The following is a 72,089-nucleotide window of genomic DNA, read 5'->3' as shown; positions in this document are numbered from 1 at the left end:
AGTTATCCAAGGAGCAGGTAATTTGCCAGATGTATCCCAAAACATGAAAAACTTCTGCTTTCATCTAAGAAGTAGATAAAAGAGATCGACCACGTGGGTAAGAGTAACAAGATAGCAGAAAATTAAGTTTTCCAAATATGTATTGGAATTTCATTTAGTGATGAGATGTTGAAATACCTGAGTAACTTAAATGAGAACAAAAAAACATATGTATAGAGATCTTAATAATAATTGTCCTTCAAAACAGCTAGAAATTCTCAGCTGAGAGAAGTGGGAGACAGTTTACTGCAAATAGCACTAATTGTCCCTTGTATTTATATAAAAGTCATAAATCTAGAATGCAGAGGGAGAAAACCCAAGCAAATAAAAGAAATTCAACTTAGTAAACACTACATGCTTTCCTTTTCTCTTTTTTCCCCCCAGGTTAATATTTTGCTGACATAAAGCATTCATTGCTCCAGAACCACACTGTAAAATCCTCAGTAACACTGTATAGAGCAGCTGGATTGTTGTTTATCAGGAACTAAATGAATACATTTCTTTGTCACTAAGGTGTTGTCTTTGATAGAAATTTAATTAAACTTTTGGCATACCTGAAATGGATAAGTGCACTATTGCTATACTACAGGTAAGTTGATAGTAAAAAAAAAAAAAAAAGGAAAGATTGTGTCATTTTCTATATATTTCAGTCATCATTCATTTTATTCACTGAATTGATTAATTGATTTTCAAGTTTCATATCTCTTTTGTATTTTCAACACCATTTGCGTATATAATCAGATTTTGTGGGCTGTAAGCAGTAAACAGCTGTAAATTTTCTTCATCTTTAAAAATAGCTAATTGGATCACAAATTATTTTGCCTATTTTCCCACCAGCTCCTTGGTTCATTCTTAAATCATTATTTATATTCAAGCATTTATTTACTTTGCAAAACAAGAGCTTTCAATGGCATGTGTATACAAATGAGATGTAAAAACTGAAAATTCAAAAAAAAAAATTCAAAGACCCTCCTTCCTCCTTTCTGATCCCCCCCATGTTTTTATTTCTTCCCACTCAGTTAACTCACTTTTGTCAAATGATCATTTCAGTTTTGTTTCACAGTCTTCGGCACCATAGGACCATTTAATGCCCTCTGTTACCCCTGGGTCCTAAGTTTCTTTTTTGCTGTCTGCTTTTCCTGTCTGCTGGAGGAGAAAACATCATTTCAACACATTTAGTTTTGCAGAAGATAGGAGACTTTGGGCTCTCTGAGTGACTGAGTCAAGAGCAGAAACGATGGAAAAACGTAAAAGGGCTCTCATCAGAGAAAACTGATACAGAAAGAAATGTTCTCTCTCTAATACAACTAAAGCCACAATAGCTCTGTTCATTTCAAAAGGACAACTAAAGCACCACGGCAGTGTCTATTGATGCCTTTCTAGAATGGGAAAGCAACCTTGATAGCAATGAAACTTTAGTTTTTTTCCTTTGTTTTCCCCCCTCTGTTCATCTGGCAGCAAGTGGGAAGTCAGAATCTGATCTAGCCAACTACACGGCCATTTTTGTCCCTTAGTCACACAGCTCCAGTTAGCATGGAGGAAGCTGGCTGGAGCTAACTCAGGAGCACTGGGTATAACTAAGAGGGGGATTTGGACCACACCATTGACATGAATTTTGGACCATGGCAGAGAAAGGAACAAGGTAGAGTAATGTATGGGAAATGCAGCCGAGACTGAAAACATCTCATCTGTCATTCTCCCTACTATGTCCTGCTTCTCAAGTGTTGCTCATTCCATGGTGCTCCCTGATTTTCTCACAAGACTAGTGGTAGTGCTATTGGAGCTGCTCAGAAAATATTGCAGATAATCTATTCTGTTAAGTGACTTTGGTCACATTTGCTTACTTCAAGGGTTATCAGTAAATTGCTCACATCCTGTGGCATCTCACATCCTCTAGCTGCTGTTGGTGTGAGCTCCAAGAAAATTCAGTGCTAATGCCGAAGGTACTGACTGAGCAAACTTCAATTCTGAAAGTCAAGGGGTCAAAGCCAAAACAATGGACCAGCTGTTCCTACTGGGACAACAGAAAGAAAATATGAATAACAATTACTTGAAATGTCTTTCTTCATTAAAATCGTGTCTCTGTGGTGTTTTCCTTCTTGAAGACTCTGCATCATTTAAAGATACATTTATTTATGAGGTACAATCTTTGGAGCATTTCAGAGCTTCTTTAAAATCCCATCCATTTTTTCACCCTGTTTAGAATGATGAACCTAACAAAAAAAAAAAAAATGCAGCTTTCTATCCAGATAAATGATGGACAAACTCTTACTGGGGATATCAGTCTCCTTCCAGATATAGCTAAAAGAGAAATTCCTTTAGCTGAGAGGTCAAGCTTACTTCTCGTACATAAATATGATACCAGGCTACATACAATATCATTGTAAATATGTACCACCAGGTCAGTTATCAAGTGAAACAAACTTTCCTCAAGAAAACTGTCCTTACAGTTCATGGACACATGAATAGCCAGGGGTCTGCCTAGCTTTTCTTGAACAAAATGCTGATTTAGAATTTAAATTGCTCTGAACAATATTTGAAAATAATTCTGTGAATTTTTCAGAAAACTAAGAAAAGCCTATACCAAGCTATGACTCTTTTTGCCTTCATATTTCACTGTGCTTTCTATAGGAAGTATAACGAAGTGTTATATTATCCTATAGCTCCTGAAACTACTAACAAATATTAAGGACTGAAGGAAGGGAAGAAAGAAAAGATGAAGAAGGAATGAAAAGCCTTATCTACGCCTAATTTTGTGAGGCTTATTTCATTCCAATGGAGTTTGTGAAAAAAAAAATCTTTCCTACATCCACACATTATCAGGTTATTTTCATATTTTTAATCTACAGGTGTTAATATGTAGAGCTGGATTCCAGCTTTAAATTGTAACTTAATGATTTTGTATTTTGCTTTCTCATCTCACTTATCAGTTTAGAGTTCAAGTTACACATGGCTGCATAGCACTTCTCTGAAGGGACCTTAATATTTTAATAACAGAAGTGGCTGCAATATAGCATGCCTAGATAAATCTCTGTTACCCTTAGCTGCAAAACTAGATGATTTTGTAAGAGATTAGGTTCTTTCTCTGGTAAGAGGTTAGTGCCTGATAGGTTTTTCTGTGGTATACTTGAAAATGCTCAGGAAGCCACTACTCCAGTACATTTGGTTCTTCTCCAGAGCTGCTCCACCATGGCTACTTTCCACGCTTGTCCAGGAGTGCAGCATTGACAGTGTGAGCACAACCAGTCTGTTTCAGCATCACATAGGTCAGTTCAGATCTCACTGGGGAGAGTAGTGACTTCCAGCAGAGGAGAGGGAAGCAGCAGAGGAGCCAGTCAATCACAAGCATTTGTCTGACTACAACCAGCTCACTGTTGATTGCAGCACCTCTGTTGAGAGGGCAGCAACCCATGGCTTGATGGCAGTAATTCCCTAAAACTTAAAAATTTCTTAAAAATTCTTAAAAAAAGAATATGAGTTCTCTGTGTCATCTCTTAAAAGGCTGCAAATGACATTAGGCAGATCTGCAGGGAAAAGAAATAGTTATGTTCCAGTCATGACTCAAGAGTGCAATTACATAGAGCAGTACATGAATTACTTCAGTCTCACTGGGACCTCAGCTGATGAATTTTGGCATATTCACTCGCTAGTACTGTGCTAGCTAGCAATATACTGTATTCTTCTCCTGAGGATTTTATTGCTTATTTACTAACAAATAAATAAATAAATAAATAAATAAAATTGCCTACTTTCTGGTCAGCTTTACATCTCACACTCTCATGTAAGTTTCTTCAGTAGCTACTCCATTGAGGCTGTTCATCTGAGTATGATCTGAGGTATTAACTGGTTCAGGCATAGACATTCAGCAGAGAGGGGAGACAATCTGGGAATTTGTTCCAGATGGTTTCATGAAAAGTGTCATGAAAGCTCAAAGGCATCATTCTTTTTAAATCAATACTAGAATTTTACCAGGATTATGACTAACTTCAAAGCCCAATAATTACTTCCTGTTTCATCACCTTCTTGCTGCAGTCACTCACTGTTTCTCAGCCATTTCCTCAACTTTGATCCAGCCATCTTTGAGTAAATTCTGTTCTGTCTTCATAGACCAAATTTGAAAAAAAATACAGTCCTTAAAATCTGAGGCAGCCCCACTCTGAGTCCAGATCTCAAGGAAATTTAAATAATGATCTTACTCATTAAAGACTTCTCAACTTTGCTGGCCTCAAATGCTTAAATTCTCACAGGATATAATACAGTATTCTAGCAGTACATTTTTTCCCCCATAATTTAGATTTTAAGACAATTATGATAACTTTGGGTTTAATACTAATTACTAACACACAAGTGATTTTAAATATACAAGTTGCACTGTGGTTTTGCCTCAAAAACAATGGAAATTAGATGTTGATATGTATTTTTAAAATCTCTCTTAAGGAGAATTTTTCCAATGCTTGCTTCAATTTCAATATGATTTTGTTATATAATCAGTGATATTAGAAGAACAGATACTGGCCATATGTTAAGCTATGCACAAGAAATGTGGTTAAAGGTAGAGCCTGACTCTGATTTATCTTCTTGAACAGTTGCTTGAATTTAGTAAAGCAAATTCAGGCCACTAATTTCATTTGGAATTAAATCTAAATATCCTACCACTTGGACAAAGACTGTTGTTAACTTTTCAGCAAAATAGGTTCCCAATGTCAATGTTTTTCTCTCTTACTGAATATCATGTCCAGAAACTAAACCTGGCATTAATTCATATGGTAATGAAATAATTTTAAAGTCAAACATATGGTCCATTTGCTCTATGTGGGTGAAATAACCCATCACATGATTAGACATGGAGATTACATTTCTGGTTATTGGACACATAAGAGTGAATCAATAAATCCTGAATAATGTCAATATTGCTCAATGTTAAAAAAAAAATTAAAAATTTCATAGTTCAATCGGTCCTTGTCCTTCTTGTGTCCTGTTTTCCGGAGTGAGCTATTTCAACATGTTTGAAATGTAAAATCAAACTCTGTCTGTTTATTAAATATATGCTTTATATAAATTCAGCATTACTGAGCAGAGATTTTTTTGAGTCATTTAAAAATAATTCATTAAATAAATAGCATTCAGGTCTTTGCATTTTTAGACCTCAAAATTTCTTTTATTTACTTTACTACCGTAAGACATCAATTAGAAATCATATAAAATCCACTAAAAATTGCTGATACTTCAGATCATCCACTTCCTACTTATTTCTTATATATTTCTCTGTAAGGTGAGCTATCCCTATGCAGGACAGAAAGCCACTGGCACAGAATATGGATGATTGAAGAGTGTACTTGAAAAACAGCCTGTAAAAGAGAAAGTGCTGGATACACAGCAACTTCAGAGGCACCTGCTTCAAACTTCTTATTCTTCAGGTGTAAAATTTACCCTTCTGACGTATACATCTCTTGCAATTTCTGCTAAATGTATAATCCACATTGAAACTGTAGTGGCATTTTTTTCAAGGACTAAAATGGGGGGCATTAATATCTTCTTAAATTTACTTGTATTCCAGACTAGCAATGCAGCAACAAGCCTTAGTAGTCTAAGAGGTGTAGGAAAAGAACCTCACAGTCTTTTTCACCCCAGAAAACACTGGAATTTATACTTTAAATATCATTCTTCTAAAACAAATTCATCTTATTAAAGAAACCAACTCAACAGGAAAAAAATGGATCTTTCTCTTGATAGGACTGTCAGAGACAAACTCTTACAAATGGATTTGTCTATTACTATTATCTTTTCTTCCTACATAACTGCAGAATAAGCAGTCAAAACAGAGAAAAAAGGCAGGCTATTCTTTTTAATTTTTATAACACCAGACTCAGGCTGAGGATATTTAATCACTAGGTGTTCCAGTGGCCACCTTTGCAGATAGGAATGCAAAGTCCTGCACTGCCAGGCTGTCGATGGAGCAGATAATCAGGCATTAGTCTTCTCTGCCCAGTCTGCAACTGAGTCCTTTGGGTAACAAAAATAAATCCAGTCTCATATTTTTCATTATTTCTCATATTCATTATTTTTGTCTTAATTTCGCTATGACATATTTCTCTGTTCCTTAGTCTTATGATACCCATTATTCTAATGTACGTATTGCAAAAAAATAAGTCAATAATGATTTTTATTTTATTTTATTTTATTTTATTTTATTTTATTTTATTTCAACAGTTTTCATCACAGAGAGAGATTAGAGCTGATAAACTATTTTCTATCTTAAGGTCATAATTTTTTCTGAAATACAGTAAGCTATTGTTTCTGTATATCTTTTGTAACTAAGCTAACATATTGATAATTAAGGGGTTTTTTTATCTGAGAGCTTTAGAGGTACACCAGCCTGTAATGGTAATTGAGAAAACATTATGTAAGCAAAGTAACTGGCATGATTTATTGCTATGCCAAATAATAAACATAGCCTTCTAAGACTTTTTTCATGAGACTGATCAGGATCTTTGCCTGACCTTGTACCAAACTTGACTCACATTTTATTTTTTAGCAATTTTTCTTTTAATCTTTGGCCTCCATTTCAAAGATTCAGCTTTATTTGATGGTCTCCACTGCTGCCATTGACTTGGACATTTTACAGGCCAGTGCCCGTCATTCTGAGGAATACAGATCTCTTGATCTTGAGGCATAACGAAGCTCAACCTACCTCGTGGGAGTTTGGGTGGAAGCTGCCTGAAGGCTGCAGCTATCGAGGTCTTTTGCTAACAGCTAATGTGAGACATTAAGAGAGATAAGCTGAATCACCCCTGTCGGGAGCTGAAACTGATAGTAAGACAAGACTGTGTTTACCTTATGCATAAGTGATTAGCAGGAGAGATTGGGCAGGATGACAGCGATCAGTGACCCGTTAGGAAAGTAAAACATGTAACCCTGGAAACCAAAGTTCTTGTAATGGCTAAGTTAAGTTTGTGACAGTATAAAACATGATGTACTCTGTACAATAAATGGGACTTTGCATGAACCAGGCTGAGGACCCCAAAGTCAGTCGCTGGCAGTAGCAGTTAGATCTGATAAAGGCAATCCAAGGCTCTAGTCACAGCATGACTGTGCATATATGCATTACTGTAAGTGTGATTTATGATCTATATTGGGATAATAACAATTTTTTGTTTTCTCCAACCAGAGGTGGAGAAGATTTTCCAGTGTGGGATATCATCATGTTCCTCCTCCCTATTGAGAAAGTTGAGATTGCTGAAAAGCTTTGTTAACCATTTGAACACATATTTCTCTAGTAGGAATGCATTCCGCTGGCTGGTGGGGTAGGTTTGCTCTTGCTAAATCACTGTGATATTCACAGGGGTTTGGGAGTTCCAGGGGTACTCCTTGGAAGTCTTTGTTTCCATGTGTCACTCAGTTTCTTTTTGTGTCTTTGTAAACTCTGCCAGGTACATCTCTTTTGTTCTAAGTCTGGTTTGTTTGGAAGATTTCACTTTAAGTTTATATAAAATAGAAAACTTATTTCACTTGGTGAGTAACAAAGACTTAGTGTAATATATCTTCACTGGTCTTTCTTACAGCAGCATTGACAGAAAGTGCTCACACATGCAGCTATCTATTTTGATGAGTTGTATGCTTTTAAGGCTATGCATTTCATGAAGAAGGTGAATAGCAGTTTGGTGTGTAAGTGTAGATATTAAATATCTGAAGTGAATAGGTAAATTTTACATGTCTAAAGACTCCTGAATCATAGCTCATATTATCTAAAGAGTAAAATAATATGGTTGTTCTTATTGCTTCAGCATCATCAGTGTGCCTCTCATTGTTCTTCGGAATAAAATAATTGAAGCAATTTTTCCTCAAGACATGTACTATATAACTTTATGCATTATTGTTGTAGTGAAGTATAGTAAATAAGGCTTCACTTTAGTTTTAGCAGCACAGCCTAGTACATAGGGGAATGACAAAAATTATAATGTTTCTTCTTCTGAGACTAAGGATCCTCTTTTGCCCAGAAAAATTTTTGACTTCTCTCTTTACCCTGTAAACCAAAATGTTCTATTCAGATAAGCTGGCTAGACCACATGATGTAAAGCAAATGACTTATGCAAACTAGCTTTTCTCTTAATGTATGATTTTATCTTAGTAGATGGGATTGAATTAACATTTCAGCTATATAGGGATATTTGTGTACTTCATCCACAATGTGACTGTATTAACAGGGGAGATACTTCACTAATATACTGCTTTTAAATCACAGCTGGAAGTTGAAGCTGTATATTATCTTTTTTTTCTAAAAAAGATCCTAAAACGATGGAAAACCAATTTTGTTATTACTATTATTATGGTTCTATCTGGTCCTTTTTCAGTGCTTCCAGACCTGAATCAATTTGACCAATACAGTTGTGGATGAAAATAAAAAAAACTTTTTTGACAAAGGGGAAAGAGATGAATGGATCAAGAGGTGAGATAGGGTGATAGAGCAGCTACATGAGAAAATGGGAAAAATCACTAGGATGCAGAAACTGTATGTGCACTCAGGAATACAAGAAGGATCGATTAGGTGAGGAGCAGAAGGTAGGACAGAAGAGGAAGCCGAGGGTAATAGAGGGCAACAAATTGTTTCTGTTTTAATGTGTGTGAGGAGAATGGAATGAAATAGGAACCTGAAGAATCGTGTGCAGCTGTCAATATGAAGAGCTTTGTGAATACAAAATACATTTCTTGTTGTCCCAGGCATTGTTTGTGCACTTTGCACAGATTAGTTGTTCATATGAAAATCACTGGCATACATAAGAATCTGTGAACTGTAAATGTGTGCATGTCATGCAGAAAAAGAATGTATTGGAATTCACACAGTCTCATGGAGGTATTGATGAAAACACATTCTACAATAACATCCCAAACTGGTGGCAAAACTGAGTTTTGGCCATCATACAGTCTTGACTATTTGCTGTTTTCTCCACTACTGGTTGTTATTCCTCTTAATCTCTGATATGAGTAGTTCAAAGAGTCTATCTATATATTATTGATCACCTTATCCATAGAGGCAGAATCCTAGACAAGAATTTCTCTGCAGAAAGAAACAAAACAAAAGTGTTAGATCTGAAAGTTATTGAAATTGTCCGACAAATCAAGAAGCAGTGAAAGGGAAATACTCAGTAGTGTCAAACTTCAGTGAAGGAGGTAAAGTGAGAACACACCAACACCTTTTGCTTGCAGAAAAATGTGATGAGAAGAAGTTTTCAGAGAAACAAAGGACTGAAATATAGTAATTATTCTCTTTTGTTGCTATTTTATTGTCAAGTAAATGGAAACAATAGAGGCAGAATATAATGTATTGTTAGATCTGAAACACAGTATGAGAAAGAAGACAATGAATAGAAAAATATTTCCATTTACAGGTGATATGAAAGAGGAGCACGGATATCATTACAAACCCATTTCTTCAGTATTTTTGTGGATTTATTTTACTATTGAATCTCCTTATGGGTTGTGGTCTTTTGCAAGCTGTTATTTCACAAACCAGCATCTTTTCCGTGAAGTCATGTTTCTGTATGTTTGAATTTGCAAAGTATACGCTAGGTTAAAGAAAGTCAATACTATGATGCAATTTACTTTTTTTTCCCGCAAGAAAAATTGGCTATAGAAAGCCAACTTCTCTACTTGCAAAAGTAGTATTGGTAGCTAGCAACCCTTGGTTTTGGAAGCCCAAACAAACTTCTCAATTTGAATATTTCGATTGCAACTAAAATCTATTTTATCCATAGGTAAACAATTTAACTAGTACGTCAGAAGATTATATTTTTGTTTGTCTGAACTGGAGATTTTCATGCTGTAACAATGACCTTAAAATTACAAGACCTTTATCTCATTTTCTCCTTCTTTCTCTCCTTCAGCTTCTTTTTTTATCTCTCTTTCCCTTCCTTCCTTCCTTCCGTCCTTCCTTCCTTCCTCCCTTCCTTCCTCCCTCCCTCCCTCCCTCCCTCCCTCCCTCCCTTCCTCCCTCCCTCCCTCCCTTCCTCCCTTCCTTCCTTTCTTCCTCCCTCCCTCCCTCCCTCCCTCCCTCCCTCCCTCCCTCCCTCCCTCCCTTCCTTCCTTCCTTCCGTCCTTCCGTCCTTCCTTCCTTCCTTCCTTCCTTCCTTCCTTCCTTCCGTCCTTCCGTCCTTCCTTCCTTCCTTCCTTCCTTCCTTCCTTCCTTCCTTCCTCTTCTCCTACCCCTTCCCTTTCATCTTTTCTTATTGCTATTGCTTAGCTAGGTGGCTTAGGATGCTTCCACTGAAAATTGCAAATTGAGCTGAAAGTGATGAGGGTGAATGTAGCACAAAGAGGAAGAGAAACTGCAGTAAGAATGTTTGCATTCCTGCTATTGAAAAAACATGGGGATAGAAGATGGAAGAATGAAACGAGCTTGAAAAACTGTAGCTTTAGAGGTAAAGAAGGGATGAGAAGACTGTAGAAGCTTACTTGGCAAGAAAGCAATGATTCTTGTCTATTCAAACTCTATGTGCTGTTGCTCCTCCAGTCTCTATGGTAACAATAATGTAGGCAGAAGAGGAACACTGAAGAAAGGCTGATGGAAACAAAGCATGCTTACATTTTCTAAAATGCCTGGGGAATCTGAGTTTTGGATGACTTGACTAAAATAAACGTTTCATTTTCTAACTGCTTAGCATTCAGCTTCATTAAATGAAGCCTTTCTGAGGTGTCTAAAGTTAATGTAATGTAGTGTGGATCCCACAAAGCCATTTAAAGGGAAAAAACTATCATGATGACTGTTACTTATGTCAACATTCCTCAGCCTTCTGTGGTATTCCTGGAGTGAAAAGCCCCACACTTTACACAACACTTCCCATACATGAACAAAATCCTTTGAATAAATCAAGAAACAGGTGATTTGCTTAATATTGTAAGAACAAAAGTAAGAATTTTATCTTTTTTTCCTGGTGGGTGTAGTTGAAGTCTAACCTGAACTCCTATGTAGATACAAGTGATTATCTATTCTTAGCTCATCAGATTGAAACTTGACATCTAGAGTCCCTTTTTATATACACACGAGGAATTTGATTTTTAGTGTTGCTAAGTAAATCACACGCTGCATCTTCTGCTCACAGCATCAAGTCATTGACATATTTATAAATGTTGTATTTATAAAAAATTAAGAGTGAAATTAAAAAAATTCTTGCAAAGCATTTTCGCATATATAGTTTTTAAATATTCTGCAAACATTTTTGCATGCTTGAGAGTCCTCACATGACACACTTCTGGCATACAAGAAATGATGTAGCAATTGCTGCTCAAATTGAACCTAGTAGAGAGGTGAAAAGGGCAGCAGCTGAACAAGGACAGTAAGCAAAGAAGCACAGGAGTAATCACAACTGTGAAGGACAGAATTATTCATAGAAAATGCCAACTGTTTTCTTTCTCATTGACATATCTTAAACTCCTATTATACCACTTATAAGATGGACAAGGACATCTCTGGGTAATTTTCAGCAATTTGTGTAAAGTTCAGCTAGAAGATAGGTGAAATGAAAACCTTTTTTCTGAAAGATCGTAATGGGGGTGACTAATGAAGCACTTCTTCACCAATATATGGTAGCCTGATTAAAAAAAAAAAAGTTATTTAAGAATAGTATGTGTTTTTGATAGCAGATTCAAACGTCTTTTAAAAAGTAACACAAATGTTATTTAATCCTTCAACTTTACACTTCTGTATATCTGTTTTGAATGGTTCTTGTTTTGATTTGTAATTTATATGGAAGCCTAGCAATCCTGGAAGTGCATAAACAACATTTTCATCTGCTATGATATCTCTTCAAGACCTGTATATTTCTGATATTAAAGAATAAATCAATCCCTTTTCTTTACAGCCAGATGCTCAGTGGTTGAACCCTCTTAGCTGTGGTTTGGGGTGTCTGTGAAAGTTCTAAGAATTCATCATCACTGGGGCTTTGATCTTTGCAACTCCACTGTATAAAGCAGCCATGTATAACTGGAAAACCAAACTTCACACAGTAGATGTGGATTTCATTTTGTCAGCAAAACAGTAAGAACAGTAAAATAATCTGTGTATTTATTGCTGGCATGATGCTTTACTTGAAACACTTACCACCACCACATTTTAAAGGAAAATAGATCATTCTGTTACCGTACAAATGGACAAAATTAGGGGACAGTGCTCCAATTATCCTGACAGGTCTTGCTATTACACAATTCTTCAATTCTTGAAGAAAAAAAAAGAAATATAAAAAGTATTTAAAAGTACATAAGCATATAAAAAGTATCAGCAAAGTAAGTAATAGAAAACACTGAATTTCAATATGGCTCTCTGAGTGGAAATAGTTAATTAGCAACAGATCAATCAGCTGGAAATTTGTGTTTTGAAAGCTGCCAATACTTTGTCCAACAGACTTTAGTTGACTACTATAAAATGAAACCCATTGTGTTAACAATGTAATTATAAAAGGACAACATAAGCATGCTTATTTTTTTTCCTAACATTTCCACTTATTATTATGTCAGTATCAGCCAATCAGCTTTTGCCTCCAAAACATGATTTATATTATGTGTTTATCGAAATTTCCATTATATTCCAAACTTGTGTGCATTAAGCACTGCTTAGCTAGTTTTTGGTAATAAATCATGACTGAGCTTCATATACTTTTGGACTGAAATAACGTATGTGCAACACCTACATGGAACACAGACACACTCAGTAATGGAATAGAGAGAAGGTGCTGTGTTGTCAACTTAACGGAGGTATCAGAAAACATTATTATTTTCTTCTTTTGGTCATATGTACAGATATGCCATTGTCCCAAACAGCAAAAAGAAAAAAAAAATACTGGCTTTAACTGCTTCTTACGAATTTGGAGAAAAGTATGACTTGAATTCCGATTTTGTATCTAGGTGGAATCTCTCATGTCTATTCACTTCTTTCACCTTCTCTTAGAATTTTTCTGTGTGTTAAATATCTTATGTATTGAGAAAATTCAGTAGAGAATTCAAATGTCTGTATATTAAACAAATTTCATCTTTTTTCCCAAGAATTTAGATATGTTCTTAATTAGAGTTTCTCCAGCTGTGAGGTACATAAACAGGAAAAGCTCTAAAACAGAGTAATACTATTAAGTGTTGCAATGATACAGATAAGCAAATATATATTACTTACAAAATAAGGGTATCTATGAGTAAAGATAAATGTCATGCTAGGACTTCCTCATCTAGGACAATTTCTTATATCATAGAAACACATCTGGTGTAAGTATTGGGATTATCTCATTAACAGGGATTTATCCATAAATGACTCACAGGTCACAAAGAGACACACGGACCTAAGGTGCTGAACTTGGTCTGTGTGCCTAGATCTACATTTCCATTCATGTCTAGATCTGCCGCTCTCCTGGCTGAAGTAAAGATCAGTCCTTCACTGCTACATAAAGCAAACCACAATCTAGAAATGAGAGTATCAGAATTACCTGAGTAGCTTTCATGCAGGTTCACCACAGCGGTTTTATTCACCATGGCATATTTTAAGATAAACTGCCATTGAGTAAAGAACAGGCGATGTCTGAAAGTACAGAGAAGAGGCAATGCTCTTTTTTTTGTGTTTTATTACTAGGCTAGAGGGAGACATTCTCTTGTCCTGGTCAATTTTAATTTTCTTCTTGGACACACGCACATAACAGAAAGGCCTAGCGTATGGACCCTATTTATGTCCTAGTGTAGTGAGAGAGTGTTATCTTAAAGGGGACTTTTAACTCCCTTAAATAATGGAGAAAATTGCTCAAATTATTTTGGATTACATGGGGTTCTCAGGTAATTACACATAAAAAGAAGGAAGAAGTGTGTCAGGAAACAGCTTCTAATTTAGTAATAATAACGATTGAAATGATTGGAAACTTAATTTCATGGAGAGAAATAATTTATATTGCTGTCATCATAAGTGCTAAGAGTATTTTTTATTATGAACTACTGCCTGAATCAGAGTTAGATTTCAATTTTGGCCTATCATTTCCTAATGGTTCTAGAGATGTGTATGCCAAGTATATACCTTTAACAAATCTTTGGTGCTACAGTCCCTAAAAAAAGCTATGAAACACATGCATGTAGTTACCTGTAAATGATTTAGCTGAACTTTCCTGACTATCTCTTGGAGTCTTTTTCCCCCTCTTATGCGTAAGCTTCTTGGAAAATCTTCCACCTTCACCTGTTGTATGCATCATTCTGGCTCAGTGACCTGTACTGTCTCAGAGGAGAAAAAAGAAAAAATGCACCTGTTGATATTGTTTAGACGTCAGAGGTTCATCCTAAAATAGCTAGAATCATAGATTAATTCGTTTCAAAATTAGGCCTTGCATTGGTGAAGAAAGCTGATCTTAATTGAAGGGGATAGTGCCTGATGCATTTGTGATTGCTGGAAGATGGAGAAGGTGATTGATAGATACCATCTGTACCAGCTGGAATACGTACATAACCTTGGCACAGAGACTCAGAGGCACTGACCTGGCCATGGCAGGAGTCTCTGCACAGGAGTAAGGTTAAAGTTTCCCAGCAAACTGAAAGCTGAGAAGTACACTGGAAATTAAAAGAAAAGGAGTCTCTTCATTTAACTGTGCTTAGAGAGGACTCAAATAAGAATCCAATGCCAATGCTTTGGGCCACTTGGATCTTGTTAGGACTATTTACTTACTCTAAAAAGTGAAGGAAATGTCACGGTTAGTTTTTCAAAGCAATTTCTTTTTCAATTAAAATTATTTCATTCTTCAAACAAATTTTCTTTATTCAAAACTACATTCTATTAAAGGTCTTGACACTTTGTCAGCAGCAGCAGATGGAAATTAGGCTTGTCTTAGCATCAGACCAATTTGCATTGCAGAAGATCTTAAAAGATCTTTTTTTGTTAGTGTCTAGCTGAGGAAATCTGAAGTTATTTAGATGAAAGTTGATCTTCACTACAACCTTGAAGATCAATTTTTTTTTACCTTATATGGTTTTTTGTGGGTTGTCTTCACTAGCATGTCTTTTTTAAAGGGCAGAGCCTTTTAAGAAAGATATTTTTCTTTAATTAGACTATGCTATTCATGCTGCAGCTGTGTTTTCCCTTAGTACACACAAACTATTATGGCTGGATATGTTTGAGGTTTGTTTTTTCCCTTTCCCCTGTAGCATGGTCTACATTGTTGATTTACTCTTTTATATTTTCCATATAGCTTTTTGCAAATCTGTAACAGTCTTTTTCCCCCAACCCTTCCTGAAACTCCTTGATATGAATTTATCATTACAAAAAAGCACCTATCTTCATCCAATTTATTTTCTTAGACAATTTCTCCTATTTCCAAAAACATTTCTTAATTTTAAGCCACTTTACCAACCTAGTTTCTTATAAGTAGATGTAATAATCATTTGTCAAAGTATGTAGGTATTTGATTCTTGTGTCTATCTTAGGGCAAGTTCATCTAGATGGTTCTTCACAAAAAAAACATGTAGAAAAAAGGTGTGAAACTTATCCTAAATTTTCTCCATTTTATAACCTTTTATTTACTGGAATACGACATAAAACAACTATTCAAGTACTTTTTCCATGAACATTTCAAATTCTTAATAAACACATTCCTATATTTGGATTCTTACTTATTTCCTGTACTGTTTGCCTACATGGTTTTGGTATCAGGGAGTCAACACGGAGGGACTTCTGGTAGAAGATGTCAATAGCTGCCTTGAATTTAGATGAAATCAGTTCCAGCCAACTTCAGATAGACCCACTGCTGGCCAAATCTGAGCCGGTGATGGCAATGCCTCTGTGATAACATAGTTAAGAAGTAAAAACTGCTGCAAAAAACCAGCCAGGAGATGAATGAGACTATGAGAAAGAAACTGTCTTGTAGACATCAAGGTCAGTGAAGAAGCAGGGGTGCCAGAGCTGAGATTCCCCTGCAAACACTGGTGAAGGCCATGGTAAGGCAGCAGTGACCCTGAAGCTCATGAAGCTCCACAGGAGAGCAGAGATCCCTGCAGCCTCTGGAGGACCCCACACATGACCAGGTGGATGTGCTCAGGAGAAGTCTGTCACCCATGGTGCCCTAACCCACTGTACTGCTCAGTAATTGGTGAGTGATCTCTCCCTGTCCTTGTTCTGACCCATGAGAATTTTGCTGTATTTTCTCTCCCCCGCACAATTGAGGAGGGGCAGTGATAGAGGGCTTCGTGGGCACCAGGAAAAGTCTACCCATTTCTCTGCCTTAGCAGCTTTTTCCTGTGCACAAACCTCTGCTGATATACAGCTTACTGAAGTCCCTTCATTACAGGCAGGGTTATACAATGCTCCCTCTAGCTGGTAACTCATCTTGTTACAAGACCTTAGTGACAACCGGTAAGATTAAGAGTGTCTCAGTAAACTATTATAAGTAGTATAGAATAAAATTAATCTCAGAAAGTCTAAAAATGCCTAATTGTCCTAAAATATCATTAGCTTCTTATTTTCCAGGCCAAAATTTTATTTACTTGCCACCATTTTAAATTGTTATAGCATCTGATTACTTAGTGATTCCTTATTGGGAGCCACTGATAACTGGTGCACAGCTGGGCACTATCATCACCATAAATATGTAGGTTGAAGTAACGTCTCCCTCATATATTCTCCTTTTCTCTTGTAGCTAAAGGGTGTGCGGTGTGTCATGCGCTGCATGCATGGTGTGGTTTTTAAATACCGTGGAAGAATTTTAGGGGTAAGGTATCCTTTCTAGTTTTTACATCTTTAATTGTGCTGAGAGTTTGTGGTACTGGATTATCTATTGTCTGTTCCTGGTAGATAGGACATGTGGGAGTGATAGTCCTGCTCTGTGCTCTACTGTGTCAAAGACAGCAGATGGGTTTGGCAATTTTATCTCAATTTTTGCCCATGACCAGTTTCAGTATTTGTACATTCATCTCTAAGCTGTTCCCTTGTGTGGCACTGACAATACAAGATCCAGTTGCCAGCTGACATAATAGTTTCCTGATATAATACTTGTTTAGGACTTCCTTAGAGCCTTCACCTATGAAGCATACTTGGAGCCATGTTCAAAGCTCACAGGAGAATAGGATGTGGATGACCTGCTATATTTTTTGATTTTAGGTCTTCAAGGTCAGTACTTAGAAAGCTACTTGTACAAAGCTAGTTGCTTGTAAGCAGCCAAAGATGTAAGGACGCTAGAAATAAAAATGAACCTGCATTATTTATTTATTTATTTATTTATTTAGTAAACTCTGGTTTTAGATTTGGATTAGGTTGTCTTCATATGTAGGTTACCAGATATATAGTGTTTCAAATTTAATTTCACTCCCTTTGAAACCTCTTGGATAGCATGTTTCCAGCCTAATATATTTAAAATAAACATAGAGAAATTCTTTTTCATAGTTTGGCAATAGGCAACAGCATCCAGGCAACTGTATGTTTTGGCATTTTGTTTCCCTTCCAAAAGAAAACTTTAGTGTCATTTCAAAAAAGAATTGAAAAGGTCTCCTTTCTCTATCTTTTTTTTTTTTACTTGCTTTATTTATTTACTTATTTCGGGTCCTTCTCCTTCTCCTTCTTCTTCTTCTTCTTCTCCTCTTTCTCCCTCCTTCCTCCTCTTCCTCCCTCCTCCTCCTCCTCCCCCCCCACCCTACTCCCTCTCCTCCTCGTCCTCCTTGTCCTCCTCCTTCTACTCCTCTTTCTCCTTCCTCTTTCCACCTCTTCCCTTCCTTGTCCTCCTTGTCCCCTCGTCCCCCCTTCTTCTCGTTTTTTTACAGAAGACGTTTAACAATATTAATCACTTAGTCATATAGTTCCTTAAGCAACTCTTTGACAACAGTAATTTTATGTAGTTTACAACATAACAGTTGCTCCCTGAGGGACAAACTGAAACTCTACCAAGAAGATAAAGTGGTAGACTCTTATCTTGAATAAAAAATTAATATTTTTGTCACCCGACAGTGTCTCAGCTGAAAAATAGTACCAAAACAGATAATGTCATTCTTTTTAAATACACTGGATACAAGCTGTACCTGAGCTGGCCCAAGAACTGATGCTTTTCAGTATTGTAGGAGCTATTTACTGTGACATTTGAAATAAAAATTTAGTTGTAATACTGCTACTAAGTCAACAGTAGAAAAAATAATTCTTGAATCACCCTCATGTAACCTGTTCAGGAAAAGGTATGAAGAGAGGTGAAATACAGCACATGGTATTTGAGATGTACCAATACCTCAAAATGTGTTACTAGAAATTCACCTAAAAACCCAAAAAGGTGATTTATGGCTTCTAAATGTTATCTTTATGTATATTCTGATTTGTTATTTTCCTTTGGAGCCAAACACTTTAAAGGTAATGAAGATAATGGATGGTTTTAGCTTACACAGCGGCAGTTGCAGTATGATGTCTTACAAAAGGAAGCCTCATTAAAACTGTCAAAGAGGAAAAAGGGTTCTAAAAAGAGTTAAGTGAGTGAGTAGAGGTAATTTTACTGGTTTACTTTTTTTTTTCTCTTTTTCACATAAAATACTATGTGGCAGAGTGCTCTGCAGAAAAGACAGCAGATAATGAAATACTGGAAAAAGCTAGATTCAAAATTCATGTGGGAACTGACAGCTAGCTTGCCTCAGCTCACAGAAATAGAACAGATACAATCCACTCATACCTGTGAGAATCTTAGTGTCAACACAAGCAAGAAACAAAAACAACTCAGAGAGAAATCTGAGCCTGTTTGAAGGAGGCTGCTGTGGCAAAGACAGTGCGCTAACTATAGGTAGCCAATGAGTTTGAAATGTAGTAAGTTAGGAGCCAAAGGACACGTGGCATGCATGCTATGAAATAGTATAAAAGAAGCTCTGTAGTAATAAAGAAGCTTTTTCCATCCTTGACTGAGTTGCTGTGGTCTATACGTAAGTGTTGAGTCTGCCTCAACAATGACAAATTAGTGCTGGAGGAATGCTCATACAGGCACTGCTGACTCTGGTGTTTGGATGTACTGCCAAGCAAACATGGTCAAAAGAGTAGACATCTTGGTCATTATCATAAGAATAATCTAAATAAGAATGCAAATAACAATGCTAGGCCTTATTTCTGAATTGCCTTATTTTTGGGTCTGCCCCATTCAGCTCTTAACTTTGCAGTGAGGTAAATTCATTACAGGAGAGGAGAAGGAAACAGGTTGTCGAGGCTGCTAAATGATCTGAAGTGTTTAGAGTGTGTTTTTATTGCACAGCTCCAGAGGGTGAAGAAAAAATGGCTTTATTTTAAAACAGTTTAGAAACCCTTTGTCCGCCAACAAATTTGCACAGTCAATTCTATTCTTACAGAGACGTTATTAGTGACACTAATTCTTTAAATGCATTCTATCAATTAGTGCTGCCATTGCACATCCTTTGAGATTACAATCACATGCTTCTTTACCATGAAAATATTTATATTTGTAGATCTCTTTATTTGTTGCACTTTGCAGGGTAGCACTTCAGGCCTCTTGAGATGCCGCAGAACACAAGATGCAAAAAGGAATTTAAAATACAGAACACATTTTTTAGACAATTAAGATGCAATACAAGGGTTGCAATACTATGTAGCCATGACTTGGGAGAGGAAAAATATATTGTCTTCTCTACATGGCTCTCTAAGGCATGTAAAAACTTATTCAATAGAGAACTCAGAGACTCTTGGCATTAATGGACAAAGACATTCCATGGTGAATATAATCAGCTGCTTTATGAATATTGAAAATATTTTGAGTATGATAGAGCTATTTCAAGAAGGGTTGAAGAGACCTTCAGTAAGAAAACCTGAAATGCAAATCTCCATGTTTCCAATAAGGTAAGAAGGATTTACCTCCTCAGATTGCCACTATAGGGGAGTAGTAGCACACACTCCCTCTCTAATGGCTACATAAAAAAAAAATGCAAAGATGGATCAAAAATTTTTTGTGAGGCAAAAAAAGATGGTGCAGAGCCCAAGGGTCTGGAGAAGGCTACCTTCTCCCTTTCCCACTCCCAACCCAGAGAGTCGAAATTCAGATACCCTGTCTGCAGTGTTTCCTCTTCTCTCTGCTGTTTAACACAATATTTGCTCAGCATCCTGCCAGCTTCACCTGCCATCTTGAGGAAGGTAAGTTTCATCATTGTAGAATTAGGAAGCTCAAGACTTAATAAAGTTGCTCAGCTTTCTAAAGCTATCCATGAGTGTGTCTGCCTTATATACAACAGGAAATATCTGTAACTAAATTTACTAATGACTTGCTTCCCTTTGACACGTCGAACTACCAATGACTAAGTCCTATACACAGAAGAAAAACACGTGAAAAGTATCCAAGGGTAGTTCCATTTGTATTGATGAACAGTATCAAATCAGTTACGATGATAAATAAACGTTGTTTTCAGCAGCATTTAGTGTTATGTCTAATGTGCTGCACCACTCCACAGAGGAAAATATATATTTTGCAGAGTTTCCTCCTAGAAGTCAGGATTGTGTACAATCAAATTAATCAAAGTAGATGAAAGCAGAAGAAGTGGATTTTGGTTGTCCTGGGGCTGCTGGCATCAAAATACAAAATTCTTATAAACAAGGTCTTCAACAGTCATAAAACTGCAGCATTTGCAAAAATTGAAGGGGAACATGAAAGGCACAACATTATTTGAGTAAAGAGGAATGGAAATTATTGCTGCTCTCTTAGTGGAGAAAAAGAACTCATCCTTCACTTGTGAATGAGATAGCTCTCACAATAGACAGTACCTTCTGAAATTACTTTGATCATTAGGATTCCAGTGGCTGAGTTAAGATAAAATGAAGGATGCATATTCTGATACTTAAGCAGTGAAAATGTATTACTTCTCAATGACAGACAGATAAACCAGATCATTTTATAAGGAGGTATTTTACTGAAAGTACTGCAGCTTTGTAGTTCCCTGGGAAAATGAAGAGTAATGTAGAAATTGGACAAGATGAAACCAGATTTTTTGTTCCACATATTGGCTGCATGAGTCACTTTCAATAAATCCACTGTTTATTTGACTTTAGACAGCACTTTGTTGACTTCAAGAAGGCTAGTACAAAATGCTCTGTTTAGTAAGAGAGCCTTCCGGCACCAGAAAATGAAGTTTATTCTAAAGAACATACTTGAGTATGTTTTCCAGCATGTAAGAGTAAGATACACAAGTCAAGTGTAACAGGTGCTGTCTGCAAAGAATGGCTGCCAAGACAATCTGATTGGAAAGTAACTTTTTTCAGACCAGTATGGAATTAAAACTCTGTGGTAAAATGAAGCAACAGATATGCTCTTTTGCCAGATCTTAGGACTGATAGTTTCCATCAAAAAGTAGTACCCCAAAAACTCAGTTAAGTCTAAACTAATGATTTCAGTTCCTAGGGTAATCGAAAATCAAAAATCACATCTATTTCAAGATGCCGAATACCACCCTAATTCATGTTTATATTAAAACCCCAGCAGGGTCTTTACCCCAGCAGAGCTTTTGGGGAAGTAGTGTTGCCCCACAGCAGCATGATAGTCAAAGTTTGCTGGATGAGATCTGGGTCTGACTTGATTTTTTTCCCTGAAAAGTGTACTAACAGGGTAGTCAAGCAATTGCTGGCTGCTTCCCCAAGAAACAGATTCCAGGAACATTTGCCTCAAATACTTGGACAAGACCCACTGAACTTCGGAAGTTCGTGGAGATCCCTTTCGTTTCTTTCTATGACATTCCAGAAAAACAATGTCCAGATGATATTGACAGCATGAAGGAAACAGACTTCTACATTAAGTGAATTCTTCTGTATTTCTGCTTCTGCTCTTTGCTCCTCCTCCAGTACCACCTGAACACCTGTGGGATACTAATTAGCTGACACTGTATGTTTTCTCCCGCCATAGTGTATCCAAGTCAGCTTGCTGACTCACTTACATGAGAGGTGTCAGAGGTCAGCAGACTTTTTCTAGGATAGCAACCACTGTAGCCCAGGTTAATACTTTACTATTTAGAGTGGAGGAAGTTTTGCAGACAGTGTCTCGGTCTAGCACAATGATATCCACCATCAGTGCACCCAAGACCACTGGAAATAATTACCTTGTAAAGGAGTTTCTGAATCTTAGAAACTGTCTAGACAATGCTCCATACTAGAAACACAGTTTTAAATACCTTAGAGCGAACTGCACAATCACTAACTATTAATGTAACAATTCCTTAGGAAAAGAGGAAAAATGCTGAATATTACTACTTCTTGGTTCTGCTTTTAGAACTATTCCACTAACAACCCAGAACATGCAAAAAACCTTTAGGCTGTTCAGATACAGTGCTAAAACTACATAGGACAGCAGCAGAATGAGGAGGATGAAATCCCTTCCATGAAATGTGGGAACTGGCTCCACTAAGATTCTGTCTGAGTATTCCACAAATTGTATGTCTATATTCCAAGAATATATTCTAAGTCCCCATTGAATGCTGTGATCACATTATTTGCTGATTATAATTTGTTTATTTTGAAGTGTGAGATATTACCTTTTTGTGTGTGTGTATGTACTGTAATTTGCAGTACTACCACCAGATTCTAATGAACAGCACAAAATCTTTGGGTCAGCATATGAAAATCACAATCTAACTTTTGCTTTACAGCATAAAATGACCCTCAACTTAACTTTTTGTTTGCTAAAATGTGAGGTGAGATACTGCTGCTGGTATTTTAATGTCATCTGATTTGATTTCATTAGCTTTTTATAATGATATCACATAAATAATTGCCATTTAAAATGGTAATTGATCTATGACTTCTACAATAGAAAAAAATGTGATTCAGTAAAGCAACTTGTACCACCAAAGAACTGACATTCATGAGACTCAGTTGCCTGCTTAAAATTTGGATAAATTTGAGGAGTATTGACGAAATCTGATACCCTTTTAGAGGTGGTACCATATTTAAGTGATTTGCTTAACACTGATATGATGTCTGCCATCTGTTTGTTAGAACTTTAACATCTTTAAGACCCTCTCAGTTTGACCTTGTCTTGCAACCAGGTCATACAGCAATTAGAATACACTTCAAAAGACTTATGTAAGTCTATACAAGTCCCATAAAAATCATTGTGTATGCTCACTCCATAATATGTAAACAACTCTGAGACTCTGTAGGTTACCTCAGATATAAATAGACATTTAATTACGATTCCATGATATATTGGACTCAGAAGTGAGCCAATTTCAGCCTTTAATATTGCTCCAAATCCAGGCCATAGTCTTGCAACACTGCAAACCAGGTAAGAGGCATGAATAAAAGGAAGATTTCAAAGTGATGGAGGAAAGTGTAAATATGTACAATAAAGAATACAATCTTGAATGCACTGCTTTGTAAGCAAAAAAAACCCTTTGATAAAACTGAGTTTGTCCTATGAAAATAATGATTCTCTATTATTGATTCATAGTCATAGTTAAGTTTGCAAAGCTGTTAACTGGAGATATTAATTTTAATTTGATCTGGGAAAGAAAAATGAAAAGAATTAGAGATTACTAAATGAACAAGAAAGCAGAAACTTACCCTGTCACTACCTTAAGTGAAACATTTGAAAGCCAAAGTATTCTGCTTTCATATACTCTAGTTTGTAATTATCTGATCACAGGGAAAAATTAATATTACAAATGTAGGAATCTCAGTAACTGTTTCTGACTCACTAAGGTTTCTGTAAGAAAAAAGTCAAAGGAAATGGGACAATTTATTATGTGAAATGCTCAAGAGTTTAAGGATTTTTACTTGTATATTATTTATTTACTGCCACATCCATTCATTAAGGACATAGATTCTGATTTCCTGGTCTTTTTTCTCTCCTCCTCTTGACATACAAAGAGAAAGAAAAGAGAGAAAGAAATGACATTATTAAGAAGCTCATTCCAAAATGCACCTTGACTTGAATAAATTAGTTTAGTAAGTGAGATTGTGAATTTTTAAGGAGGTACATGTGTGATTGAAAAAATTAACTAAATGGTTTTGTGAAAAATGTTTTTTAAGGATAGCAAAAGTTTCTAAAGTACAATATTAATCATAGAATCAATTAGAACTAAAAATCATCTAGTTCCAATCCCCCTGCCATGTGCAAGGATAAGATTGTTCAGACTAGACCACTAGATTAGATTGTTCAGACTCTTGCAACTGGCCTTGAACAACTCCAGGGAGGGAGCATCCACGGGCTCCCTGAGAAACCTGTTCCAGTCCTTTACTACTCTCTGGGTAAACAATTTCTTCCCTATCCCTAACCTACATCTAACCCCTTTCAGTTTAAAACTGAACACCCTTGTCCTATAACCACAATCCTTGATAAAATCCGTCATCACCTTTCCTGTAATCTTTTATTAAGTACTGCAAGGCTGCCGTAAGGTCTCCCTGGAACCTTCTCCAGGCTAAAAAATGCCAAGTCTCTCAGTCTTTCTTCATAGAGAATGTACTCCAGACTCCCTGATAATTTTTGGGGACCTCCTCTAGACCCACTCAAGCAGGTCTATGTCTTTTAGTGCTGGGGATCCCAGAGCTGGACTCAGTGCTCCAGGTGGGGTCTCACAGGGTAGGTGTAGAAGGGTAAAATCACCTCCCTTGACCTGCAGCCCGCGATGTGGTTGGTCTGCAAACACACATTACCAGGACATATTCAAATTTTCATTCACCATCCCCCTTGGGTACTTCTCTGCAGTTCTGCTCTCAGTCTAATCATGAGCCATGCTGTCTCCATGTTTGGAACTGCCCCAACATTCCACTAGGCCTTGTTGAAGGTTAGCATGGGCTACTCTGTCAATGTGCCTCTGATGGGCACTCTTTCCCTCTGGAGTACCTAGACTACTAAGCCTGGGGTCATCCACTAGTTTTTTGAGTGTACACTCAACCTCACTCTCCATGTCCCCAGAAGAGATAATCGTGGTCCCAGTGCAGGCCACAGGATGCACCTCATCACTGATCTCTACCCAGACGTTGACAGTAACTCTTTGATTGTGACCATCCAGTCCATTCCTTACTCTCTGGATGGTCAACCCCTCAAGCCCATGCCTCTCCAGTTTAGAGACACCAGTCGAACCCAGCTGGGCAACATCAGTAACTCTCCCCTTAACCAGCAATGATATCCATAGAAAACCAGCAAGTTTGTCAGGCAACCAGGCAACCCTTAGAGAAGCCACGCTGGCAGACCCAAATCCCCTCTCTGTTTCCTATGTCCCCAAGCACAGGCTCCATGAGGATCTGCTCCATGATCTTGCTGAACACACAGGTGAAACTGACTGGCCTGTAGTTCCTCAGGTCTTTCTACTTTTCTTTTTAAAAACAGGTGGTTATATGTCCCTTTGTCCAGGAAGTGGGAACTTTACCAATCTGCCATGACTTTTAAAATGCCATGCTCTTGTCATTACTACCATCACACAGACTTATTTATCAGTAGGATACAGATATGGTGGGATGGGTTCTGTAAGTGGCTCAGTCATTTGTACCATTTTGTGGACTCAAAATTGTAGATTTAAAATTCCAAGTGCTGGCATCACTAATGCCCTGCAAAGAATAAAGAAATGAATGGGAAAAGAAAAAGTGGTAGCATAACTAGTTAAACTAGTGATAATCAACTTTATATAGCTAGTGCACATAGTAGTTAAAGTTTCTAATATTGAATAGTATTTAAATAATTATTGGGGTGTTAGTATATTCTAATGAAGAAAAGATTTTTCACAAAATTTGCCATACATGTAAGTATTCAGGCAATTTTTAAGAGTTCCTTCCCCACCTCATTTTCATTGTCTCAGTGCCAAAAGATCACTGGATGGATAAGAAAAGCTGAAAGATCACTGGACGGATGACTGCACAGAGGATCACATCAAATATCTACTCAAACCAGTGCACTGTTTCCATCCCATTGCTCTAAATGCATGCTAAGGAAAAAATAAAAGTAATGAAGCACACGTGCTATTATCTCCTTTAGTAAGGACTGTGTCTAGTCATGTACCTCTCAATGAATTAACTACCTCCTTCTGTCTTTGTGAACTTATCTCTTTTTAGTTCTATTTGATGGTTACCAGCTCTCAAAGACGGAGAAGCTGTGGTCTTCACTGAACTTAAACATACTGATTATATTTTTTTAAATCTGTAGTCTTAGACCTCTCAGAGGTCCTTTTTTCAGAAGTGAGACTCAGCTTATTTGCAAGTTTTACTCACTTAAATACTGTTTGTATTATATATTATCAACATTATTGCCTATAAAAAGAAGTATTTCCAGGCTACTTTATCTATGCTTTTCAAAATTAAGAGAACAGCACTGCATTCTATAATCAGTGTGTAGGTGAACCACAATTTACACAGCTGCATAATGATAGTGTAGCTGCACTCTATTGCTTTTCTTATGAATCCTACTTGATTTGCTTCTCTCACCTAGCAATACAGCTGTGTTATACACAGGGTAAATGAGCCAGCTTATGCTATAAATACCACTTAAAACTTTTTCTAAGGGCTTGTTTATTCATTTAATTCCAGCTCAGTTAAATTATACGAGATGAGCAGTTGGAAAGATGTGGGAACTTCAGCAAGCATGGATGTCCCTAAATTATGGTACTGCAGCCTTACCCAATGTCTGGCCAATGTAAAATGCAACAGAGAGGTTAAGCTTCAATTAACTTTTGAATCAGGCTTAAATAGTAAATACTTCTCAGTCTAAGGAAGAGGAAAAAAGATTAGTATGTTAGCCATATGTGTAAACTGCAAATTCACCTATTTTCATGAATTAATAAAAATTACAAATTTTATCAGAGAGATTGATTGCCTCCTGTTCTCTGGGATATGCTTTTAGAAACATTTTGTGAAATTTCAAGATCTTTCTAAAATTTAGATTTCAACAATAAAGAAGTTAAAGTTACCTTTAGAATCAGTTCCTGAAGGCTGATGGACTTGTATAGAATCCACCAGAGAGAGTGATTCACCTGAGAAGAATAAGCATTTAAGCTGATGTTTGAATTTCTGCATTCATGACTAGTTTTCCAGTGCAAATAAATATACGTTTTCACTGAGAAAAGCTACCAGAAATATATGAAAATCCTCTAAACTCTTCAAATTTTGTGTTTAAACTTTGCTTTTAGCAGTCAAGAATGAAAGATAGCAGTATTCCTCTTAAGCGAAGCATCTCTGAGAGCGTCCAGTATCAGGACAGGACCACACAAATCCAGCACTTCAAGAACAATATTATTAGTTTTGTTCTTAATAAGAATTAGATTTATTAAGTTTAAAATTCAAATGCTACAATTTGCTAAGCACTGCAGAAGCACATAAGAAGCTTCTGTTCTTACATATTTGTCGATGAATGACATAATAAAATGTAAAATTTTATATGTAATGTAAAATGTAAAAATACAATTGAAAACAACCAAACAACAAAAGCCCTGATCAAATAACTCTTGCTCAAATTGTACCAATGAGTATGCAGAAGCAGATTAGTATTCTTTAGTGCTCCAGGAACTATAACTAGAAAATATTCATCTGGACATGTGTCCAGCCAGATTTTTCATTCACAAACTGTTCTTGCTCAAGCAACAATCACCACACACATGAAGAAAACAGCTAACATATTAGCACACTTATGAATTCTCTTTTTATTAAAATTTCTCTTTGGGTTTATGGTTGAATATATTTGCACTTAACGTCCAAAATTATTTGGCTCTGCCATCTGATTACTATTTAGTTGTCCTTAGATTCTGCAAGGCCTGGATGACTCTGAAATTTATGGGTTTCTTTTTCCTTCAAAATGAAAATTAATAAGAAAGAGATACTAGACTTCACTTTTGCAATGTTCAGCAGGAGCTTCTCTTAACACCCTAAACACAGCACTCCATTTCCCCCTAAACTGTCAGCTGTAACTTTTATTGTCTATTTTAAGGGGGAAATTGGCAAAGAAAACAATGTCTGAAATCTCCATCCTGAATTTTTTATTCATCTGAGGAATCCTTATCAATCAAAAGTGAAAACTGAAATTATTTGAATAGGGATGTAGGGACTGCCATGTTATCATTGAGTTGTTTAGCACAGAAAAACATTAGAGTTGAAAAATTCTAAAATCCTTATGGTATATGGCACTTGGGAAAATATGACTTTTAGGTTAATAATTATGTTTGTGCATGCACAAAAACAGATTGTGGAAGAGTGACCCTTGAAAAAAGACACAGAGAAAGAATATGCAGCAACAGTTGCACAAAAATCCCCTATGATTGCTCTCTTACACTATTTTTTCAAGCATATATGTGAATAAAAACGTTGTTTGTAGCCCTTAATTGAGCAAATGTATTGAGTGCTAACTGAGGCTTCATTCAGGAGTTAAGGATTATGTGACTGTAAAGTGGGGCAGCTGAAGAGATGTTCGCTAAATCCTGCCTGAAATAAATGCCTGGAAGCAGTTATTCATTTATAGTTTTTACTTTCCTGATTTTCTTTTCTGACCAACTTTAAACCTTTTCTCTTTGTTGGGTACTTAGTACACAGTAATCATATTTATAGGACAATGTGGTTTGCTGTAAATGATGCTAAACCCAAGAAGGTTTGTGGGAAAAAAACCCAAAACAAACATACTCTCTACAGTTTATATGTGGTTGTTTTCCACTACCAATTATTCTCTAGACACAAAGAGCAATACTGATTTACTGCCATGGGTTTTTTTTAGAATAAATACCAGATATTTAATCTTTGGAAGTAATTACCTAATCTCTCTTTGCTAAACTAAAGAAAAGCTTTAAATACTTTTGTGTGGAATGTGCTGCACCAGTGAAGATGTCACTACAGACACAGAGAGTAAAATCATTGCTGAAGCAATATTCTGGAATAACACTCATTTAATTTTATAACCCTCATCTGGACCCGGTCTGATTGGCCCATGTTTGTCTTGTTGTGGAGAATCCCAAGTGGGATGTAGCACTATAAGGTAGATTTTTCAAATGCAGAGAGGAGGGGGGCTGGGATGTTCAACTTGGTGTCTCTCCTCTGGACTCATTTCAACAGGTCCCGTCTTACTCTGTGGTCTCACAAGGCTGGAGTAGAGGCGGTAGAGTAATTTCAAATCCATTTGAGTAATAGAGTCCTTGTTCTGAAAACTCCCAAGGAGCACTAGAAACAGGTTTCACACAAAATGCAGCTCTGCATTTTAGCTCAAAGTGCATCAAATACAGTTTGGTGTATAGAGTGCTTGAGGAGACTGATGAGTTACTTAAGACAGAGAAGTCAACTGCATAGATTATACTATACTAGAGTACACTAGAGTATAATATTATAAAGAAGGAGAGTAGGCAAAACCACAAAGCTTTGTAATTTTTAAGAAAAAGAATACAGTTTTGCAGTCCTTTAGAATTCATCTCTCCCTATACCAAAACAGCCTCTTGGCCCCAGATGTTAAAAAGATAGAATATCCAGAAGTCATGAATAAAGACTTTAAGATCCTGAAAGGAATCTGTTTTCAGGCATTACTCATTGACTAACTTTAGCTGACACATAGGTCTAATAGTGTCTGAGGTTTTTTTGTTCATGGTTTAATTCTGTTCAGAGATGTGCAATTTTTCTTGTGTCCAGATGATTCAGGGTTACAGATTCTGTCAGAGAATCAGAAAATATTTTCCAATACCAAGACTTTAACAATAGGCTTTGTTGCATCTAACAGACCAGTTCTTACATTTTCTTCTTGGTCCAGCTTTATTCCTATTTTAACCATATCCAAGAGTTTGTTGAAATGATTGTGATTAATTCACATAATTAAATGGCTTGTTGAATAGAGTGTGTCCTAATTGATGCATATGCTTAAATGTTCTTTACAAATGCTAAAAATAGGCAATCCTAAAGTGCCATATTGAAAGAAAGATTAATTACAGAGAGATTTTTCTCTTAACACACAGAATAAAAAAAAATCATAAGGAACTAAGAAAAATAATTAAACACCATTACCTCAGAAAATTTGATTCTGATTAATAATTTTCTGAAAAACAGCCTTCGACAGTTAAGTAACTGTCAGGGTTTAACCCCAGCCAGCAGCCCAGCCCCACGCAGCTGCTCACTCTCCCACACCAGCAGGATGAGGGAGAAAATTGCAAGGGTAAAAGTTACAAAACCCATGGACTGAGTTATATAGAGTTTAATAGGGAAAGCAAAAGCCATGCACAAAAGCAAAGCAAAACAAGGAATGAATTCCCTGCTTTCCATGGCTGGGAGGTGTTCAGCCATTCCCAGCAGAGCAGAGCCCCATCATGCATAACAGTGACTTGGGAAGACAACAATCACTCCAAATACCGTCCCCTTCCTTCTTCTTCCCCCCACCTTATGCACCAAGTGTGATATCACCCAGTCTGGAATATCCCTGTGGTCAGTTGGGTCACCTGTCCCAGCTCTGTTCCCTCCCAACCTCCCACATACCCCCAGCCTCCTCACAGCATCACCATCCAAAAACCAGAAAAGCCATTGGCTCTGTGCAGCCCCTGCTCAGCAATAACAAAAACATCTCTGAGTTATCAACCCTGCGTTCAGCACAAATCCAAAACATACCAGCCCCACACCAGCCACTGTGAAGAAAACTAACTCAACTCCAGCCAAAACCAGCACATTAACCTACAGCATTAATAATGTGTTTTGGTAACTATCGCATTAGTTCCAACAAAATGAACTTCAAAATTTATCCCTATTATCAAAATACAAAAATTTTTAAAAAACAATATATATTTTCATACATATATTTCTATTTCTATTTCTATTTCTATTTCTATTACTATTACTATTTCTATTTGTTTCTATTTCTATTTCTATTTATTTCTATTTCTATATATTAACAAAAAATGAAAGATGAAAATCATTGACACAGCAGTATACTATGACAGGAAAATAGTTTGTATTTATGTGTGCATATTGACTCCTGTAAGATAATAGGTTGTAGGGGGCCTTCATTTCTTAATGATTGTAGAATGCTCTGATATCAGTGTTTTCTGTATTTTGTCAAATCCAGAAAAACAGTGGACAAAAAAGTTATTTACTTCTAGATTGAAGAAAAAAGAATACACTTGAAAGCATAATTATAAGATCATTAAAGGGTTTGCTTTGAAAAGGACCTTCAAAAATCATCCAGTTCAACCCACCCACCACAGGCAGAGACATCTGTCATTAGATCAGGCTGCTCAAAACCCCATCCAACCTGACCTTGATGACTGTCAATGATGGGTCCTGTTCCAGTATCTCACCACTCATATAGTAAAGAATTTCTTCTTTATATTTAATCTGGATTGACCCTCTTTTGGTTTAAAATCACTGCTTCTTGTTCTGACAGACTTTGATAATAAAGTCTCTATCTATCTATCTATCTATCTATCTATCTATCATCTATCTTATTTATAGTTTGAAAGTCTGTCATAAGGTCTGGCCACAGCCCTCTCTCCTCCAAGTGAATAACTTCATCTCTCCAGCCTTTTTTCATAGGCAAAATGTTCCACTTCTTTGATGTCTTTTGTGACCCTCCTCCGGACCCAGCAGAATTGGCCCACATTTTTTCTTGAGTCACCTTCCTCAAGCTGATGGTCCTGCCCAGGATGCTGTTGACTTTCTGATATGCAAGGACACATTGCTCGATCATGATGAAGTTTTCCTCCACCAATGTCCCCAGTTCCTTATCTGTAGGACTTATCTCAATCAATTCATCTGTCAGTCTATATTTATACCAGGCATGACACCCAAACCAGTTGCAGGACTTTGCTCTTAACGTGGCTGAAGTTTAGGAATGTCACATGGGCCCACTCAAGCTTTTCAAGGTTGCTCTGTACGACATCTTTTCCCTCTCCTTCTTGAGATTTTTGTCAGTAAAACCTTTGGCAGAGGGCATTTTAGTAGAGAGGGTATAAATGCAGGCTAACTCATGAATATTTATTAAGAATACTTTTTCCGTTATAAAAAACCACACAAAATATCTGAGCCAGCCAAACAATGTATGGAAATAAAAATAACACAGTCTTCCCTCTTCCTTCTTATTCCATTATATGACAGATACACCAGTCAGTGATTTATAAGTATGATAGGAATATTCACATATGCATTAATAAGTTCATTGAAACGTGGGGAAATTTATTTCAAAATACTAAGAAAAGTAAAAGGTTTTCCCTGTGACAGATGTAAAGTATTTGGCCTTCTATAGAACTTCTGGTTGGCACAAATATTCAGCGGTGTTTTTACAAAACTAAGAGATTTTACTGGCCTTAATTATTGTAGAATACTTTGTCCAAACTTTAACATTCCTGGATATTGTAACCATTAGTTTTACTACAAAGGAGGTCACCTCCACTCTAATATGTCACTGAATAACAGGAAACCTGTTCCTAACTATGTTTTGTTTTTAATTTGTAACAAAAGTTTAAATTATTGACCAACAACAATTTTGTTGGATCTTTGTTAAAGATAAATCATTTGTGTATGCATTTTGATAGTGATATTCATGGAAATGTCAGATTTTTGTTAATTCATATTCTCTTGAGGTAAAGATAAACTGCTCTGTCTCTGAGCTGTTGAACTAGTTATTTGCTGAAATGAAACTGTGCTGCCCAACTCCAGCTCAACTCCTCAGCTGATGCTATTAAATTCCACAAATTTCACAGTAGATTAATATAACATTTATTTTTAACAGCACCCATCAGGTTTTTGTCTGCTATTGATAATAGGATATAAAGACAGCCACATATCCAGAGCTGCAACATGTCCTATGTATTCTCATTCATTAAATAAGATCACTAGGCTTGACAAAAAATATTGGCTTTGAAGTTGTAATGTACCAACAGCTGTAGAGGATGGTTGTTTCCATATAGAAACAGGAGTTGAACTATAACTGCCATAGAAAAAAACACTAACATTCAATGTTCATAAAATTAACATTCAAAAATTTAAAATAAATCATTACCATGTCTGAATTGTGGACTTTGGGTGGGATTTACAAGGAAATAAGGAGACCAGAGTTGGAATGAATGCAGTATATAAAGAGCTAGACAAAATAATGATACAGAGAACACATAAAGGAGCAGATGTGAGGGTGGGAGTAAAGTAAATTGAGAAAACACAATTCTAAATACATGCCATATAAGATACTTCCACTGGTGGATCAAGGCAGATGACATCTGATAGTACAACAAATAAATTCCAATTAAGGCAGAATAGAATAAATATTTTTAAAAGACTTGAGAAAATTTTCTGTGAACAAAATTACGTATAGTAACTTTACTCTGAATTAATGCAAATGAAATTGCTGATAATCTGTTTGATAAAGTTGTTAATGAAGATCACATTTTATGCTGAGAAATTTCATATAAGATAGACTGAATTTCATTTCCTGAAAGTGCTACATATACTGTTTGTCATTTTTGTGACAAAAATTAAAAAGCTAAAACACTGCTTAAAGTAAAAAAAAAAAAAAACACCAACAATTTCCCTGGGTGACCTGAAGAATGTCAAGATTTTCTTTAGGATCCACATGCAGTTAAAGCAACCTAAAAGAATATTACCAATTTGAAGAAATTTAGATCAGATTGTCTAGTAATAAGCTGTATGGAATGAATAGTCTGAGTTACACTATTCAAGGAGATACTTCCTTTTTCAAGGAAAATTAGAGGCAACATGGAAGAACTTCATTTAATTCAATATTTCCTTTTAAATTGGCAAGAAATAAAATGAAAAATAATGAAACAAAATAGAAAAATGAATTTACATTTCCAGTTCAGTAAAATCTACCCACTTACATTTTAAAAAAGAAAGAAGGATTTGCCAAAAGGAGAGTGAAGTATTTTAGGTAGAAATTTAACACATTCATTTTTAGAACATTTTTAGAATATCTGCAAATGAACAAGGAAACACAAAGCCGCCATCTGCCTACAAAAACAAAACTCAAATAAGAAGATATTGCAAAAAAAGACCATTTATAATTACCTCAAATAATAAAGAGATCTAAAACCCAGAACTGAATGAAGAATCTGAAAACTTTATTTTATTAAAATGACAGTTCATTGGAATTATAACTACTTATCACAGGAAATTTCACAATAAATAAATTATTTGTAAGACTTTTTGACAGACCTGTGAAGAGTCCGACCATGAGATATAATTCCTTTTTTATTCTAGTAAACTAAAAGTTACTTGAAAATATAAAACAAATAAAAATTATTTTATAGGTTCTGAAAATTAACATTTTTAAAACATTTTTAAACATTTTAAAAAGAATTTAATTTATAAACCATATAATCTTATAAACCAGTTCTTCTCGTCTTCTTTCCCTGTTCTTTCAGTTAACCTGTAGAAATTGTCAGGATTTCAGCTGAGAATATATATTTATTTCAGCTGAATTTGTATTTAGTCTGAGAATGGAAGACACATTGTTGTCTTGGGAGGAAATCCTGCTTAGCTCTACTTTCCTAGATTAAGATGAATGACCTGTTAACTGCAGCCTAATTATCAGGATATTGGTGGCCCATGTTTACAGATATACCAACAGACTGGACAAGCAAAATGAGGATTTTGCAGTGACAGAAATGCAGAATTCATATTAGGTTTAGATAAAAGTGAAAAGAAGAGAATCACTCACATCTCTTACTTTCTGTTATTGATCATATGCGTTCCCAAGTAGATAAAGTTTATCTATTTGCTCCAGGCTACCCAATATATTTATTTAATTCCCAGGGCTACTCATGGGTTTTGCTGTGAAGAAGACCATATTTTTTCAAATTTTATTCTTCATTTTTTCAGGCCAGTGTACTCTGGGTGATAATGAAAAAATAGATTTAGGAGTATGAAGTGAAGAAACATCCTGATTAATAATTTTTACCGCATGTTTCACAGTAAGTTTTTTTTTTTGCATACAAATATTCAAAAGCAATTGTAGTGTGAAATAAGAACATACAAGAAGTGTCACAGTTGGTATAAATTTAGCAAGCTGTTTCTTGACTGAATGTGATGCTGTGCTCAGTCCACAGTAAGGAGCTGTTTTTCACTCTCACCCCTCACCACAGTATAGAGAGATGGGTGTGGGGACAAGAGCTCAGTTTTTATGGGCATGCTGGCACCTTCTGATTCAGAGATCCCCACCTTGCATCAGAAGGCCCTTTCCCAGGACATGAAAAGCTCTCTCAGTGTGTCTGCAACCTCTATATCCCAAACCTGCAAAGGGCTGCAGTGGCTTTCTCACTGGCCTATCCTGCAGCCACGCTGCAGGGGCTCAGGTCCATGACTTGGGTCAGCCTACAAAAATTGAACTTTTTCTGGACATGCTCTACATGATAGACTAGAAACAAAGACTAAGTCAGAAGGACCAAGAACTTATGGTCCCTGGGGAAAAGTTGTGGAACTAGTCATCTGACAAAGTTTGCCTCCCACAGAAAACTAGGGGACATTCTTATGAACGTCTTTTAGAAAGGTGGGTCAGTCCAACAGACCTGGGTATCTGGTGAGCAATCTGTGGCAAGAAATGATGCATGCTCTATTAAAAAAAAAAAATACCTGACTATGCCATTTTTTCCAAACCAAACCAGAATATATATATATTGTTCATGTAGAAATTGCTAATGAATAACTGTGATTTTGTCTCCAGCTTCATGAGAGTTACTGAAGAATTTTTACTAAATTGATACAACTGCTACCTTGTCATATGTTGCTAAAAAATATCAGCAGTGGTAGATAACCATGTACAAAGGAATTTCAGAAAACTGGTAAGCAACCAAGTCTACAAAGCTGTTTAATTTTTCTGTGTTACAATGTAACTTATAATTAATTTCAGTGTTAATAAAATTAGTAATTTATGGAATCTTTCTTTGTGGCACTTAGCAATGAAACTGTATTGGATTTGCTTCGCCAGGTTTTGGAATGGAAGCGGCTACAGGAGTGAGTTTTGTGAAGAGCTGCTAGAACCTTCCTCCATGTCCAACAGAGCCAATGCCAGCTGGCTCCAGCATGCACCCACTATTAAACAAGGCCAAACCAATCAAGAATGACAACAATGCCTCTCTAATATATTTAAAAATGAAAGAAATGGTTATTACACAGATGTAATTGTGATCAGAGAGGACTGATAATATATGAGAGGAAAACTCTGCAGACACCCAGGTCACTGAGAAGCAGGAGCAGGAGGTGGTCCAGGCGCCATAACTAGGATTCCTCTGCAGCCCATGGTGTGGCAGCTCTGCTCCTGCAGCCCTTGGAGGGCCATGAGGATGCAGAGATCCACCCACAGCCCATGGAGGACTCCACACCAAAGAAGGCCGTGACCCTGTGGGAAGCCCAAACTGGAAGGCTGTGGCAGAGACCTGAGGACCCCTGGTGAAACAAGCCCACATTGGAGCAGGTTTCCTGGAAGGATTTGTGACCCTGTGGGGTTCCAAGCTTGAGTAGGCTGTTCTTGAAGGACTAAACCCTGTGGAAAGGGACCAATGTTGCAGCAGACTGTGAAGAACTGTACCCCATGGGAGGGATCCTCACTGGATCAGGGGAAGGACTCGTCTCCCTGAGCAACAGCAGGAAAAATGTGTGATGAACTGACTGCAACCTCCATTCCCATCTCCCTGTGCCACTGGGAGGGAGGACGTAGAGTCTGGGAAGGAGGGAGGGGGTGGCAGGAAGGTGTTTTTAAGTTTTGCTTGACTTCTCATTATCCTGCTCTGATTAGGATTGCTAAAAAATTCAGTTAATATCCCCATGTTGGGGTTTGACCCTGGCTACATGCCAGGCACCTCTGCTCTCTCCTGCCGCAGATGTGCAGGAGAGGGAAGGAAGTAAAACTGTTAAACACACACTGAATTAATGAGTTGAGGTAAGACACTGGTGATAGGATGCACAGAAAAAGGGTATAAAGGCTGCAAACTTAAAGTTGCTAAGTGATTTACTTACCTAGCATTGTTGGAGGATGAATGAGAAGTAAAAATAAGCTCTTAAGACACCGTTCTTTCAACACCATTTCTCTGCCCACCCCCCTTCCCTCCTTCTAACCAACAGATTGAATAGGGGGCAGGGTGTGGGGTATTTTCTTAGTCCATAAACTCATACATCACTACAATTTTGCTACTACAAACACTGTTTCTCTGCTCACCCCCCTCCCTCTTTCCAACCAACAGCACAGGCAGGGGGCAGGGTAAGGGTTGTTTTCTCTGGTCAGTCCATCAGGGAGAGGGGTCCTCTACTTAGCCACGGGGTCCCTCCCCCAAGGGACAGTCCTCTGGGAACTTCTTTGGTGTGGGTCCAATCTCACGAGCAACACCCACCTGAATCTGCTGCAACAGGAGTTCCTTGTCCACAGGGTGCAGACTTCTGAGCTGAGGCCAGGCTGTTTCCATCCCAGGAGCAAGATCTTTCTCTCCCTTGCAAGGCCTTTTCAGCTTCAGCTCTCTACTGGGACTCCCACTGGATCACAGCTTCCTCCAGGCATCCACCTGCTCCTCTGGCACGGGCACCTCCCCACGGGCTGTGGGTGGATTTCTGCACCCCTGTGCACTCCATGGGCTGCAGGGGGACAACCTGCTCCCCCCATGGTCTTCACCACAGCTAGCAGAGGGTTTTCAGCTCTGGTGCCTGGAGCACCTCCTCCCCCACCTTCTCCTCTGACCTTGGTGTCTCCATGTTGTTTTCCCTTCACATATTTTCACCTCCTCCTCCTCCTCTGGCTAAAAAGAACTGTGTGACTACTTTGTTTTGATTTTTTCTTAAATATGTTTTCACAGAGGTGTAACTAGCATCTCTAATTGGCCCAGCCTTGGCCAGCAGCATGTCCATCACTTTCAGAGCCATCAGAGAATAGCTCTGCGCTAGACTTGGTGAAAAACTTCCAGAACCTTCTTTACACAGGACACACAGGAGCCATATTTGTGCTACTCCCCACCCTTCAGACACTTCTTCAGGCCTACCACAACAGATTTTGAAGGGTTGAAATTTCTCTTAGATAAAGCTAAAGATACCTTGCTGATGTTCTGGGCTAAGCAAAACCACCACACCTCAAGTTGAGCCTCCTTTACCTCTGATGGTAATCAGGGAGTGGTCTCTCCTTGTACTTAACTCAACACATGGGTCTTTAATATATTTTCTCTTCCCTGTCCAGCTGAGGAGAGTAGTGATAGAGAGGCTTTGGTGGGTGCCTAGCATCCAGACAGGGCCAACCCACTACAGGAACCTTTGAATTCAACTAATTTTACTAACAGTAAAAAGGACTACCCCTGCATCCAAACATATGAAACATAACCATCTGTGTTTTAAAGGAAGTGAAGATAGAAGTGATTTACTAAAAATAACTATTTTGTTCAATTACTCTTTTTGCTAAGGTTTCAATTCTCTGTTCAGGCAGAATAGCTGTACTATTTCCTCTGCATACAAAATAAGGACAACATGTTCTCCAAGTTACGGAGTTGTCATATATTAAGTACTTACTATTGCTAACTGGAACATTGTTAAGTACTTATTATTATGTACATATTATTATTCATTATTGTTAACTACAGGGCACCATCCATATTTCCTTTCATTGATTAAAAAGAACCCCAATATTTTATTTTTATTGAATCTCAGGCATGCTGACAGCTATGTATTATCTATAATTTCCACACTTTGCTTATATTAATTTTTTATTGCTTCTTCTAATTCCTTTCACAGGTAATCCAAATATTTTAAGTTCCTTTCTAATCAGAAGCTTCCATTATTCTAACTTTTCCCTTTGAGCCATATCTTTTTCTGTTTTGATTATTTTTTTTACCATGAAATGACCAGAAGTAAATCTGTATTCAAAAAAACCCAACAAACATTTAATTAATTAAATTTTCATGACCTATGTTGTTTTTCAAGATAAATTCATAGATCTTCATAAGCCATCACTAAGAGAAATTAATTTATTTGAACAAAGGGTAAAACATTCCTGAAGATCTAGCTTTAAGCAGTAAATGAACTATTTATGACTATTGTAAGATTGTTCTTAAGCCCTGTTCTCCTGGCATTAGCAGTATAACTCACATTAACATTAATGTTATAGGTATTGTGCTGCAAGCATGTCTCTACTCAGACTATTTTCATGTTTGTAAAAGCACATGATATCACAGAATTGAAGAATGTCTCAAGATGGAAGAGATCCATAAGGTCAAATCCAACTCCTTAGTCTTCACAGGACTGCTGAAACCTAAACCATACGACTAAAAGCATCATCCAGATGGATGTCTGACAAGTTTTTTGCTGTATCCACTTCATTAGAAAGCCTGTTCCAACCACGTTGACGTTCCAACCCTGACCACGTTGTCAGGGAAGAATTCTTTCTAATGTCTGACTTGAACATCCCCTCCCAGCTTCATTCCATTTTCCTGTGTCCTGTTACTGGTCACCTGAGAGAGGAGATCGGCGCCTCCTCAGTAATTTACCCTATTGAGGAAATCGTAGACTAAGATGCATGACCTTGCTCTTGGCTTTAATAAAACTCATTAATTTTTTGTGGGCTTGCTTCTGGAGCTTGTAGCTCAGTCTCCTGTCATCTGCAAAATTCTTGCAGCTGCACTGGATGGCACAGCTAAATTATTGATGCAGTTGTTAAACAGTACTGGTCCCAGCACAGACCCCTTCTTACCACCAATCTCCATCCAGCACATTCAAAAGCAGATTCTCAGGGGACTTTTCAAAGTAATTCCTTAAGCACCACAAGGTCTGCTCTTTCCATATCCAGGGTCAAATTTTCTGAAGATTGTCCTCCTAGAGCCAACAATTTGAAACTTAAATATTTTATGGTCACTGTGACCAAGACAGCCACCAACGTACACTTTGCCCTCTCTGTTTGCCTGTAACAAATATGGGAACAACAAGCCTGTCCCAGTTGTTTCCCTTAGTACCCGCTCCAAAAAGTTATCTTCAACATGTTTCAGAAAGTTCCTGGACCTGTTTTTGTCAGCTGTATGATATTCTGAGTTGATGTCTGAGAAGCTGAAATCTCCTTCACAGAGAAGTGAAGGTAGTCTTGATATACTCCTTAATTCCTTGTAGAATAATAATGATGTGGATTCATCATCCTGGATGGATGGTTGACAGTGTACTCCCCACAACAATATGTGTTTTATTGTCTTTCACCTTCATGTTTATCCAGAGGCTCTCAGATGTATCACTGCCAACTGAAAGTGTCATACAATCCCATCCCTTCCTTACACACAGCTCCACCCTGCCACCTTGTCAGCCTTGCCCATCACTCTTGAAGAGGCTGTAACCACCTCTAATGACACACCAGTCCAAGGACTCATGTCAATAAAACTCAAGTTTTGCTTATGACAATGGTGTCATAGTTGTGGGACTAGGAAAAATTTCTGGCTCCTCTCATTTTTTCAGATGTGCCCAGTGTATTCAGCACACCATGAAGCAGACTGCAGGACTTCATCCCTCAAACACCAGTGTGCTGCCCTTAGGCTTGTCTTAGAGAGCCTGGTTTCATGCCTTTCCACTTCACATACAGATAAAATTCTGTTAATGAGCTCTAACTCCTGTGCAAAGACTCTTTGTCCTTGCTGTGCTCTGTCTGTTGCTAGCAGGCCGGGTGTCCCCTAGATCAACAGTGACCAAAACCCAGAAAAATTTGCTGGTGACACCAGAAACAGCTGCTGATTTGCTGTGTCCTTCTCTATCTTCCACTATCATTCCATGCAACTCAAAGCATAGAGGAGAACACCAATTATGTTTAGTAAACCTTTGTCAGTGACAACAAATTTTTATCAGTTTGGTGTCAAATAATTAATTTCAATATTTGTTTTTAATCACTTAACTGAATGATTCATGTTAAATTAAGCATAAGTACATTGATGGATTTTGATTACAAGGTTAAGAATTTAAAGAGACAGCATCCTCCTTTTCTAGACAGTTTCCTGCTGGGATTGCACAGAGTTGTAAATGACATTTTCTCCACTCTATCCTTACTTCCTGATAACAAGGTTTTTCAAACTGCCTGGGATGTTAAGGAAGTGTTGCCAAAATATCTTTTCTTTCAAACATATATTTCAAATATCTTATTGAAGAAGCATCTATGTGGATATTAAAAAACTATAAAAATCTTAAAGCACAAAGAAAATACCTGTATACCTGTAGTAGATTAAGAACCAGTGTTGGCAAAGCACATCAGTAGTTTTCAGAAAATAAGAGTCAGATACAATACTAAGTATAGGAAAATTAGGGGCAATCGTAATTGTTACTAATAGTTGATATACTGCAGTAAATATAAAGTGAGAAGGAAACTTTAATTAAAAATGAAATTTATAATCTATGAATAGAGTGCCAGCCCCCTTCACCAGCTGCTCAACAGCCCTCTGCCTGCCAGCACCACCAGCCTCTTGCCCACGAGCCTCCCCAACCAGATGCGTAGCCTCTGCCTGCTGTCCGAGGGGACACTCAACCCATCAGCTTCATCACTCAAGGGCAACAGCAGCTGCAGAGGACAGCATGGGGCAGGCAGGCCTGCATCTTGCTAGCAGGCAAGCTCTCACCAAGGCCTCAGCAGCTCAGGGGGAAAAGCCACATCTCTTTTGGCCATGAGCCATGCAGTGCTGCTCCTTTGCGTGCCCCTAAGTCCTGATTGAGGCTGTCCACAGGGTGCCAATTTGCATGAGGATGGCCCATGTCTTGTGAGTACTGCTGGCATGTGTGCATCACACACAGCCAGGGGCTGTGCTGTGCCCTCGCTTGCTACGACGAGAGCCCCTAGGGGACCTTCTTAGGTGGCACATTGGCTGTGCTCACGGTGCTCGCAGCGGCAGCAGGAGGTTGCCTGGAGCTCTGGAGGCCAAGGCTAAAGCTCAAGTGTGGCTCCTGATGGTTTCCCCACACTCAAACACAAAAAAAAGGGACATGAGAAATGCCTAGAGGCATCGAGTGCTTTGGGCTGGGGTGTCCTGAAAGAAGTGAGATGCCCCCTTGTATTGGGGCTTACTTACCTTGGCCAACTTTCCCAATGGCAAGTGAAGCTTTCCTTGGCCGGCCCTTGCAGTGCTTTCTGCCCAAACATGGGGCTCTGCTGCCTACCCAAAGCCTTGGGCGCTTTCCTGCCCTGCCTTTACGCAACTGGGGCATGGGCAGGGCATGCCAGACCCCATCACCACTCCTTGCCAAAATCCTCCTGGATCCCAAGGTGCACATCTGCCCATTGCCCCCAGTGAAACAAATCAACCCCCGTTTCACTTTCAAACTTTCACCAATCACACATTGCTCCGGCGGTGCTGCCTAGAGAGAAGCGCACCAGAGCCGACTGCAGTTGAAAAAGGGAATTTATTACAGCTTGCTCCACCTGCCCTTCAAGTTCAATTATACAAGTCATATAATACAATTAACAAGTGCAGTTACAACCTTGCTGCAGATTGTTACCTCTCTGCTGCAGTCATGGAAAGATCAAAGACCCCTGGCATTTCACACAAGCTCTCGTCTGACAAAGGCTGACAAAGCAGCGCCTGCACAGATACATGTCTGTCTCAAAAGTGACAACCATCCATTGCACTCTCCAAATACTCCCAGACACGTAAGCAAGCTACAACTTGATGCCTCTTTCCAAAGTGCTTCATCCACACATAAACATGCCAATCGGTGCTGTGTAATTAGATTGAGTTCCGTATCAAAACAGCTATATGCAGTGGGAACCGATCTGTAATGCTACAACTACCAAAGTACAGATCAAAATTCACATCCCCCTAAAACTAAAGACATAGAACAGTATAGCTCCACAACTCTATCCAGCTTGAAAGAGCACTCAAGACCTGCAGAGATGTAACAATGTACAGGCACAATAATACCCGGCTACACACAGGGCTGGCACGAGGTCCAGAAGGAACCCGGCCGGCTCATTTCCCCATGCTCCCTCCCCCTCGGTCGCTCGGTCCCCCGCAGAGCAGCCCTTCTGGAAACGTCGAGCAGATGGAGATCTAGGAAGCAAAGGGAGCACTGAGTGGCTTGCAGTGTGCCCTCAGACCCCCATAGCCTCAGCACACCCACAGCCCCCCCACACCCTGCTAGCCCATCAGCCCCGCCAGTGCTGCCATCCCCCTCAGCGTCCCCAGTGCCCTGAGCCCCGCCAGCCCTCTCTGCACCCCTGCCTCTCCCCTGTCCACTCAGCCTCCGTCGCCATCGCCCTCAGCTCACCCAGAGCCCCCAGCCCCACTGCTTCCTCTCAGCCCCCACAGCCTCACCGTCCTCTCGGTGTCAGCGCCACCATCACCACCTCAGCAGCACCGTGCCTTCAGCGGTGCTGTCCCCTGGGGCGGCCCGGGGCCCTCAGCCTTACCGGCCCCTCAGCGGCTCCCCGGTGCCTTGAGCCATGACGCCCCTGAGGGGGACGGTGCCTGCTGCCACCGGCGCTTCCCGCCGCTCCCGTCAGCTGCGGGCAGCCGGGACCTGGGGCTGAAAGTGCTGCTGGGCACTAGCCCGGCTGCTAGCCCGGATCCCAGCACGGCCAGAGGGCACAGAGGTGGCCCAGCGGGCAAGGCAAGGCGGGGAGAGGGGCAGCAGAGGGGAAAGAGGGCCTCCAAAAAGCAGCCTCCAACTATTAAGAGACCTACCTCATTATCCATGGACATAGAAGTTTTGAAATAAAGGTCTCTAGAATGAAACCTTTTAAAAAACAGAACTATAAACATCTAGAGATAGAACTGGAAGGAAAGGCAATCCGGTTGCCCCACCCTCACAGCCTCTCCCTCGGCCTTGCGCACAGCACTCCTCCTGCAGAGATACAAGCACATGGCCATGTAGGAAGCCAAGGGCTGCAGAGCCCCTGCACAGCTGCCGTGGAGCTCTTGCCAAGCCCTGGCCAGCAGCAGCCCTCGCCGGCCCTTGCCAGTATCTTGGGCTGATGCAGGGCAGTGTGGAGAGGAAGGTGGGCAGCAGAGCCTGGCACTTCCATACCTGGCCTTCTTGAGCTGCTGCAGCCTCCGCCACTGTCCATATCTGCTGCTTCCTCTCCTCCTCCTCTTCTTTGCTGGCTCACAGTCCCCGTCTGCTGCCCAGGCCTCATCATGTGGTCTTTTCCTTCTCTTTTCCTCTGCCTGGGGGTAGCCTGCAAGCCTTTACGTTCATGGTTGGATTAGCTAGGCAAAGGCAGGAGCCACGAGCTAAATCACTTCTTCTTGGAGCATCTGTGAGCTGCTTTTACCTGCTTGACTCAGAAGGGATCGTCAGGGCTCCAGCCTTTTCCAGGGACTCTGTGGAGCTCTCGTGGGTGCTTGGAGGCAAATCTGGAGGTGCCTAAAGCAGAAATTCTGGAGGTGAGAGGTGGCAAGGGACAGCCTGGAGGAGTAAGGCAGCAATTGCCAAATCGCCCCCCTAGCTGTGCAGAGAAGATGCTGCTTTGCATCAGCCGCCTCTCACACAGTACAGCTGCCCCCAAAGAGACTGGAGGGAGCTGGCATGAGCTGGTGTTGTAGCACAAGGCCTCTCAAGTTGTCTGTGACCCCTCCCACTGCTTTCATTAACGTGTGTCTTGTTGTCTGGGGATGCACATGCCTAAACCATTGCAGAAACAAGCTGTCCAGTTTGTGCTAGCGTGTGTCAGTGCGGAGGCTGAAAGGACAGCAGGCAGGCAGACAGGCAGGCAGGAAAGAAGGAAGTAAGGAAGGAAGGCAAAAGTCTCAAGAGTTGCGTGAGAAATTTTGCGCTTTTTCAGGACATATTGTGCCCATGTTTGTGCAGCTGACATACCTCTGTCTTTTGGGCCTGAAGCACTGTGACATCTGTGCTGTCTTGTTGTTTGATGTGTGGCAGTGAGGGGGATTCATGGGGACAGCTATGTGCCTGGGGCTCCTTGTCTGCCTGGCTGGCAGTGCCACTTTGCTCCTCTTGGCGCAGCTCTAAAAAGCAAAAGCATATGCAGCCAAACAAGGTCTCGGAAGACAAGAGCACAGAAAGCAAAAAGCCACAAGTGAACGCTACGCCACTTGTCTGCTGGACATGGAGATTTCTGGGACGCCCAGTCCCAAGCTGCTTCCCTGCTCCCTTCCTGCCCCTACCTGTGGATATCTCGGTGGGCACGGGTGACTCTTCCAGGCCAGCAGCCTCCTCTGCAAAGACATCCTCCAAATTCTCCATCAGAAACTCCACCAGCACCTTCACCTGCACACAGGAAAGCCTTGCTCTCAGATCTGGGGCCTGACAGCATGCCAAGCAGCACCTGCCATCACTGCTGAGCCTTGCCTCTGCACAGAGAACAGTGGCTCTTGCAGGGGCAGCTCTTGCAGGCAGCTTCCACACCAGCCTTGGCTGCAGAGAGGCAGTTGCCAGGCACAGGTACCTCTGGGCAGCCAAGCTGCTGTGGGCTAGCCAGGCTGCAGCCAGCTGCTGAGCACAGTGTTACCTTGTTATTCTCGGCCAGAAGGGTCTCCAAGTCCAACTGCTCCTCCTGTGCTGGGCTCAGCAGGCTTGGCGCCAGGCAGATAGCCAGGCTTCTGCAGCTCACTTGGCTGGTGGACACATGCTGACCAATGTCTTGCAGCAGTTTAAGCAGCTGCTTGAGGAGGAGCAGGTTTGCAGCAGGCAACTTCTTGGCCACCCTGAGGGAAGATAGAGGCATCATTCATCAACAAGGCCATGTTGCCCACCGCCATCCCCAGAGATTTCCCCAGGCAGGGCTGCAGCCAGCGGCTGTGTTGTGCAGCTTTGCAGGCGCTCTCAGCCAGTGCTGGAGGCTCCCGCGCTGCCACAGGAAGGAAGCGCGGTCTTGCTTCCCAGCTGCTGATTTTCCCAGAGCCCATGCAAGGGGAAATCCCCGTGCATTATCCCACAGTGGAAGTGCCAGGTGGCAAGAGCGAGCTGCCCGAACACACAGCCTTTGAAGGAGACCGTCCCCTTCCAACGAGTTCCAGGCTTGTAGCAGTGCCTGCTGCAGAGCTGGAAGCTGCTGCCCACACTTACACTTTGAGCTGAGAGATCTTGTCCTCCCTGCTGGCCATCTGAATGGCTGCCATCCAGTCCTTGTAGAGGTCTGTGACGAGGAGCTTGGAGGGGATACTTCTCACAAAGTCCTGCAATGCCAAGGGCTGCTGGTGAGCCTTGGAAGATGGCAGCCAGGCAGGAGCCTTTGCAGCTGCAGGGCAGGAGGGCTCACCTTGAGGACCATGGCCAGCAGCAGCACCGGCTGGCTTGCCATGTCCACAGGCACGCCATGGTCCAGGGCATGCCGCAGCTCCTGACGTGCCCTGGTGCTCTCCGCTTGCGGAAGATGCCTTCTGTTGAGGGCCCTTGCTGGTGCAGGACATCCAGCAGCTCCTGCAGGAGAGGCACAAGGGCAGAGACATTTGTGAGGAGCTGGGCTGCTCCAAGAGCAGTGGCCAGGGCCAGAGGTCCTCCCCAGCCTGGCCTCCCTGCCTCCTGTCATCAAGGGGCTGGCAGCAGAAGGCTGAGGCACGGCTGAAGAGCCCTATGACCCTTGGCTGGGAGACATACATGGGGACACAGGCTGCCCAGCAGCCAATGCAGGGATGGGCAGCCCCTGTCCAGGCTGCCTTACCTGGATGGGCTGGGGCAGCGTGCCGTCCTCTGCACAGACGGCTGCCAGGGGCTGCCCAAAGAGTGCCCTGCTGCAGCCAGAGCCCTCCTGCCCTGGCGCCCGGGCAGCCCCAGCTGGGCCCCACCGCAGAGCAAAGGGCCGTGGCAGCCACCTCCTCCTTGTTCTGCTGCTCTTGCCACTAGCGCTGATCCCTCCTTCTGCAAAGGAAAAGAGAACCAAAGCTGGTCAGTGGAGACTGCCAGGCCAGTGCTGTCACAGCCTGCTCTGCCCTGCCCTGCCCGCCTGCCAAAAGCGCTGTGCAGAGCCATGCAGCACTCCAGGCAGGGAGCTGGCAGCTGCAAGTGTGGCTGCGGCTCGGAGGCTCCTGAGCACTAGCATGACACTGGGATAAGCTGCCGCAGCCCTGGCCCTGCCTTTCTCTGAGGGGGGATGAGGTGGACATCCCCCCTTGGGTGCCACACGTGCCCAGCCACACTTGTCACGGGACACGTGAGTGCAGCTCACTGCCAGAGCAGAAGCTGGCCTTTCCTCCCCAAACTCACCTGGGCAGCAGCCAAGTTGTCCTCTGCTGTCAGACGGGGCCATGGCAGGCCCTTGCTTAGGATCAGCCTGCAAGAAGAGAGGTGCACTTGGCAAGCAGCCCCGCAGCACAAAGAGCCACTGGCCAGCTGCCTCCCAGCCCCAGCAGCCTGAGTGCAGCACACAGCTGGCAGCCTCCGGCCTGCAGCCTCTCTGCCCTGCAGCCTCTCTACCCTGCGCAACAGCAGTGCTGCCAGTGGCAGCAGCAAAGACATGCCAGTGCTGCCGCTGGCTCCCTGATGCCTCTGCTCGCCCAGTGGCACCAGGGAACCTTGCTTCCCCGCGCACAAGGCCACTGCGCTAGCCGCACCTCCCTGGCACCCAGCACAGCCAGAGGCCTCAGTGGGCAGAAAGGCAGCCCTTCTCACCTTTTCCAGCTCTGCGATCAGCCGCTCCAGCTTCCTGCCCCTTGATGTCCTTCCCTGTGCAAGAGAGAAGCAGTGCAGGAAGGTGAGCAGCCATGCCTCTGGGGCCAGGCGCATGGAGAAGCGCTCGGGCACAGAGCCTGCAGCAGAGACACTCACTTGGCGGCCGCTGTTCAGCTGTGCAGCCAGAGCTTTAATGCTTGGCAGGAGGCTCACTCGGGCTCCCTGGCTCCTGTGCAGTGGCAAAAGGGATAGGCAGAGAGCTGGGTGAGCCCACAGCCACCTGTTGTGCCTTGTCAGGCAGCTGTGGCTCACAGCTACCCGCAGCCGCAGGGGCAGCTCTCCCCAGCTGAGGAGCTGTGCGGCCTCTGCAGGAGCATCTCCCTGCAGCAGCAGCCTTGCAGCAGCAGCTTACCCCTGCAGTGTGCCCACCCACTGCTCCTTCAGTGCCTGGGAGCTGCAGGAAGAGAGGAGAAGCAGCGTCAGAGCCCAGGGGCTGGGGGCACACATGCACACCCGAACTCCTCCTCGCCATGCCCAGGGACACAGGGGCAGGACCAAGCCCCGAGGTGGGGGCCGGACGGAGGTGCTGCCCAAGCCTTGGGCCCCTGTGAGCTGCCAGAGCCGTGGCTTTTGCCCTTGCCTTCTGGCGAGCCGAAGCTGCCTGGGGGACACAGGCCACTCCCTGCTCCTGCTCTGCACGGAGGCCAGAGGCCATGGCAAGGCTGCCGAAGGCCTCCTGCTTCCCTCAGCTGGCAAGCTCTCCTGCCCTGCCACGGCACGTGGCATCACAACTCACCCAAAGGTGGCAATGCACGAGCCGCTGGGCCAGATGAGGATGATGGAGGTGGCATCCTCATCGCTGCCCTCCTGCTGCTGCTCTTCTCTCAGCAGCGCTGCCTCCTCACCGCTGCTCAGCACCCACAGCTGGTCCAGGGCCAGGCAGAGCCGTGGGCGCAGGGTGGTCCCTTGGCTGCAGAGAGCAGAGGCAAGCATTGAGGGGCAGGTGGCCTCTCTGGCATCCCCCTGCACAGAGCCCTGCTGTGTCCCCCCCCTTGCCCCCGCCGCCCGCCAACGTCGGCATGCACAGTGGTGCATGCAGCCCCAAGGGGCTGGGGGCCTGGGGCTTAGGCCAGGCTGACTGTGCCCTGGCCCAGGGACAGGAATGGGGCAAAGGCAGCTGGGCTTTTTGCAGGCTCTTACTGCAGCTTGGTGACCACCAGTTCCTTCTGGTGGAGGAGAAAGCACCTCTCGCTCCTCTTTGGGCCGCGGTGCAGAGTCACATCTGCGCTCAGCACGGCCTCGTCGCTGCTGACAGCCTTCCTGCAGAGCAGAGCAGAGAGTGGCAGCCATGAGAAAGGCAGCCCCTTCTGTTGTGGGGCGCAGCTGTGGCCGTGTGTCCCTGGGCTCTAGGGGAGCCTACCTGCAGACGAAGCAGCTCTTGGCCTGGCCCATCCTGCCTGGCACAGGAGGACCCTGGTCTCTCTGCAAAGACACGGGCCACTCGCTCACGGTGAGGAGTCCAAGCAGGATGAAGAAGCTGGGCTAATGCCGCTTGGTCAGAAATTCGCTTTCTTGCGCAGTCGCTCCGCACAACAGACAGCTCTGGGTTGCTGCTGCCGCCTCTCGTGGATGCTGAGTCCAACTGAGCCAACGGTGCAAACCCAACTGACTCAACGGTGCAAACCCAACTGACCCAGTGGTATGACCCCAACAGACCCTGGGCTGGACAGTGGGGCGGGGCAGTGGGGGCAGGACTTCCTGCCAGGCTGGCCAGTGGTGGCTTTGCATGCGGCAGCCCAGAGCTGGACATACACGAGGCCAAGGCTCACCTCCCTCCACATGCTGCCAGGGCTTTTTCTCCCGCAGGCCTGCACTCACTCAGCTGCCTTGGCCCTAGGGGCTCTTTGGGCCCTTCAAATTGCTCAGCCTGGCCTCCAGGAGCAGCTGCTTTCACAGCTGCCTCTGCCCCAGCCTCTACTGCTGCAAGGGCTTCTTCCTCCTCTGTTGCAGTGCACGTGTATCATTGGTTCTACTCTGTCCCCAAGTATGGCTTATGTTCTAGAAGTTTCTCCTTTTTTCTCCTTAGCTCTGTATGTTATTAGTTCTTTGAATTTGTACCCTCCCTTATCACAAGTCTATCGGTTTGTATCCCTATGGCCTTCCCTCTGGCCTTCCCTGGTTGGCTCTTTGAAGCTAGCCACTCCCCTTTTCCCTTCCCTTTTATTCCCCTGCAACCTTGTGCTCAGGGTTCGCAGCCTTTGGATTTCTAGCCCCTTCATCCATCCTCTGCTTCCCGTTCCTCTTCGCCATCCCCAGACCTTCACCTGTGAACCTAATAAATTCCCTGGCAAACCACAGACTGCATTCCTACATTTCTTCGTTCCACCACATTTCCTGGCAAGCTTCTGTCCCCCAAGCTCCACGCCGCCCCTGCATGCTCCCCTGCCCCGGCGCCGCCCAGCACGCGTCATGGCGCAGCCGACTGCCCTTCGGTGTGGTGTTGGGACTTTCGGCTGTGTCTCAGGGAGGCAATGCCATACTCCTCTTCCTTCCCCTCCTCTTCCTCCTCCTATCCTCCTCCCCAGCTGCATGACTTGCCTCTTGTGCTGCATATTCACTTGCAGCAGCTTCAAAGTCCAATTCTTTCTAACAATTCACACAAATTATGGCATGCGATACTGGTGAATAGCTTTTTGACATCTGTTCAAAGAACATACGTACAACTTTTAACTTTTCCTATTGATAGTATAATCTTGTATTATTAAATGTAAATACCCCGCTATAACTTAGTTTATATTTTTATATGTAAAGGTTTTACCTACAAAATTCTAGTATAAATTATTAATTTGTACTTTTCATTAAAATATTGGTTTCTAGCTTTTGCATACATCAGCTGCTTGTGGGTGCTTGCATAAACCTATTTTGATTAATTTCCAGAATGAATTGTTCTGTGTCTGAATTCCTCGGAAAAGGTGTTGCTTTAATTGAGGTCTGACATGGTGACATCTTTTGAAAAGTTAATGTGGCATATGTTAGTGCATTTTATTGAAGGATGGGAGAGACAGGATTGTTAATGAGGATGTATTAGATAGTGTCTGCCCAGAGCATGGTGTAGAACTATGGTATGAAGGGTGGATAATGTGCTTGGTTTGGCTGTTACTAATTTTGTTAATTTTCTTCACAGTAGCTGGTATGGGGTATGATTTGAATTTGTGCTGAAAACTGTGTTGATAAGTCATGGATGTTTTAATATTGTTGAGCAGGGCTTGCACTGAGCCAAGGGCTTTTCTGCGACTCACTCCACTGGTAATCAGGCTGGGGTACGCAAGGATTTGGGAGGGAACAAAGCTGGGACAAGTGACAATGACCACAGGGGTATTCCAGACCATATGGAGTCATGCTCACCACATAGAGCTGAAGGGACCAGAATGAGCAGATGGAAGAGGGTGTGATGGTGTTTGTGTTCCCAAGTCACTGTTATGTGTGATCGAACCCTGCCTTCCCAGGAATAGCTGAACACCTGCCTGTCCATGGGAAGCAGTCGATGTTGTTTACCTTTCCTTGTCAACATGGTTATCACTTTACCTGTTATACTGCCTTTATCTCAACTCACAAGTTTTCTCACTTCTACTTCTCTAACTCTCCCTCCCCAGCTGAGGCTTAAGCTGGCTAGTCCTGATTCAAGGACTGCAGAACACACTGACTCACATGCCACTTTTTTCTATATGGCTGCTGGGAAATTCACAGTGGTGGCAAGACATGTTCATGTCTTTCTGATATATGACTTGGAGTTATGCTTTCAGTTGAATCTTGTCTATTTTGGCAGATGGGGCCTATCTTGCACAATTCTGTGAAAAATTGTGAAAAACAGCAAGAGTCATTAAATTCCCCAAAACAATGGATAATCAAGGACTACCATGCTCCCTGATTGAGTTTACAATAACATCGGTGTGCCTTGCAATTGCTCATCAGCTACTAGGGTAATTTCCCAATCAGTGTTTAAATTAGTGGTAACCTTTTTACATGGTTGTCCTGCTAGCACCAATTTTATTCCACCTGAGGACTCTGCTGCATTTCCTTCCCAGCTGAAGTTTAAGACAATAAGAAAGTATATTTTGGCCATCAGAGTAGTAAAATGGGTTACAAAAGAATTAAAATCAAGATTCAGATTCATTTCATATAGTGATTACTGGAGCACACAAGCGGAAAGGCAGTAACAACAAATAATGTGAGAGGGAGAAATGGAATTTTTAAAAGCCTGTGAGCACTGCTGCTGCCAGCTTTATGAAATTAAAGCACTCGGAAGGCAATGATATTGCATGGTGTGGTATGACTGCTGCTACCATGGCTTAGTCAACCATCACAAAGGAGGTGTATCTGGAGGAAGGTATCTGTTTTAGAATATAATTTATCAAATGGTATGCTATTACAAGAAAAAAATGCACTACTCTTAGTAAGAGACTATTAGTAATATCAGCCAAATTGTTGTATTCTGTGTGTTGGTTTTGCTTAGCTCAGAACATCAGCAAGGTATCTTCACCATCTTAAAAAGCTGTTGTGGTAGGCCTGAAGAAGTGTCTGAAGGGTGGGGAGTGGCACAAATATAGCTCCTGTGTGTTCTATGTGAAGGTTCTGGAAATTTTTCACCAAGTGTAGCAGAGCCCATCCCTGATGCTGCTGGCCAAGGCTGGGCCAATTAGAGATGCTAGTTACACCTCTGTGAAAACATATTTAAGAAAAAAATCAAAACAAAGTAGTCACACACTTCTTTTTAGCTAGAGGAGGAGGAGGTGAAAATATATGAAGGGAAAACAACATGGAGATGCCAAGGTCAGTGGAGAAGGTGGGGGAGGAGGTGCTCCAGGCACCAGAGCTGCAACCCTCTGCTAGCTGTGGTGAAGACCATGGGGGGAGCAGGTTGTCCTCGTGCAGCCCATGGAGTGCACAGGGGTGCAGAAATCCACCCACAGCCCATGGGGAGGTGTCAACGCCAGAGGAGCAGGTGGATGCCTGGAGGAAGCTGTGATCCAGTGGGAGTCCCAGTAGAGAGTTAAAGTTGCAAAGGCCTTGCAAGAGAGAGAGAGAGGCCTTGCCTTGCTCTGGAGTGGAACAGCCTGGCCTCAGCTCAGAAGTCTGCACCCTGTGGACAAAGAGACTCATGTTGCAGCAGATTCAGGTGGGTTTTGCTCGTGAGATCGGACCCACACCAAAGAAGTTTGCAGAGGATTGTCTCTGGTCGGAAAGACCCCATGGCTAAGTAGAGGATTCCTCTCCCTGATGGACTGACCAGAGAAAAAGCCCCTTACCCTGCCCTGGCTGTTGGTTGGAAGGAAGGAGAGGGGTGAGCAGAGAAACAGTGTTTGTAGCAGAAGAATTGTGGTGATGGATTAACTAAGAAAAAACCCCATACCCTGCCCCTGCTCCTTCCCCCTCGAGCTGTTGGTTGGAAGTGGTGGGGAGTGAGCGGAGAAATGGTGTCTTAAGAGGGAGGGGAGTGAGTGAAGAAATGGTGTCTCAAAAGCTTATTTTTACTTCTCATTTATCCTCTTACTCTGTTAGGTTAATAAATCACTTCGCAACTTTAAGTTTTTCAGTCTGTTCTGCCCTTTCTCAGTGTGTCCTCTCACCAGTGTCTTATCTCAACTCATGAGTATGGGGTGTGTGTGTGGGTGTGTGGGTGTGTGGGTGTGTGTTTTCAACAGTTTTTTTCCTCCCTCTCCTGCTCAGCTGTGGCAAGGGAGAGCAGAGAGAGCAGATATTGTAGGTGCCTGGCATTTAGGCTGGGTCGCACCTCGACACTCTGCCTAGCCTCCCAGAACAAAAAAATTCTGTATTATACAGATTTAATGTATCTAGTGTTGTGCGCATGGCTGCATGTACTTGGAGCCTGTTCCACAATGCTGACACCTCAGGCTGGGCAGATCAGACAGAGAGATCATTCACAGAGAAGGTATGTGCCATAATATGACTCATAACATGCCACAATATGACTCCAAAGAACAGGAATGTTAGACCTTTCTCTTCTTATTACTGCTTCTTTCTTCACAAAGAAGAAAGACTACAATTTTTTTTCTTTTCAAAACCATATGTTTCTTGAATCTAAAAACTAGCTCTCCTGCATTTCTTGAACCAGGCCAAGGAAAGCAACTTCAGCTGATGTTGAATGTCACAGAAACTTACAATTTCATAGCCAAGAAATTGAACACAGGAATTTTAGAATTTTGGAAATTTTGTCATTGTCAAATTGATATCTACCTAGTTATTTAAATGCATGTTACAAACAAATAGATTCAACTACTGTGCATGCATCTCTGTTTTGTTTTCAGTTTTCCTGTGTTTTCCCATGTTTGACTGTGCTTTCCTCTGATGCTCTCATGCAGAAGATCTTCACTAATGATCAGGAAGCTTACTAATTTATTCCTCTGCGGAAGCAAAGAAATAGACTTTAAAAGTCACAGCATGAACCATGGATTTGAAAATGGTCTGTGTTGCGGCCCAAGCAGCTGAGATAGAACTCAGTGCCCTTGAGAATGTGGAGGATTGGGATGAAATGGGAGAAGTGCCAGAAGAAAGTGAAGAAGAAATGGATTATCCCAGCAACCTCCCAGAAAAGTATTACAGATAGTATGAACCGTTATCTCTCCCCAACCACTCGACGCCTGCATATCTCAGAGTTAGACATTGGTAAATTTAGACTGTAAATTACTTGTATTCACTTTTCTATTTGTTCTGAAAACTTGTAAACCCACCCAGTTATGTACCCTTATAAACTGTTGTAGAGCCTTTGTTCTGGGCTCTTCAGATGTCTCTCCAAACTCTCCTATCCCCTATGTAACCCCCAATAAAGCTGAAGAGACCTCATCTCGTCCCCTCGCCTGAGTCGACTTCCAGAAGCCCAAATTCATCTCCTGTGTTGCTCAAAACGGCCCTTCTCCCCACTGAATGAACTTTCCTGTGGCATTTAAAGCACTTCTGGTCATGACTTCAGAAGTAGCCGCCGCAGGTCTGTACATGCTGTAGAGGTCCACTTGTGCATGTCTCACAACAGGATTCTGCCTCAGAAAATGAAAATTAATGACAGAGGGAAGAGATGAAAGTTACGTCTGCTGTACTCTGGGGCTTTGACTTCTGAGGAAGTAGGAATGTAAATTATTTTATCTAGACCCTAAAGATAAGAGAGAAGGATCAGGTACGTTCAGACTCTTGATCAACAAGCTCAACACATTTTGTGGCTGGTTTGCTTTAAAACTCAAACTTCTGGCAATGCAAGGTACAAGAGCCAAATGGGTATCAATCGCTTTCAAAATGTCCATCTGCTGCTGCAAAATCTACATGCATTGTTACATAGCAATCTGTATTTCCTCTTGCAGTTGGAATCCCAGGGTTACTGTTTGCTCTGTGAGTGTGTTGTCCTTGATAGAGACAGAGTAAATCCTATTGTGATGCCAAAGCTTTGCCCAGTAAATGTTAGAGCTCAGTGCAAAATGTGCTTCTATAAATGCTGTTTTGAAGATGGTTATGACACAGAAAATGTGGCTGTACCTGAATGAAGCATCGCTTGTCTCCTCCCCATTCTCCACTCAAAATGAACCACTGATTAGCATCTACCTTTGCATTTATAGTGAAACAACACACATTTAGATTTACAACCACATTTAGCATGAAATGATAACTCAGGAACCTACAGCTTTGATTAATAAAGATCTGAAATGTTACATTGTGTATGTGATAAGGAGAAATAGTTTATGGTACATGGAGAGGGTATTTTTAAGTGGCAGTATATGTTGTTGGAACCAATTTTGCAATAACTGTAATGTAGTGCAGAGTCATAGCTGATTACAGGCTTTTACATAGGTGTTTTTCTAAACAGCTATTTTAATACTATGGAACCTGATATTGATACACTGCTTTCATAGAAAAACTATAGAGCTTTTCTTGAAATTACAATATCAATCTTGAATTTTTTTCCTATCCATTTTGCCATTTTCTGACAATTGGCAAATATTATACTTTTAGAGGTACACTTATTTTTCTCATTCAAGAATTACAATGAGGAACAGACAAATATTATTGAAACTGTTTGTTAATGCAAAGAAGCTACATGGTGATTTTTTGGTATCATTGTATCCTAAGATTTTTCAGACCTATAATTCCATTTGTAAGGAGAAGTGGTGTTGCTGACATGCTTCCTGTCTCTCTTGATGAGATCACAACAGTGTGTAAAGCAATTTGCCTTTCTTTGTAAATTCTTCTCTTCTGGCAAACAAGGTGATTTAAAAGCAAAGGATTGTATTCGCAGCTGTGGTTTACACTCACTGAGAATTTGCAAATTTTAGGGAAGCAGTCAGAGTTAAGTTAAGCTATCTCTCATGACATTACTTATTCTATGGTTTCCAAGCTCCTTTCTCAAAAATAGCAGTGAATTTTCAGTTTAAACTTAGAAAATAATAACTTAAATACTACTAAAATCCCTTGATGGAATGTTTTTATTTGATTATTTTATTCATGTTTTGCAATTATCATTAAATATTACTTATATGTATAGTGCTAATGTTACTTTATTGGATCAATGTAAATAATTTTTCTAATATAGATACATTTCACACATTTCTGTGAAACCTTTGGACTTAAGAGGAAACTATTTTTTATCAGAAAAGGGCTCAGTGAAAATGCTTTTCCAACATTTATTTTATACAGCTTTTAAATGTATTTTCTTACTGCTAGAAGGATTGCTGACCTTCGTTATTTTTCAAATATTTTTTAATTATATTGCCCTTGAGTAGCAGACATTTTAGATAAACTTGACAACATGGAATTGTCAACAAATTGCATTCTTGTTTGGTAAAACAGCAGCATATTAACATTCATGTATCATTAATTTTTATTTGTAATATGAATAGATCTGTTCATAAAAGTAGTTTAAAACTACATCTAAAATATTCTTTAATGTGACTTGTTTTTCTATACTGATGTATTTGGTGAACTGTGGTAGCACAAATGTTTTCCCTTTGTTATTACCATAACATTAGATATTTGTATGTGTCCAGAAACTACTTTAGTGTAGGAGACAAAGCTCAGAGAGGACATAGAAGAGAGAGGAGAAACACTTGAAGGTCTACAAAATTAATTAATTTTTATAGATGATGAATGGGAAATATTATTTTCCTCTTTAAAAAAAAACCAACCCCAAAATACATCAGTGGGGTACATAAGGGACATGCTTTTTTAATGGAAAGAGTAATTGAACATAGAAGAAAATACTACTTTGTTACACTGGTACAAATGAGCATGTCAAGGAAATAAAAGTGGTAAAACAGAGACCAGATCAATTTTTGAAATAGGGGCTTAATGGCACCTATAAAGCACATTGATTCTCCACATCAAGGTTTTCCTAATTCAATGACTGACAGAAGAATGCATCAGAGGAATTTAATATCATGTGTGTATTTTTGCCTCCTAAATATCCACTGTCAGTAATTTATCAATAACATCATCTGGATGGGTAGCCTAAGTGAAAAGTATGAAAAATCTTAGAACTTAAAAACTGGAAAGAGTAAGAGAAATATGTGGTTGAATAACTCTTGAATCAGATAGTAATTTGAACCAATTTATGCTGGCACAGGTTGCTCAGAGAAGTCGATGTCCAACCCATGGAAGTGTTTAAGGCCAGGTTGGATGGAGCTCTGAGCAACCTGGTCTAGTGGAAGGTGTTGGAACTAGATGGTATTTAAGGTCCCTTTGAACCTGAACCTTTCTATGATTTTATAACTCTAAGATATTTGCTTGGGTTTGTTTATTTTTTTAAATATATTACTATTTCAACTTGAACATCTTCCCCAAACAGAAAAAACATCCGTAGAGTCTTTTTAGGAAAGTAATCACAGGTTACAGGTACCTGTGTGCACGGAGGGGAAAAGTCAACCATATAAAAAAGATTTTGTTTTCTGTGAAAACAAAATAAAACTAACCAGCACTAAAGTTTGAGGGTGCTCTGATTTGCTCCGAGAAATGAAATTCCAGCATTTTGGGAAACTGAAGGGCCAATGAAGTCATGGCATAAAAAGCTGTGAAGAAACAAACTGTAGAATTGAGAGTAATAAGAATATTTTTATGGTCCAACTTCATTAGATTTTTTTCCTGCAATACACTGAAGAGGGGTAACACAGAGCTTTGTTAATCTTTCCTTTACATTGCAGTATGAAAAATAACTTCTTTCCAGACAATCTTCCAAAACCAAACAAATAAACAAACAAAACTTTACAAGACCAATCTTCTCTGGGCCTGAGACTTCTGGTTCTGTTGAAATTGGGGAAAGGAGTGAAAGAATGTGGCTCAGGCTGTAACTGTCATGATGTCTTTAAAGAAACAGAAGAGAACAGATCTCAGTCCATATCAGAACACTCCAATGTGACACCAGTTTTCAGAATTGTCATATGCTAGTAATCTCACAAATACACCTACATATATATGTATATATCAGTAGGTAAAAACCTAACATTCAACACATTTTTAAATAATTATTCTGAATAACTGTAATTTTAAATTTTGTAAGTAGATAGTATGAGGACATAATGAAAGGGTTTAGTCAAAATAACTTCAATTAATTTCAATTCAAAATATGAATCAAAGGCAGAATTACGTCTTCCTTTCAGTTAAAAGAAATTATTAGCTATTCCTCATCCTAAAGCAAACACTAGTTGACTAGTTAGGTTACTGCTTGGTAAAGTACTGCAGCATTTAACATTTCTAAACTTTTCAAACAAAACAGCTGAATTACTAGTGATTTGTACTGATATGGAATTTGGTAGGGATGCTTTTTTACAGTTCTGGTATAATAAAATGTTACCATCAGATTTACTGAGATAGCTATGAGTAAAAAAGAAGAACTGCCCCAAATCAATGTCTGATTTACAATTTGTGGTGAAAGAAAGAAAAGTTACTGACTTCTGAACAGTCTGGTCTTTTGGTGGGGGGGGAATCATTTTCTCAAATCTTTAGTAGAAAAATTACTGGACATGTTTAAAAAGGACAGATAGGTAAAAGACATACCTTAAAAGAGAGAAAAATGACTGATTTTTACATTATTTTCTTTTAGGAGGACTAGTTCTGTGAATCCCCGTAAAACTTTCAAAATTAGTAACTATCCTGTGACATGAGTATGAAAATTGGTATGTAATCTGTCTTTATGAACGTAAATAATATCAGAATTCTATATTCAAGGAGCTATATTCTAATGATAAATAGGGCCAAAAAAATTATGTGCATCAAGATATATCTGAGTGCTTTCCTGACCAATTGTATTAAACAGAAAGTAAAAAAACAAAGACACTCATCTTCCTGCTCCCTCCCACCCTGCTGCCCCCCCACCCTTCCTGCAGACTATAGGGGGAAAAAAAAACCAAACCAAACCAAATCATTCAGAAAAACAAATATTTGTAGCTTCCTTCACTGCATTTAAGATCTCTAGCAGAATGTCAAGGTAACTCATGACTCTAAATGTTTCTGAATATATGTCAGCAAAGAAGATGTAGCTGGAAATCTTCCTTTGCAGGTATGATTCATAGTTTGGGAATTTCAGTACTCAACTCAGAGCTGTTTGATTCTACTTCTAAACAGGAGAGTAAGACATAGTATTTCTCCCAGGCAACCAGTTCCATTATTGTCACAGAGTTATTTTTCTTTTTATTTGGCCTAGTAGGGCATTATTAGACTAATTAGCTCTATCAGTAGGATTTGTCAACATTTTAGGCAGTTCTTTTGGGTAGCAATTTCCCCTCCCTGTAGGTTTCATGGCATTCAACAAATTGAGATAATACAGTATGTTTTTGTCTCTCAAATTTCAGTGCTCCATCAAGCCAGTAACCACAATTAACTGGCATAAGAAATCCGTGTAAGAGTCAAGAAACAATTTTTGCTTTTGGGGATGGAAAACAGGATTTTTGTTGTGCTTATTTGATATTTTATTTAAATGGTTGCCCAGAAATTAGAAAGGATTTACTAAAAAAAATTCTTTCTGGATAAAACAAGCAGGGAATAAATTTCTTGGCATCTCATTTTAAGAGGCTTTTTTTGGTGCCTTTTCACAATTCTGTTTTCAATGAGGATCAAGACAAATGAACTAAATTCAATGCACTGTCTAAAGGTCACTACCTTTGCATCTCTGCTGGTTTATACCTCTTGCTGTTTGGCTACATAGCTGGCAAAGCTAAAGACTGACCTCAGGTACAGATTTATGAAAAGGCAAGTGTCCAGCACTGTTTGCTTTCCTTGGTTCAGTGATCTGTTCCTGTGGTGATTTCCCCATGGTGTGCAAAACGGAAGGTCACACAATTTTTCACTATGTTATCTAACAGCCTAAATATTTAGGAATGAAAAGTGTATTCTAATTTAATAGATTCATTCCATATGAAAGAAAAAAAAATATCAGTGATGTAGACTAAAGATCACTCAATGCAGAAAAGGTTTCTGCCTTGAGGAAATTGGAAAAAAATGTTTCAATGACAGTATTAAACTTTGTAACAGATAGACAAATATCTCAGTCACTGGCATACAATTCAGTATCAAATAGATGGATGAGTAATGATACTCTGCCTCTGGAGAACAGACATGATGAAATGCCCAAAGTTGGTTTTTTTCCCTTTCATTGCAGTTTCAAAGGGGGTGGGTCAAATATCTTACAGCTTCTACACACAAAGAATACCTGATACAAACACTTAGGAAAAAACTCATAACCTCAAAAAAATTATAACAGAGCAACTGAAACTGACATATCTTAAAGGAGAACCTATCTTTACTGAAATAAAATATAGTACAATGATAATTTATGGCATTTCAACCAAAAGGGCACACAACAGTCAATTACAGAAAAAACACATCTCTCCTCCTTGTTTCATAAAAGTACATGGTAATTTGTTTACAGACAGGTGCACAGATTTTATAGAGTTAATGGGAATTTTAAAAAGGAAGACATCTGGGGAAGTGATACAGGCACAGCCCGTCAGCATCCGCCTTACCATCTGACAGACATGTTAGTTTTAAGTTGCTAGTTGTCTACAAAACCTGCCAAGAAGCCAGATGCTACCATGGGTTAACAGACATCAGAATTTCCTGTCCTGGGTGAAAAACAATTTAGCATAATGTTGTATTGGTAAAAAAAGCATGAATCTTCCATATAGTTGAAAACTTAGGATTTTATTAAGAAGTTCAGTAACCAGTAGAATTTGAAGTCTTAAATTGTAGGTTATGAATTATGAAGTTATGAATTTCATGAGGCTTTCAAAGACCTCTGGATTTTATGTTACTCTTTCTTGCAAAACATGCAGCCTGTCTAGATTTTATGGCTAGATTTTAATTTAATTTATTGATCTATGGATTTTAATGAGAATATTTTTAATTACAGTGTCAGAAGATTGGGAAATTGAGAGTAAATCATAGAAAAGCTTGTAAATATTCAGAAGTATTCAGAGGGAGGTAGGTAAGAGCTTGGATTTATTAAATATTGAGTTCTGCAAATTAACAGAGAATGTACATAGAGCATATGGTGTGTGTGTATATATATATAGGGATACATAGGTTATGAATGGTAATGTGGTAAGGATTAGGTCTGCTAAGAATCAATACTTGCTGACAACACCCAAGAAAATTCTGTCATCTTCCTCTTGAATTGTGGTCTCTAACTACTGTCAACCAAAGGCACTAAACAGCACCAAGTGGAGCTGGAAATAAAATTATTCTCTAGGTTTCCAGACCTGGCGGTTTCTTCTCTAGGTTTAGTGAGGAAATCAGGAGAATTTATTTGCAGGGGCTTTTTCCCCCTCTGAATATACGAACAGCTGCTTTTTCTGTCAAAGAGTTATGGGATCTAAAATTATTCCAGTAAAAAGCTTGTCTCCTGTTTTTATCTCCTGACAGGTCCACAGTGACACCCTGTGGGGTTGTGGTGAGGAGAAAGAGAGGGTATATAGAGAATTGGAACTGGGCCATAAACAGCATCAATACCCAACAACTCTCTTTTCAGGTTATTCACAGGTTCATGGTTCTCTGATGTACTGAAAGTTCTCTGGTGCCCCATTAGAAAACTACAAAACTTCCTTTTGCAATTAGGAAAGATGGGAATAGTTTTTAAAAGCAGATTCTGACCATACTGAACTGTACAGGGCAAGCCAGGAAGAAAATGCTTATCAGGCTACCTAGATTAGGAACATTCACTTCCTCTTCCCAGAGACTAGTGATAAAGCAGTCTGTGTCAGCCACTGACAGTTGCAGAGTTTGATCAAAGATGATTTTCCGTGTTATATAACATATATATATATCTATATATATCTATATATATATATATGTTTGGCACGTTTCTTACTCAGGTTGTCCATTTCTACAGAAGGCACGTCTTTTTCAGCCGTATCTTGGAAAAAAATAAAAGATACCAGTGATAAAGATGTGGATATAATGTTACACATAGGACCAATCTATATTCTTCCTAATATAGTATGACGAACTAATATAATCATGGACCAAGACGTAGAAACAGAATGTGAGAATGCACTGGTATGGAAAGCTTGCATGGAAAAGAATTTGGACTTGTGATGTTGTGGGACCAACCATCAGAACATTCAAGAGGGATATCCAAAAACCTCTTTCTGTTTTTTGGAACACAGGAAAGAGTGATGTTGGTGGAACTGCAAGGCCTTTCTTCAGTGAAGGAAGAGAGCTTAGCGTTTGTCACGTTCCACTGAAAGGAACTGCGATGAGTTCTTTAATTAGATGGTCAGGAACGAAGGGCAGTCAACCGAGACCGATTTGGTATCTGAGAAGCGTTTATTGACAATGAAGAACAAAGGAAAGAACTAACTGCCCACTAAAGAGGGCTGGAAAAGACAGAAAAGATGGAGAGGAAATGGAAAACGACCGGGGGAGAGAGAGGAGACAGAGAGAGAAAAGCAAGCGTTAAAGGAGGAGCGGGGGGCTGTGTACGCCTTAGTGGCAAGGGGTGTGGTGCGCGCTGCTTGCTGCGGGGCCCACGCAGTGCTCGGACAGCCGCGCTTCCACAGGCGCGTTTCCACAGCCGGACACGCGGTGAGGGGCGATTGGCAGGAGGTACAGATCCTGTACAGCGCGGCGCAAGGAAGTGGCGGCGTGCTTGCTCGGGGCAGGTCGGGAAGGCAGGCGGCGGAGGTAGGGACGGGCAGGACCCCAGCTGGGTCAGCCGGCGTCCCGCCATGCGCTCGGCGAGAGAGGCGGACACGAGGACGAGTGAGGGCAAGGGCCAAGAGGCAGGTTGGAGCCAGGGCACAAAGAAAAGCTAAAACAAGCCAGGGCAAGCAAAAGATTCCTCCCAAGGAGGCCGGCGGGCAAGCCCTACTGAGGCCGAAGTTTGTGGCGCAGTTTGTTTTATACCGCCGGGCCCGCCCCAAGGCCGCCTGCCTTCGGGAGGCCACTGGCGCAGTCAAGCCTTTTCCGTAGTTCATTGGTGGAAAGCTTGGCCCCTCTGATCGGAGGAGCGTCTCTGGGGTGCACGGTGTCCTGTGAGGTGTTGGCAGGCGAAGTTACCCCAGAGACAAGGCTTCCCCCATCTCGCAGCTGCCTCCTTTCACGTGTGCTCCCGTTCCCCCCACACGCCTCTGTCAACCAGTGTTGAGACAAAACAGAGCTCAAATGGCTCCTTACACGGTTCCTGAAATAAGTCATTCTGCTGTTTCGTAGGGTCAGCAGTATATTATTTTTGCATTGCTATTGGATAATAATAATTGTTATAATGTTAAGATTATGTTGATGTTACTTCTCTGAAGTTAAGAAGAACATGCGGCTGATGATACTCAACAGTTATGTTGAGATAATTTTTCCTGTTTCTGATATGGTAGATGATAACAATGTGTGATTCCATCACCAGAGCGAAAGAATTTCCACAGAATTTAAAGCTCCTGCAGAAAGGTTAAAATTTTGTGATACTGATATGTTTTTTCAAATCAGAAAATTAAATATGGACAGAGCTGAGCACTCATATCCTAAAATAAATAGGGAAGAAATTGTCAAAGAATTTGAGCCTTCCCATTGCAGTGGATAATGCTAGAGGTTTTGCAAGGTGCTGCATTTTATCTCACTCTTCTAGGGTGCTGGGAATCTGGAGAGACCAGGAGGTTACAGCCAGCTTCCTTTCATCTTCTTGGTCATGTGTAATCATAGTAAGGAATATCATGAGGCATGAACACAAAATAGATCAGAAAAAAAAGTTTCAGTGTTTTGTTTCTAACCGAAGCAAATGATCTTGTGGTCCTAGATTGCTGTTCTGAGATACGAATTTCCTCCATTCAGATTCAGATGAGAGAGAACACTTCTGGCCTTGTGAGTACTACAGCAGTGCCCCTTTTCTCTCTGTTAGAAATGAACTAACTTTTTGATACAATTTTAATGAGCCCAAAGTCATCGAAGCAAAAGCAAACTGTTAATTAGTTTTGAGTCAGCTGAGCTGGGTGTGTGTCTCCCTCCCGGAGAGCCGAGCACACCCTTCCAACAGAATGGCTACATTTTATAGCCTGTCCCAGCCCGGGCGGTCCCTGTCCCCTTTCCCATGGCTGGGTACTCAGGAAGTTACATTCTCTCCCCACCGCCTACTTTTTGCCACTCTCCTTCCTCCATCCTACCTCCCTCTCAGTCAAGTCTTCAACCCCACCCCTCTCCCAACTCACAGCTGCAGCCAATAAACCCACCAGAACAAATCTAAACCAAGGCCAGCAACACATAGAAGCCGTAACTTTCATTATTTAACTTAGTAACCTTTTAGCTTCAGCAAAAGATCACCCATATCTTACATCTCTCAACCTTGAATGAATTTTTCAGGCATTTTTAGTAGTAGACTTTCATCCTGGATGAGCTAGATCTTCTTTAACACAGGTGTTTCTCTAGCTATTTTCAACAGAAATTTGCGAGTATGGCCCATAAAACCTGCTTGATGTTGTCATCACTTTTCGTGTGCTTTGCTGATTCTGTAACAATTGTTACAGCAGTTCACACAAGCATCCCCTGTGTAGGATGGCACACCAGAAAATAAGTCCTGGGCCAGATTCTCTCTTGTACTGAAATATGCCTTAGGAACTCATCTGTATCAGTGGCAAATGATTCTTCCTTGATAGTTCACTATGGATATCAAATCATAAGACAGAAGAGCTGAAAGATATTTTTTGTTTTTTTGAAGAGTGATGTGTTCAATTCTGCCTTTCTCCCCACTCATGCAGAATACCTATATACCTTGTGGCAGCTGAGAAATCATGGTATGATGGAATTCACAGCTGGAAAATAAGATAGATTCCAACCTATGCATACAATCTTCAGGGTCACAGCTGAAATAAGCCATAGAATAATCAAAAGGAAAACAAGCTTGTAGGCTGGGAGATTGTTTGGGGCTTTTTCCATTTGTTTGGGTTGTTTTTTGGGTTTTTTTTTAAGAAGCAAATTTTTTCACGTATCTGCTCACCTCATAATCAGGAGCTTACTCTGAACTACAGTGAAGTTTGAGAGGACTGATCGTTTTTTAACCAGCTGTCATTCTGCCTTCCTGCTTTCTCATACATGATTGATTTTACACTGCAATTAACCTATTCAGCTGGTCCATTAAAGTTCAGGGACTTAGCCCTCTTCCTCTTTCCTTATTTTTGAAAGAGATGCCTTCTAGTCCACCTTTTCCAGCCCCTGGTTCAGCATGTTCAAAGGAGTGGAAACATTAGGAGAAAACCTTTCAAATTTCTGGATGAAAGAAGCCCAAGGTACAGGCCTGGGGCTAAATAGTGCCTTCACAGACTTCAACAGGAATGAAAAATATGCATTTATTCTGACTTTAAATCACTTACTAATAGTAGATAACTTTGAAATTTTGTGAATATCAAATATGAGGATACTTTAGCCTGCGTTTCAAATGTATGTCTTTTTGAAGGTCTAGAAAATAGGTATTTAATATCTGAGTTTGTCCAAAGAAATCTGTCTTTGATGAAAATTTCCTTCCAGCTAAAAGTTTAGTAGACTTTTTTATGAGTAAAAGATAGTATGTTTAAAGTTCACAGCTGACACCTGCAATTGGCCATTCCATGGAGTGTGATGTCATTCCTCGGGAGTGTGGCTTAGAGTTCTCTCACTTACATATCCCATCAGTGAAGAGCTTCTAGGACACATTGACTTGAGGATATTCTGTTATTTGTTTTTTGCACTTTTATTCAGGTATAAAAAACTGTAATTTTTTTTCAGAACAAACAGCTCACCCTGAGTACACAGAGCCTTTTCAGGACTGTGAAAATACTGGAAAAGGCAAAATTCCAAGTCTTTAGTGAGTAAGAATACAAGACAAAATTGTTGATTATGCTTGTGGTAAGCAGTGCATGAGCAGAAAAAATTCCCATGGTGATACGTCATGTCCTGAAAATAAAATTTCTTCCTATTTATGAATTTCCAACCCCGTGACAGAAGAAATTAGAAATGTGTTTTCTACCTGTATGATGATCTGGGGAGCCCTACTGTCATCCAGTGTCACAGTAAATGCTGGACAATGTCATGCAATGGGGGTAGATTTTTTATGGCTCCAGCTCTAGCAGGTATGTTCAGACTCCCCTGGCTGGGGAGGGGATGGGCTAGTGTCAGTTGTGATCTGTGAAAATCCAAATAGCTAGTGCTTTTTCTTCGGATTTATTAGCTTCACAGGTCTGATTTATATCTGAGGCACCAGCTCCACAGGATCATTCCTCCTGAAATTACACTGCTACAGATTGTCTCACATTTGTCACTGAGAGACTAGGTTGTCTCACTACTCAGGTACAGCATTTTCCTGCATTCAGTGATCACTAACTAAAGAAAAATTCAGCCTTTCACCCCTGCGCTACTGCCACCATGTATGAGAAATTCACACAAGTTGAAAAACGGAGAAATAAATTAAAATAAGATTATAAATAAACAATTTATTTAAATAAGGGAGGGAATTCCATATAGTCTAATTTAAGATATGTACAAAAGCAGAATGTCTAAGAGCTTTCAAATATGAGATTATACTTGGAAACAAAAATGACAAAATCCTAGACCTGCAGATCATGATTTTGATGATGACTACAGCGAGAACATGGTATACCTACCCTTTTTTGTTTTGAGAACAAAACTCTTTTCCTCCCAGAAGTGGCTTAAAGTACTCAATTTTAACATGCAAAACTTGCCAGACTGACTGCATTCACTTACATGTTCACATTCATTGTAGTTTCTTCTTTGTATGTGGCTGTTAGGATTAGAATCAAACCTAGTTTGCATTTCCAACTCCTTAAATAAGAAGTAATCTCATAGCCTTATTTGAGGATGACAGCTTCTGGAAGACTCGTGGCCTTTCAAAATACTTTTAGTTTTGCCAATAACACTGAATTCCTGAGCCGGATCTACTGCCAGTAGAAAAGAAATGGCAATCAATAAGATATGAGAGAGACAACAAAAAGGAGGAAATCAGTTTTCTTCTCAATATTGTCCTTCACATATCTGGATTCTGCAACCATTTTTTTATCATCGTATTGCAAAAATATTTTTCATCCCTTCCTATGATCTTTTAGTGATTTTTCATTCTTTGTACAACTTAGAAAACACCTATTTTTTTAACACATCTGCAATTTCGTTGTCTTTTAACTAATCATTTCTATTAAGTCTCTGTTGATTCTGTTGGCATGATTTTCATCTGCCTGAGTAGCTCCTTAAGGCTTGTAAATTAAAATTGATGTTTTGTTGAACTTACAAGAATAATTTTTAAAATTAGACTGTTTGTATCAATATGTGTCTCTTCTGGCTGCCTGGCAGGTGAGCTTCTCTATTTTGCCAGCTTGGTGGATCCCATATGCTTTCAGGCTGTTTCCTTGTGTAGTGTTTTCGCGGTTAATGCTGATGTGAAGTGGTCTAATGCTGCTCTTTTAATACTGATTCTTATGGCCTTTTAAGCTTCTCCATAGGTAATGTGGTGAGCATTTCACCTGCCTCCATTTGTGTGGTTTGTATAGAAGCTCAAAACAATTCAGTGGTCTGCTCATTTTCTGTGTTTGTGCATGCTTTGGGGGTTCGTGGCTGTTCAGCTTGCATGTGCAAACGAAGCACTGAGCACTTCTACACATGGTAAACATTTTCCCCTTTGCTGGATTGTTTTAATTATGTGCCCTTCTCATATCTGCCTAGCTTTCCTGTTTCACTATACTTATTTATTTTTATTCTTTGTCTTCCCACTTCATCTCATGTCTCATCTCTCTCATTTGGTGCAGAATAACCTAGACTGGGAGGTCAGGTGGTTCCCTTCTGTGCCCGTTTGTTTGTTAGCAGTGGTTTTAAAGTGTGTTTGCCTTAGTTGTCTGGAACCCTGTGCATTCCTACTATTCTCGATTATTTGTACCTGACTGCATTCATTTGATGGTTGGCACCACTTATCACTTTTTAAAGCTTATAGTATTGTATTGTGTGTACATATTTCGGTTATAGCTGAGCCATACATATTATTTATTGTGTCTGTGTACTCCTTATTATTATTTTTTTCATTTTCTGCACCAAAAAAATAGAATCAGATACATCAAAATTCTAAGTTTTTAATTTTATTTTAGTCATTTGCTAATGTACAATCTTTTACAACTTATACCTTTTTACAAATGGGAGACAGGATCTTAGATGAATTTCTGCCATTTGCACAGGCCTCTAGCAACAGGTGGTAACTCTTATTAGGGTGGCCAGCACCCCAAGACCTGGTCTCGTTCTCAGGTTCTTTAATAATGGCCAATTAGATCTAATATGACATAAATTATCATTTATTAGACACAGAAAATGACAGACATAAGACTTAGGACAAAACTACATACTACACAGGAATAAAATAAAAGCAAAAACTATGAGTAGCTAAAAATGCAGCGCACAAAAAGGTACCTATTATTTCAGCTAGCAAGAGATAATATAACTTTGGAACCAAATGTATCTTACGCAGCCAATTGGTGATGAAGCATACCTCAGAATTTTACTTTCTCAGGAAAGTAACCAGCAGAGCCTGTGTCCAGACTCTGGGGAGAAGCTCCTTGCTCATCTTCAGAGTGTGTGTAGGAAACTTCTGCCTCTGATATTTCATGAGTTTTTTCTAGTTGTAAAAGTGTGGCTGTTGGTCACATACTCATTCCTTTGTTTCTCTCTCCACATCCTCTCTCCATACCAAAACTTGAATTCAAGGTTAAAGGTCTCAGACTTTCAGGTGCCAAGAGATAACCTCTTGCTGGGCCTTTGACCCCACCGGAGTTATCTATGTTTCCCCATGAGGCAGAAGGAGAGGGATGGGAGCGGGGGACATCTTGCCACATACCTACATCAACTTTGTAACTACTTACTCAAAGAATCAAGATTTCTCCAAATTCATGTGCTTTGAAAAACTCAGTTATATTTTTTCACAGTATGTCTTAAATGCTTCTCATTTGTCTCGTCCAGAAATTTGCCATACTAGAGCTTCCTGAGAAAGGTAAAAAAGCTATAAATACATTTTGTAACACATTCCAAAGTTGTGTATGTCAACTTTGCAGCAAGGATCCACAAAAAAGTACTTCCAAGCATCTGGGCTTTTAACGGTCACCTGTCCTTTCAGATAGAGTGTTAAACAGCTGACACTGCTCTTGATCTGCATGTTGTCTTCAACTGAATTCGTAATACTGAGGCATCAAAGAAAGTACATTGCTTTTGCATTGCTTATCCTGTCCTGTTGGCTACAGAAATTGGTGGTCCTTACCTCTTTCAGACCAATGAAGGACCTCTGTTTCTTTCAACCTTTGGCTTAAACATTAGAGACAGTAGATAATTTCTTGGCCCCCTTGTACCTGGAGTGAATCTCATATATACATCTCATATACATCTCATATACATCTCATATACATCTCATATATACATCTCATATATACATCTCATATATACAGTATAGCCGTTAATGTTGCTGACCATCTGTCTTCTTCACATCTTTCAAATTTATTCACCACCGGGCTTGTCCATCTGGCATAATTTTTAGAAATAATTTCAATTTAGGAGTCCATTCATGGTACAGTATTCATTTTAAGTAGCTGCCAAGCCAGTAACATTAAGTTTTGATTCCATAAAGCCTAAATAAATGATTTGGAGTTTCTCAAACACAGCTTCAGATGAGGTTCGTCTAACACAACTGCTGTATTGAAGTTCTAGCTGAATACTTAGCTCCCCAAAAAATCTCATGTCCTGCTGTCAATGGTCTTGTATAATCTCTGATGAGGATTTGAAGGTGAGCTGTCAGAAAGCATTCCCTAGCACACTCTAAGGTGTCCTTCAAGTTTAGTGTAAACTAAGCAGGTTAGTTTAAGAGATACAATCAGGTTGAGTTGCTTAAAAAGGAGAACCAGTGAGCAATGTAACTACAGATAAATCCTCTGTACGTATTTATTAGTGCCAAAGCATAAGATGATCTTTGGATATTTCAAATTATTATCAATCTTCTCTGTCATGAAGGGTGCTACATATAGAATAACATGACAGCTGTGGGTAGGAAGGTGCCAGAACAGTTCTTAGAAAGGTAACTTTCCAGGGTAAAAAAGGTTAACTGCCACTGTTTGAGTTAGGAATATGACAAGGTTTGACATCTAATAATACTGTTAGTTGAAAGAAGTTGGAAAATAGCAAGACAACGTACTTTGCATCCACAGAGGTGTAATTGTGGGAGCTGTTTGTCTAGAACCTACAGAAGTAAAGCTGAGTTTAGCTTAAAAAGGGGACAAAAATTATGGGTTGGTGTTGGGGTGGGTGATACCATCTCAGGAACTGCTGAGGAGCTGAGTGGTTCCAACACAGCAGAACCCCACTGGTGGAAGCCTTCTTAGTCCTCCCCCCTGGAGAACACGATGGTTCCTCCCCAAATTATGTAAATCCCCCCAGCTGTAACCTAACCCTTGATCCCATGCCTTCCTCCTCCCATTGGTTGTGGTGTTCCCCCCGCCTCCTCTCCCCTGACCCTCCAGCCGCCCCTTTAAATGTAGACGGCTGGGGTGCCTCGTCCTCTTTTGGCCCTGGAACCCTTCAGAATAAACCTCTGGAACCTCCGGCTGACTGAGCGCTCTGAATTCTTTGTCTCTGGTAACGCACGAGTTATCCAACTCCGTGGGTGAGTGAGAATATGTGCCTTACACCGGCACGGGTGTGAGAAGGGCTTTTCTGTACAGCACCAGGCAGTGCTGACTGGAGTGATCTCTCGAAAAGCCATAGAGACACTTTCAGTAAACGCAGAGGCCTGGTTCCACCCCTCCTCCCCCTCCGCGTTAGGTTGGACTAGTGGAAGCAAATTAAGCAGAGATTTGACCAACGAGAAACTATCAAAATTGAGGGAAGACATCCTGAATATTTTGTGCTTAGTGAGAAAAGCTGCTGATTTCTTCAGTAGTTAAGGGAGAGTTAGAGTGGATAATGACTTTCCATTAATCCTACTCCCATGTTGCAGACTTCAGGCTTCCTGTGGGAGTAAGGAACAGAACAGACTGTAACCGCACCCTTGCTGTATTCACTGTTGGTTGCAGGGATATATGAGAAGGGAGCTGCAGTCTTGTAATGCAAGAAGCTTCCAGAGAAAAATATTCAAACATGAGTCAATGGGAAGTCTGGGATTTATGGTGTTAAGCAGGAATGAAATTAAGTGATAAACAGTCTCAGATCCTTAGAACCGCTGGTGTTGAAAAAATGAGTTTCAAAAATGAAAATTGCAAAATAAAATACATTCTGTTTTTAAGTCTCTTTTTTTTTCCTTCAGTCACTTCATGCAACACCTGGATTTAATTTGGGCATATTTGAATGTAACTGATTCTGTACATTATTCTGTATTTCATTTCAAGAAGGCTGTTTCAGCATTTCCCCATTCTCTTGCAAGGCAATCTAAGTTTCTTCTTCCACAGTCTTTGTTGCAGTTCCGCTGTCCTCCCAATTCATACATGCTCCAGCTTTTTCTCCCAGACAAGTGCTCTTGTCGTGGTATGAGACAACCCCTTCCTCAGCTCTCCTCTCTTACTGCATTTTGTCAAACTGCTCGCTTTTCTGTATCTCTTCGCAGCTGAAAGACTGAAAACACAGCATAAATATTGTTCTTTTCTGGATCCATAATTAAAAACTAGAGGTGACTACAGAAACCATAAACCCATCAGTTGTCTTTTGTTGTGTCCAATGACACAGAATTGCTGTGGAGAACTGATCTTCCGAATGTTAATAACTTTGTAATGAGCATGTATGCACTGTGACTATACCACTTGAATAGCTGACAGCTTGACAAAATATGACTCATTTCCCATTTTGTTCCCTGTCACTTACAGATATGAACACAGAAATCCAAGCTGGATAAAACTGATCCCAGAACAGAAGGAAATATTAAATTTCTTGACTTTGTCTAAGAAACTTAACACTGTTACAGGCTCAAGAGTCCTTTGAATTGATTTGAAAAGAGCTGAGTATCTCTTTTAGTAGATTTCATTTACAATGAGGGATTTCCTCTCCCTTTGCTCTTATTTGTTCTCTCCTGTAGGTTGTGTTGGAATGCTAAAAATTTTCATTATTATTAATATTTGGAAATTTGCAAACATACAGCCTTTGTGAGGAATGTTCTGGGCTATGGACCCCAGCATCCTCAAGTGAGTGGTTT

The 72,089-nt window shown here is 40.4% G+C and overlaps 1 protein-coding gene across 1 annotated transcript; it reads right to left on the bottom strand.

Annotated features, from left to right (window-relative positions):
• Nucleotides 1-43,082: 43,082 nt before the first annotated feature.
• On the bottom strand, nucleotides 43,083-46,926 carry LOC146424365 (uncharacterized). The gene is made up of 9 exons (XM_085042774.1): nucleotides 46,800-46,926; nucleotides 46,083-46,243; nucleotides 45,890-45,999; nucleotides 45,333-45,528; nucleotides 44,989-45,091; nucleotides 44,681-44,829; nucleotides 44,136-44,227; nucleotides 43,889-44,047; nucleotides 43,083-43,705 (listed from the first exon to the last, which is right to left on the bottom strand). The coding sequence occupies exons 1-9, from the start codon at nucleotides 46,924-46,926 to the stop codon at nucleotides 43,624-43,626; spliced, it is 1,179 nt and encodes a 392-aa protein (XP_084898900.1). The 3' UTR covers nucleotides 43,083-43,623.
• Between the last annotated feature and the right edge of the window lie 25,163 nt (nucleotides 46,927-72,089).

The sequence above is a fragment of the Lichenostomus cassidix genome, chromosome Z (assembly GCF_008360975.1).
Source record: "Lichenostomus cassidix isolate B80296 chromosome Z, HeHo_3.0, whole genome shotgun sequence".
In the NCBI taxonomy this organism is placed as follows: domain Eukaryota; kingdom Metazoa; phylum Chordata; class Aves; order Passeriformes; family Meliphagidae; genus Lichenostomus; species Lichenostomus cassidix.
Note: the sequence above shows the minus strand (reverse complement) of the source record. Positions and strands in the feature narration are given on the sequence as shown.

Bases quoted from the DNA above. Each gene is read 5' to 3' on its own strand.
- LOC146424365 (XM_085042774.1), bottom strand. From the start codon at position 46,926: ATGTCCACCTCATCCCCCCTCAGAGAAAGGCAGGGCCAGGGCTGCGGC. The intron at 46,000-46,082 runs GTGAGCCCTCCT...TTGGCATTGCAG, and splicing joins TGCTGGCCATGGTCCTCAAG to GACTTTGTGAGAAGTATCCC. The intron at 44,228-44,680 runs GTATGTCAGCTG...TTTCTGCTTTAG, and splicing joins TTCAGGCCCAAAAGACAGAG to GCACCTCCAGATTTGCCTCC.